Source organism: Sturnus vulgaris, chromosome 12 (genome assembly GCF_052056855.1).
Source record: "Sturnus vulgaris isolate bStuVul1 chromosome 12, bStuVul1.hap1, whole genome shotgun sequence".
Taxonomy (NCBI): domain Eukaryota; kingdom Metazoa; phylum Chordata; class Aves; order Passeriformes; family Sturnidae; genus Sturnus; species Sturnus vulgaris.
Genome location: NC_142254.1, coordinates 12,113,993 through 12,174,940, shown reverse-complemented (window position 1 = coordinate 12,174,940; position 60,948 = coordinate 12,113,993). Strand labels below are relative to the sequence as shown.

Here is a 60,948-nt window from a genome sequence, read left to right as displayed (position 1 = left end):
ACAGGAGAGTAAGTTCTGCAGGGAGAGTAGCAGGCTTTGCACAGATATGGGACCATATAATCACTTTAATTAATGCTGCAGTTGTACCTTGGAACCAACAGAGGAAATAACCTGGGTTTCTAAATAAACACCCTGTGTGCTTCTATACTGGGGTAATGCTTTTGCCTTTGACAGGTAATGCACTGAAACATGCTACTGAATTTATAATTTAAGTGATACAAGGGAGCCTGGCCATGAGTAGTGTTGACAGTGTAATTTGATTTTATTGGTATTGTTGGCACTTCATGTGTGGGACATTCTTTTCTAGTTTATTTTTTAATGAGAAACATTCTAACAGATTGTGAAAAGAACATTTTCTGTTGCCCAATGCATAGGCAAAGAACCTAATTGAACAAACCTCCCGATATTATAAAGAACAGGAAAATAAAACATGTTAAACAATACTTGACTTTTATGTATAAAGCATTGTCTTCAAAAATCTGAGTCGTTTCCATCCATATAAACAAGTTATATAGTAGTAACAAAGTGCATGAAGCAAATTGCTAAATTTAACTAAGGTATTAAAATAAAAAGTACTTTAAAACAATACTTTAACACAGTTTTTTGCCATGATTCTATCATGCATCAACACAAAGCAGATCCTGAGGCAACCTGTGCCTTTGACAGTCTTTCTGTATTATTATGTAAATAAATGGAAATAATGGTCAAACTCGTAAGAGGGTGAAAAACATCAAGACAAACCATCCATTTATAACAGAGTTGTATTTAAAAAAAAATAAAAATCAAAGTGCACTGCTGGTACATCTCATTTGAGCCTATCTGGTATGTGAATAACAGAGGGGCATGATCCAGTCTCCAAAGGTTCCAAGGCTTTGTTTAAGCACCAAGGGAATAAAGAAAGATGGCTGTTCTGTTCATAGCACTACTATGACTAGCACGACAATGGAAAAATTGTACCAGAATATATACGTAAACATCTTTTGTATACTGAGGAGGCAAACACTCTTAAATTATCTGATGTGTACGGTACTGGTACTTAGTGTTTTGGTGCCAGTACCAGACTGGTCCAGTAATTAGCATTCAGATCTATTTCTAATTACAGATAAGGCATATAACAAAAAAAGTAAATATTTGGTTATTGATATCTCACATGGTTCAGCAACCCAACCAGTCAGAGCTTATCTTGCCAATTTTAACAATCTTCAAACTCTTGTCTTCCATTTGTAGATAGTACTGATCTTTGAAAAAGTAGGTATATCCTGTTAAAATAAATAAATAAACATGCTCAGATTATGGAGCACTTAATTCTTGATCAAAGATTTTTTGTCTTTGTGATTTCATGAAGCTTAATGAACCGAATGACTTATTTCCCAAAATATTAATTTGTATTTGTATTATTTAAAAAGATATATTTTAAAACTACACTAAAATTTGCATCCTGTAGAAGAGAGCTCTTGTTAAATGGAGCCATAATGAGGTTACTATTTTGTGAGTCAGAATTTTCTTGGATGAAATGTTTGCTGGCAAAATAGATGTTGAAAATGTGACTGAGTCAAGACTCATGTGACACCAGTGCTGCTTTCAGACTTTAGTGCATATCTGTGCAAAATTTAAGGCCCCTTAAAACCACAGGCCAGGATCTTAGCTGGAGTGTGTAGGAAATTAAGAAAAATTGCAACATAAAACCCATTCATGCCTGTGATCAGGGAGATTATCATACTTGAGTTCTGGTTGTGCTAGGGCAGGATGGTGCTGAAATGGTGCTGGGACTGTGTGCTGGTGTGGAGGAACCTGGGGAATATCAGGAGCTGGGAAATGTCCAAGCCACAAGCACTGGCTCGGTCATGCACCCTGGTGTTAGGACATCCTGTGCATCAGGCATTGGGTGGCTCCGTTTGGCTCCTACTCATGGACCACGAGAAAGAGAAGTCTCCAGTAAGTTTTGCAGCAAACAAATAAGAGAGTTTGTTAGTGACTTAAATCAGAATCCCAGCTTACCACTGTCCCCAAGGCCCAGGACAGCATCGAGGTTATCTGGAACACCATTCCAAGAGTCAGCAATGAATTTAGGGGATGCAAGCTCCATTTTCTTCTTTTCTTCATTGTACCTGAAGGAAATTATATCTCTACATTACATATCTGCATTTAATTTTAAATTGCAATATAATTTTTCAGAGTGTCCTCAGTAAATGTGACTATATAAAACAAACAGAAATATAATAACTGGGATTGTAACGTGGCTTCCATTTCATTATAGTTACTGCTGATTCCTTTGAAACTCTGTGAGATTTTATGTCTTTCCTTCAAAAATGCAATGCTGAATTGAAAATACAATTTTTAAGAAAAGTTCTTTCCAGAAATGTAATCAGTGCTGAGCAGGAGGCGTGGAGGAGTCCTGAGCCCAGTGATGTGCAATATAGTTTGAACCAGGCTTCAGGTACAGCATGTGAGGCCTCAATGGCCCTTCAGGTGCTCAAGCACCTCTTCAGGGGCAGGAGACTTCAGAGAGGTTGTCTTTCACAGTACTGGAGGGAGAAAACCATTTATGTTCCTAATTTCTATTTTTCCGTGTCCATGGGTATCTCAGGTTACTTTTCCCTCATTGCTCTATGGAGCTACTTGGATTATATCCAAAGTTACACCAGTTCTAACGAGCAGTAGGTTGGTCAAAATCAATTTAAAGGATTCATTTAAATTCCTTACTATTTTTTTTTCTGGGCTATTTAAAGAAAATCTAATACCTTGCTGGGTAGCTTTAAAACTTCAGCTGTGGAATCTGAGCCAGCTCCTTTTCCCCTCCCTCACAAAACTTTGCTATGCTCAACAGTCTTGTTATAATAACACTAAAATAGCTTGTGGCTGGAATGAAGGAGAGCGAAGGCTTCCAAAAAATCCATTTAAAGTAAGTGTGATAATGACACAGGAAGGACTATGGTATGTAACTACTTTGATTCCATTGACAGAGTCCTTGTATAAAATGTAACAGCCACATACTTAAGGGTTATAGCGTCTCTTCAACAGAGATGCATTTTTTTCTGAGATATTTTTCAACTGCTTGCTTTCTTCTTTACACAGATAGAAATCACTTAATCCTATTTTGTTTCCTCAACAATAAATTATGCATTCTGCAATGACTGCACTTGATAAGGTACTTCGATAGAAATACTGTCTGTGATTGGAGTGATGAATTACTTGGAGGCCCTGCAGTACAGTTAATCAAAACATTAGTTGGTACAGAGGAGAGCAGCAGCTTTTTAACTCATGCTCTGTAGGTTTTAGTAGGAGTCTGAAGCATTGCAAATGGCTGTATTAGAACTACTTGTAAGTGTTTAAATGGTCTCTACAATATGACATTAAAGACTGAATAACATTCTCTAAGTTTACAGATTTTTTTTTCATTTGATAATGGAGAAGATTACTGTTCTTAAAGTAATTGAAAATTATGATCAAATGGCAATTGTATGTGGAAAGAGCATTTTATTTACTTACAGGAATCCACAGCCATTAGGATAAAATGAAAAAAGTAATTCAGTTTAATCATAACATGAAATTATTGTTCACATAAAAAGGACTCAATTATACTGAGACCTTGTTTGATATATTATATAGAGCATCTCCCAGAATGAACCCTTAAAGCTTGGAGAATCTTTTAGATTTCTGGCGGTTATTTCTGATGTTTAACTTTTGTCTAAATTGTCACTTAATGAATGGGTCCACTTTCAGCCTGTTGTGTAATGTCTGCATTCCTGAAATAAAGTCCAGTTCCTGGAACAGGCCTCTGACAGTGACTGCAGGAGTCAGGGCCTCTGTTGTTCTGATGCCGTTTCGATAGCACAGAGACAACTCACAAAGTTCCTCCTCTACTTTTTAAGATGCTCTTTTGTGCCAGATCTTCCTGGCAATTATGATAATGAAATTCTGTTAAATACAATTATACAATTAGTAGACTCTTCAGGTGTAATTAGAATATTTATTTCTATCACAGTAATAGCCTTGAGATATTTGAAGGACATTCTTTCTTAATCTAAGATGATAAGAGCATGGTAGCTGGTCACCTGAATTTCACTGGAAACATGAAAAGGATTGAGAGACTGTCAAAATAAATTGAAGCTAAGATTTTTCTCAAAGTACTTAGAGATACACTTGTGGTTTATTCATATTTCCTCAGTGCCAACTATATTAGTAGAGCAAAGGTGTAAGTGATGCTAGATCAGCTGCTGAAAGGATTTACAGTCATCCCCAGCATGTTTTGGTAGGCACACTGCTGTTTCCTTTAAATCCAGTGCCTCTGAACCTGATGGCTTAGTGAAAGAATTTCTTAGGTGATCTGGTCAATCTTTGGACTCAAGTGATTGGAGCTCAGTATATTTTTAAGAAATTCCTTGCAGAGTTTTCTCCCAGCATTTGTGAGCTGACAGTAAGGACAACTTGTCCCTCTGAAGAGCCAGGGACTGGTGTGGGGCAGTTGCTGGTAAAAGGGGGCATAGGGATGAGTTGTTAGTGGTGGGCAGCCTCTCTCTGGTGGACAGACACTCCCAGAGACCCTCTTCCATTGCTGTTTTTGAGCTGTTTTTTCTCAAATACCTGCCAGTTTCCTGTTGCTGTACCGAAGCACTTTCCTGCTGTCAGCACTGCTCTGGCAGCCCTTGTTTTGTATTCCCAGGAGATGAGCCCTGTGTTTGGTCCCTGCCTCCTGAAGCTCAGGGTGCATTCAGCCCTAGAGACAGCTTGGCTAACAGCATCCCACCACCACTCAATGCATCTTACTTCCAGTATCTGTCTCCAGCAAAAATGTATGTCTTCTTGTTTCTGCCCCAGTTAAAAGCTGCATCCACACGCTGCACATCAGGGGGCAGTCCCAGGCTGCTGAGTTTCTTTGGATAGCCCCTGTCCAAGTTGCTGGCTGAATAAACCCAGTACTCATTTCCTAAGTAGAGGAGAAAAAAATAGCAAACAAAAACTATTATTAATCACTAACAAAAGGTTATTTCTCTTTTGCTTTGCCATGTGACTTTTTATTGCACTATCTGTACCACTGGTCTTTCTAGTATTTTACCATCTGTGATTACAATCCAAGTGAACTGTGATCACCATTGCTTTTGCTACTGAAGTGCTCCTTGCCTCAGAAAATGACATCCCCTCTTGTGTCTTGCTTCCTCCCTTTTTAGCTGATGCACCTTTGAGGCAGACACTGCCTCTGTACATTGGGGTTATAGGCTACAGCAAGTGGTTATATACAGGAAATTTTTAGTATGATGAAAATTGTCTGAAACCAGGCAGGGGTGCCTGATGTTCAAATGCAGCAGTTCATGTTCACCCTTTATTTGTTTTGTTGACAAATTTTATTGAGTGATTAACAGGAAGTTTTTCCTCAGAGTTCCTGTTGTTCTTTGTCACACAACATTATCAAATGTCTCTCCAGATATGTACTAGTGGGCTGCATAGTAGTGTTCCATGTTCTTTACATGGAATTATAATTTGCTTAGTAAATAACCTCACTGGATTCTCTGAAAGCCATGGAAAATTTATTCATGAAAGGATATTTCTTTGATTCTGTGCTAGCGGGAAAGTAACTAAGTAAAGTGTTAATGTGAGAAAAGTGTAAAGTGTGGCATTTGAGATTCTTGGAAGTTACTGATTCACTATTCAGGAGCAAAGGGTGGGACTAACTAGTAAGTATTTTAAGACAGTTGTGTTATTTTCAAACCAATCTTTGTTTTTTGATCATTCTTTATTTTTTAAAAAATCAGGTTAGCTACGTTTTCCTGGAATTTATATAGAAAAGGAGAGGTTTAGATGTGATAGGATTATATACAATATATACAATATATACAATATTCAAAGTGTTTTGGTTTGCCGGACTTCTTTCAGTTTTTTTCCCCCCATCCATGTAAACTAGAGCAAATGGTCTCTGAGCCATGTGGAATAGATTATCATTACTTTTTTCTCTCCTGTACAGAAAATGTACAGCAGCTTTTGCCATATGGTTTTTACATGACTGGAGATGTTTAGTCATGTTTTTTGTAGATACTGGAGCCTAGGTTTTGCTGGCTCAGTTCTTCATGTTGAAAACAGTCTCCCAGCTCTGCTCATTTGGCCACTGCAGCTGAACCATATGTGACAGACAGAGCAGAGCTTCCTGTCCTCCTCCTCCTCTCCCATGGAGGCAGCTTGCATCCTCTGCCTGATGAGCCAAGGAAGATGCTTGGAAGCCAAAGTGGAAGTCAGTCTTTGGCAAAAGAGAAGGAGAAAAGGAGAGGCATGAGGAGAAAAAATAAAATGTAGTCTTCTCAAGCAACATGTGCTGAGATAATAGCTTAAAATGGAAGGAGACAAGAAAAGCAGAGCAGTGACTGAGGAAAGAGAGCTCCCAATGTTGTTGTTGCTTTGCATTTTAAATAATGATTCTTGTTTGGTTTTCCTTATTGTTGAACCTCTCTTTCTAGGTGCTTATAGTTCTCCTTTTGTTGTACTGGATACTGAATGCTGTTTTGAGTCTTTCAGATCCAGCCCTTGTCCTAAAATCCTCAGGAGGGAATAGGGAGATCTGTCACCCCACCTGTGAGCTCTGCTGGCTCTTAGACTGTTCCCTGTCCCAGGTACAACTCAGAGCAAAGTGAGCCTGAATGCAACGTTATGCAAATGGCTACTTACATTTTGAAACTTAAACCCCATACCTGTAGAAAAAATATGACTTTTAAAACCAATACCTGAGAAAAACACAGCCTTCTCGTCCTGAGGGGCCTCATAGACAGCATCAATTTTCTCTGGCAGATCAGGCCAGAATGTAGCAACAAGAAGAGGACCTGTGGGTTTTCCTCGGGGGTTTATAGTCCTCCACATGAATCTGAGCAGAACAGAAAATTGTACAGGATTTACAATGAACTAATTCAGCAGCACATCTGTTTCTCATCACTTGTGGCCCAGGCCACGTGAGCATGCACACACACACGCACACATGGCACACAACAGCAGCAGCACACGCTTGTAACTCTTCTCTGCACTGACTGAAAAGAAAACTCATTTATTTGGAAGCATTTTGCTAGAGGAGCTGCACCATAAGCTGCATGCTGGACTGCAGGTGAAATTGCTGTGCTCATTGCTTCCTGTTGCTCTTTTGCATCGGGGCAAAATTTATCCTATGCTTTGAGTATACAAATAAAATGCTTTGAGCATACAAATAAACTCATTTACACAGCATTTAAACTATTAGAGCCCTCCTGCTGCTGTGTATGGAGCAGATGGATGAGCTTTTGACAAAAGTAGAGTTTTGTATTCCATGAACTGCTCTTGCAATTACTATTGTAGTGACTAAAAGTTCAAATTTAATAGCAGTATATCATAGTGCTTGGAAGTGAGTTTGGCTGTAAAAGAAACTGCTAGCACTAAAAACGTTCATTAGAGAAATGCAAAGGGTAATTTATGGGCTATTTCATACATAAGTTGGATGATCATTTGATTTAAGCTTTAAAAAGCTCTAATTATCTTTAAATGGCAGAGCTTTGTTCTGAGGGCTTGTGGTATTACAAATGGCACTGCTATTTCATCCTCCATAGAATGAAGAACTTTTTTCCCCAACAGAACAAAAGTTTTGACATGGTCATAAAATGAAAAATCAGCAGGCTGGTGGAATTGCTCTTGCACCAAGCTAAAGTCATTAAAATCTGAGGTCAAACTGCTTTTACCATTAATATGTTTCTGAAGCTCAAGGTGCTACTGGCATTCTATTCTTTGTAATTGTCATTACCCATTCCTGCCTAGAATAATTATAGGTTTTCGGAAGCCCAGGATCTTAAACTGCATTTTGTTGCCTAAAATTTGGAGTAGCAGTCCTAAATTAATTTAACAAATTGCTGTATTTTTATCAATAATGAAGATAGTAATTTGTTATCCTATCCTTGTTTTGTATACATATATGTATTTTTAATATGTACAAAAATACCTCTTAGTGTGACTCATAATTTTCATTTACCAAAGAGAGGCAAAGAATAAGCCATCTGGCTAATGACTGCTCTTGAAAGTGTTAAAATACATATGACATGCTGTAATTTATAATACCATTCATTTCATGCATTCCTGTTTAGACAGAAAAGTAGATTCAATATGATATGGAATGGAAATTCATATAGAAAATCTTTATAACACTGCATTCATAAAAGTAGCTCCTTTAAAAATCCAAGTTACAGAATTCTTAGTCAAGTTTGGATCTGATTAATGGCTGAATCAGCTCCAGTAATTGCTATCTGCATGAATTTCAAACTTGCCAGGGCCAACAGAGACTTAACACCAGGTTTTCAATAAACCACACATTTCAAGGGACTTGATAAATTGGTGAGGTTTTCTTCTGGAAAGGGAAACTTTGTCAAAGCTGAATTTTATTTTGTTTTGGAATCGGGTAGAAGGTATTTCTATTTCTACACATTTTACTAAGGAAATGGTGAAATTAATTATTTGGCTTTCTCATTTCTGTCTGAACACAATAAAATGTTTTAACTCATCCATATTAAGTCTTAATATTACATCCATATTAAATCTTACTATTACACTTATAGACAGATTTAACAATTTAATGACAATAGGTTTTTTACATAATATTTTAACATAATCTATGTTTTCAATTATGATGATGATGATTTTTATATGCAAAGTGGGTCTTTTATATTGAAAGTGGGTGGTTTTTAGTGTCTTGATAAATTTCAAATTGTGAACTTTTGTTCACTCTCAGAATAAAACCATCTGTGGAATTGCTGTTCTTGGGCATTCTGTGCCCAATAGAAAAGCTCAGTTGTTCTCTATGGCTAACAGCACCTTCAGTAATTCCCCTTTCCTGGTAATTTCCTTCCCTTGATTTGAGGTGGGGAGGGAAAGTACTTCCTTTTTTGGAAAGAATTAATCGTATCTGACCTCCTTTTTGCTATTTACTCTCTTTGCCATGTGACACTTGGATTCTATGGTAATTTTCATGAATCATGAAAGTCACACGACACATGACAGACAGCTGTTTCTTGAATTCCAAAAGTGAGTCATGATGCTGTTTGCCTGATAGTTGGAAAGCTGCAAGACTGACAGGCAAAGCCATTCCAGAGTAAAACAATTCAACACTTGTCTGCTTTTGCTGCATGCTGGATAAAGGCTGAGCCAGTCTGAACAGAATGTTTTGGTATTTGCATACTTTCAGACCAACTGTATCTAAATGCAAAATACTTCTATTTTGCTGGGATTATATGGAATATTGGATCACTCTGCTGGTTTAGGAGTAGATTTTACATTGTTGCTTTGTTTGACTACTGGTTTGCAAGAGCAGAAGCAAGGTCTGGCTGAAAACCAGAGCCACGAGTGAGCAGAAGAGGAGCAGTGGCTGGGTATGGTGTGGAACTTGGCAGGGGTTTTACTGCTGTAAGAACGTTTTTCCTTTGAGGGTGCTGAGCTCAGGTGAATACTTCAGCACTCTGATGACTAAATTAGCGAAAGTGGGCACTGTTTTTGGCAAACTTGGTTTGGGGTTGTGGGGCCATCCTGTGAGGCTTTGTGTGAGGCTGGTCTGTCCATACTATGGGGACATTTGGTGGCCAAGGAAAGAGTGTTCCTTGCCAGTAAGGGATCACTGGAATCTTAGCCTGCAGGTGACAGGGCCAAGAGAAAGAACACAAAAGGTATCAGGGTGATCCCCACAGACCAAATTGAAGCTTCTTACCAGGAGAAGGTTTAAATTTCGTTTCTGCATTGCTAAAACACGAAGCCTGTGATAAAGTCCAACTTCAAACCTAAAGCACCATTATTGTGGGTATCATGTAGATTGGATGTAGAAGGAAATACACGGAATCATTGTATTTACCCTTAAAAATCAACTCACTAACCATGGTTTTTTGTTACTAAAAGCTGGTGAGTAGAGTTAAACTATGCAGCATAGTAATAAATGCTTATATATCTAGCTGAAAATTTGAATCTGGAGTAGATGGCTGGATTCAGGTATATCACCAGGAGATATAAATAATTTTTAAATTGCTATTTTGTGAGGGGAACTTGTTTTTTAACTCCTGTTTCCTTGTAAATTTCAACTGACAGCTACCAAGGAGCAATGAACAGGTGGGTTGCAATACTTCCCTTAGCCTGAGATGCTTGTATATGTTTTTCTATGATAGGAGACAGTGTTTGATTTAGGCACACTCATTGAATGTGATCAGATCTTCAGTGGTGTTGGGAGAATGTTCAGGGTAGCTGAGGATAAATGATATCAAATTTGGCATTGATTTATGACAGGGAAAAAGGAGCTTTAGTGTCTCTCAGAAGGCTGCTGCCAAGTCCCATACTCCATAGGAGCAGCTCTTCATTGCTGCAAAGCTGGGTAATACAGGCCCTGGCAAAGGCAAGGGAGCTGCAGCTGAGAGCCACCTCATTTTATGAGGAATGTTTCTGCTTTTGCACCAAAAATGCCTTTTGTGCCTTCTGTCTTGGAGGCTTTGCACACATGTAGCCTGTCCCAATCACCAGTGGCCTTGATGTGTTATTACAGCAGCCATGAGTTACATAATGCTGTTGTTTAATGACTTTGGATCCAACCTGAATTAAACCATTTCCATTTCCCTTAGGAGTTGATTAGGACACTTTCCCATCTCTGAACACACAAAATAAAGAGTGGATGTTGTACCTGATAATGAATGTCTAGATTTTGGTGAATAGGTCTCACAGATTCCTTCACTTGAGGCTCTCTTGGTAAAGCAATTTATCTCACTTACCTATCTTTGAAGAAAAACGTTTCTCCTCTGATTTGTGCGACTCCATCAAACACAATGTCATGCTTGCAGAGCTCTGGGGTGACGGGTCCAAGGGTTGGCTGTGGGCCTGGTCCTGGTCCTGGCCCTGGTCCAACATCAGGAGACACCTCTGTGATGGTGAACAGAGATATTGGTACACTGAAAGGAAGGGCTGCACTGTTTCATGGAGAGCAAGAGCTGCCATGGTTTCTAAAAGGGCAATTGTTCAGAGTGAGCTCTTGAAGGAGGAAAAACTGACAATAAAATATTTCAGAAGGGTGGCTGAGCACAGCTGAGGAAGCCTTGACTTCCACTCCTGCTTTAATCCCCTGTGTGGCCTCACTTCAGACATGGTGCCTGTGTGTGTCTGGGGTGAGCTGCCTGTTTTACCTGAGAGATAATTAGAAGTGAATTACTGCTTTCACAAGTGAACATTGCAATTTGTATTTTTCTGGCTTCTAAAAAGAAGATAAAAATTTCAAAGTCCTTGTACTCAGAATTATGTGCAGCTCTGCTGAGAAAGACATCAAAGTGGATTTCTCCTTTTTAAAGAAGTGCCAATATTTGGCAAGTTACAAAGATGCATTTTGAGACATTTGTAGGATCTTCCTGCCTTCACCAAGAATCAAAATATGCTTTTCAGAACATGCATTTTGCCATCTGGTTTATTTTATTTGATATTATTATTTGGCTGCTGCTTGTCTTGAGGCATTTGCCTTTTTTTCTCAGACATTGGGTTAACTTACTGTATGAGAAAAAATGGAATGTAGCTGATTAGTGATAATAATAAAGCGAGAAAAGAAGGGTTTTTTGAATACTTGTTTTACACAGAAAGCAGTTTGTAAAGGGTTATATCAGTTAAAAAGAGGAAGAAAGATAGTTTCTTCTTGGATATTGAAGCATGCTTTAAGACAACTGGGTTAGGCTTTGAACCCTTATCAAGAGTTCAGTTGGGCTCAGAAAACTCACTTAATCTTGACCATGCCTCAATTCCCATTCTTAATTAAAGCAGCTAAGAACAAGGCATAATGAAGACTCAAATCAGATTTTTGTCTCATGTGATAATATTTTTGGCATATTCTTATTAAAATTTCTGAGGTGTGGAATGCTGTAGAATATAGTCACAGTCAAAAAAGATCTCTCAGTAGAAAAGTGAAAAGCACAGAAGGAGAAAAGGAATATGGGAGTGAGTGCTTAATTGCCTGTAGTATACTGGTGCCTCTGCAAGGTAGAAAATGTGTACGTGGAAGGAATCTTAATCATGATACTACTTATGCATTTTACTAAGGCTATCTGTGGAACAAATAACCAATGTTAAAGATGTAGCTACACAAAAATACTTAAATCCACTTTTTCTCTAGGAGACTGCCTAATACATTTACCTTGAAGTTTCAGCTCCCACACACTTTCTGCAAATGTTATTGTGATGGTACAGCTTGAACTGTGGGAAGACAATGTGAACTGTTCCCAAGCTGGGACACAGGAAACAATGTCCTTCCCCTCTTGCAGAGGGTCACAGTCTGGGAAGCTCAGAGTGTTGCAGAAATTAACGTCCAAACCCACTCCCATCAGGTATTTCAAGCTAGAGACAAATATGGCATTTCATTGTCCCACTAAAGGCACTAGAAATTCTCATCTAAAATTTTTCTTATGGGGTGTTTTGATTCTCCTTCTCATTCAGTAAATTTAGTGACTTGTCATCCTTAAGTTGTGATATTTGATTGAAGTAGCAGGCCTGGTAATATGAAGAATGCAGGAGGAAAGGAGCAGAGGATGTTTCTGGCATTGGTGGGATTGTGCTGTTTGTAATTTACTGCAAATTCTGAGTGCCAGATTTCAACCTGTGCTGCCTGATTTTCTGCTGAATTCTGCTGGTGGGGGAGGACTTTACCATATAGCTCCTGGATCCCTTTTATGTCATCCTGAGAAAGTCGAAAGTTCTTGGTGTAGGTGTAGATGGGGGCCATGAGAGCTCCTGGGTCCTCAGAGTGCTCTAATCCCATAGCATGGCCAAATTCATGGGCAGCAACCAAGAAGAGACTGTATCCTGAATAACACAGTAAGACACTGTTAGCTGCTTGCATTTAAATAGAATTGTACCACACAGGTTATTCACAATAAATAATAATGATTAATATTTACATCCTCCCATGGTGAACATCACATCTATTACCAACAATGACATTTCACTGGAGAGATTCTAAAATCTTCTTTTTTTGATCTTTGCTGCTTCTCCCCTAAACGTGACTCTGAGCACAGTCTTAATACTTGTATGAGAAAAGAAAGTGTAGCAAATAACATTGGACATCCCTTTCAGGTACAGAAGAATTGAACTTGTAATCTAGATATCAAATCTTCTTTTTCACCATGAAAAGCCTTGTAAGTGATAAACAGGTCTGTAAATATGTGTCTCTGAGAACAGTCTCTGAATCAGTACTGGTGTACCAAATATTGTTAGGTTAGAAATAGCCTTTTATCATAGGGTGACATTTTATCAATTATGCCCAGACAGTCTCTGAAATTTGGCAGGTTTCTTTTTTTCCTAGAATAACCCCCTAAATCTGGTATTTATAAATATGTAAAAAGCCTTTTGCCCATGTTAAAATATGGCAAATATTAACCAAAGTAATTTTAAACAGCAATATTCACCACACAAACTTTATGCTGTCTCACTCACTTTTTAAACATGTTTTTCATCCTTTTCAATATCGGTCACAAATGTATCAATAACATCTACTTATTTATTAATTTGTTTCACAGTGTTGTATTTTAGAAGGATCCCGCATCACTATATCTTTAGAAAACCTGAGTATTTCAGGCGAGCTCTGGGCGTGACTCCCTAGCTGTAGTCTCACTCTTCCTCGTAGGGATTTTGCTCAGATTTTAGGCTGAAGTGCTGTAAGCAGCAGGAGCGGCAAGGATGAGCGTGAAATCCCTGCACGGTGTTGCCGTGGGTGTGGGCACTGCTCGGTCCCCCCGTGTTTCCCTGGCAGGAGGTGTCACCTTGGTCTGGACAGAAGCCCCACTTGCGGTCGTCGTCGTAGCTGCTGGTGGAGGCACACCAGAGCTTGCCGTCGCTGCGCCCGGCGCTCGTGCACGACTCGTACTTGTTGCCAAGGAAGATGAAGGGAAACACACACGGAGCTCCCTCGGAATTCCCGCCAACCGTTGACATGGCTGTGGAAAATGACAGGAAAGCACCGTGAGAACGGGATCCCTTTTGCGTCTTCTTAACCACACTAAGAGCATAAAGGAAGAAGAGATACTGCAATCCTCCTAGGAATATTATGATTAAAAGTGATGTTTGAAAATTGTCTGACGGATTTAAAAAAGGAAAAAGTCGACACGTTGCCATTGCAATGGACTTGCCAATAGTTTTGGTGGGGGTGAGAACGAGCCCTGGACTCATGTTCACAGCTCTGGGGAAGCAGCAGTTTAACGGTGTTTTATAGAAGGTGATTGCCCAGCAAGTGTCTTTTAATGCTCATTCCTGGTGTTATTTAAAAGTGTTTTAAAGTTTAGGTGGAAGGCAGAGTTAGTGTCAGAAAGGTTAAAGAGTTGTTGAATATCCACTTGTCTGGTGGGTGTCCCACTGAAGAATAAGCTTTATATGCCCTGTCAGTAGGGTACAGTTTAAAATTATGTGATTTTAAACATTTTCTAAAGAAAAGTATATATTAAATGAGGATAACTTTTTTAAACAAGTATTTTTGCAAAAACTTGAGAAAATGTCTCCTCTGTTCTCATCTTTGTAGTATATGGCAGTAATATATAAGAAATAACATTTGTATGTGCAGGTGTTTCTAGAGGACGTAACTGCATTTAAAATAACAGTTTAAAGTAGGTATCATGAACAGAATATGAAAAGAATATAAAACTCATTTAAATTCATTTACACTACTACCTGGCAATTATAGTTCCTTTCAAATGATGGTCTGTCCTCTGGGAAGGTACATGACAGCAATACAGAGGCCAAGCTGGTTGTGTCCCTAATTATTTATTAGTATTTATTTCTCATTAATTATTATTTATTAATAGCATTTTATGCTGAAAAAAAAAGCTTAAACTAAGCATATTTCTTAGTTCCAGTGACAGTGACTGTGTTACCTAGGACTTTGAATACATTGATTCTAGATAAACTGGTTCTTTTGTCTATTGAATGATCCTTTAGAATTTTCTCTTCCCAACCTTGTAGCAAGTTATAATGAATTTGATAATTTGATCCTTTCTTTTCTTTCTTTTTGTCAATTTTTTATTTTTTAAATTTTTTTAACATCTGTAATGTAAAATGGAAGGGTTACACCTGGTTATCAAAAGTAACAGAAAGCCAAATACCAGTACATCAAAGCTGCAAACTGTTAGGCCATTTTCAAGAGACCCAAAAAAAAATCAAAAAGCAGGATGCATGTAGGTTTGAATGTAGCTTCCCCTTGGCTTTATTAAAAGCCGGAGATTTTAGAATTGCCATGGTTCACTTCATCTCTATGCTTACAGCTCTAGTGTCACAAAACGAACATCTGAAAATGAACACCTGCCAAGCCATTCACACTATAAATTAATTTTTGTTCCTTTATGTAGTAAAACTCAAGTTCGAAAGTATAAAAAGTGTGAAGAAAGTGGATTTTTTTCCCTTGCTTAACCATTTCACTTAGTCCTTTTGAATTGCTGAAAAGATCTATTAACACAAGCTTAACATACTAAATAGGATTTCTTTTTACAAGTGTACATGGAAAGTATTAAGCAAAAATATTATTCATACTTTCTTCTTTCTCATGAGACGTCCTTTCCAGGGCTATTAACAAATTGTAATCTGCTTGTAATTAACCTGCAGTGGTAGCCATGCATTTGTAGGTTCAATGCCATTTGTGTATTCCTGACAAACCTATGCTGTGACACACCAACAGGTTGCTCCTGTTGCAGTTACATCCTTCACACCTCTGTTGAAATTGTGTCTAACTCATCCACTTTTGTGTGCTCTGGTGAAAGTGTGCAAAGGAGACTTGTGAAAACAATGACCAATTAGACTGTGTTATGCAAGCAGCATTCCCCTACCAGTCTCTGGACAGAATCCGTATTTCTTATCTCTGTCGTAGTCTTCAGTGGTTCCACACCATCGGTATCCATCTGTCCTGCCTTCTGTTGTGCACTGGTCATAGGACTGCCCTTGGAATTTGAAGGGAAATTTGCATGGCTGCCCATCACCGTTGCCACCCATTGTAAAAAGTGCTGGAGGGAGAAGAAGAGAGGAAAATGTCAATACACCAAGGTCAGTATCAACACGGAATCACAATGTGCCCGTGGGAATGTGCCTGGATCTGGACAGACATGGTCACCCATCAGGTGTGATGGACTTCCCACTGGGAGTATCAGACATCCAGACTGTGTCTTCTCCAGGCTCTGTCAGTGGGAATGCTCCGTGTAGGACAATGTGCTGTGCCATGTGCTGGTGAGAGGAAACTGTGAAAGCAACAAACTGCTCTAGGCCTTGCCCTGAACAGAGATAAAAAATCCTTCATGAATTCATATGCTAACTCCCCTGGAGTTTTAAGAACAGCACTGCAGAATGACTTATCTGTTGGAATTCCCAGCATGCATCTTTTGGCCTTTTTAAGGTGTCCAAGGGCACCTTTTCCCTCTTTCTCACCCAGTTTACAGCTGCAGCTGAAACCCAAATGTGTATGTGGGAAGGCTTGGCAGGTTAGTTGTAACTTTGCCGTTGTTTTTGATGACTAAAGAGCCATTGCAGCCTCGGTGTTTGTGTACGATCTGAGGGGGTTTGCCTTTGCTTAGTCTGACTCAGCAGTGGGAAGAGGCATTGTCTGTGTGTGTGCTTCTTTAGAGTAGCACTAAATAAACACCCCAGACCTCTTCTGGCCTAAGGGTGACTGGGGAAGGCTTCTGACAATGGCCTATTGTGACACAGATGGTCCATTTTGCCTTTTACACTTAAACCAGTAATTGGCCACAGCATCAGGAACACGAACCAGTAAGTTATAGAATTTCCAGTCCCACTAATAAGAGGACTTGGAGCTTTGCAGGCCTGGCTCTCACACACGTTTGCTGAACTTCTGCTCTGCTTATGAGAGTGATTTTATCCTTCTGCATCCTGGGCAGGGGTGGGGTCCCATCTGCAACACACACTGTGCCTCCCCAAAAGAGCAAGCTGCAAATGTTGGTTTTTGTCTCAGGTGCTGTACTAAGATAGGAAAGGTGCATTAACTAGGACTGTGGCTATTGTGATGGGAGAAGGAGTTTATTTTTTTAAAAAAAGTAATAGAATTGGAGAGCAAAGTTAAAGTGAGTTGTTTAGATGACTCACTTACCATGAGCTGCTTCCAGCTCTAGGTCTGGCAAGCTCTGCATTTTAATAGCCTTTTTTGTGTTGGTTTACATGTGGCTAAGTTGCAAAAACCATATGGAAAGTCAGTCTCTTACTTTGCATGCAGCCTTTCTGAGTCACAGTCAGAATGCAGTTTTTCATTTTGCTTGAGGCTACATAATGTGATGGTAACAACAATGGTTTATTAAATTTTCAACCCCCCCACCTTCCTATAAAATTTCTTTAATGTAAATGAAAGTTGGAGACTGGGGAAGTTTCCCTAAAACAACAGCCCAATTTCCTTGTAAGGGGACCTTAAAGGGCCTTTTTCTGCATCATGGTAAGCTCAGCAATTTAAAGACTGGTAAAGATACACTGAAGAGAGAGCAGATTCAGACTGGACGTTACTAATATGAGAACTTCACTCTTAGCTCTTCCTAGAAAAATCAGCCAGTAGTGATGTCAGGAAGCCTCAGGCTGGAAGGCTGAAACCCCTGTGGCACAGATCCAAGGTGGAGGTAGCTGCAGCTTCAGGAGGGTTCTGCCTGGGAGAGCAGTCAGCAGCAGCCTGTAGGATCTGTGATGAGTGTGGGGGAGGTACAGGCAGAGAACAGATCGTGTTGGAGGACCAAAGTTAGGAGCCTAAACTGCCTGTAATGTCAGTGGGGTTTGGAAATGAGTGATGTCAAGATCCCCTGATCCCATCTGGCAAAGAATTTCAGCACACCTGTGTAAGATTGGTGTAGTAGGTAACTTTTTGCTTTACCTTCTGCTTTGACAAACTACAGTTCAATCAGTTTACAAAACTGGGGTACAGATCTGGGATTAACTTTAGAAAAGCCTAGTGCAGCACCGTAGCATTAAAGATGTTTCCATATATGCACTGTGGCTCTATAATGAGAAGAATTGAAACTAACTTCAGTGAGTTAAACATGAGAGAAACAAAGGCCAACAGCCAGGAATGTTGCCCCCAACACAGACTGTCTGATGTAAATCCTCCCCTATCTGAATTTATTAGCTGGGGTTTAGCAAATGGTGCCTTGGAATAATGAGTGAACAATGCCACTCTGCATTTAATAAGAAACATCTGTGCATAACTGTTCATGGATCTTGCAAAACAATTACATCAGAGACAAAAGGCTGAAACCCTTCTGTTCCATTTCAGAAACCTTGACTGGCATTTCCAGGAGCTTCACTTTCAGAACCTGACAGTGCTTCACTGCTTACATTTTCAGCCTTGTGTGACTTTAGGATGTTACAAGGCTGTATCAGTCAGGGTGTGTGGATCTCCATTTCCCCAGCTGCCTATAATCTGGGCTTCCTTCTCACTGTATCTGAGGGCTTGCAGTATTTTAAAGAAATGAGCCAAATTTTTCTATTTTCTGGCTGAAAGAATTAACCCGAGGGAGAGGAGATTTGGGGAAAGGTGGGAAATGGAGACAGCAAAATTTCACAAAAAAAAAAGTTTGTGCAGTTATGTGCATGTGCACACTTATAGCCTGCTGAAGTAAATATTCTGAAAGTCATACCACTAACAATAACTTTTAAAAAATTAATTGTAGTCTGTGTAAAGTTCTCCTGCTTGCTAATCCTCTATAGCTGTATAAATAGCTGCAAACAGGGTAGATCCCAGCTCTAAATGTGATCTATAACAGGCAATTAGCGGTTTGGAAATTAAAGAATGTCTTTTTACCACATTAGGGCTGGAAAACTGATATGTTCTACAACAGATTGTATTTGAAAACCACCAGAATCCTGATGCAGAAAATATGTGATCTTGTATTTGAAATTGTATGGTCTTTCTTGAAAAAACCCAAAAATTTGTCAAGCAGGAATCCATTTAGTGTTTGGCTGCAACATGATTCCAGAGAATCCTGTTTTGAACTTTTTCTATGTACACATATCTGCGAACTTGTGAAAAATGCGTTTCTTTTCATACACGTACATGTTAATACATGTACATGTGTGACAGCACTTGTGTGCTGGGACATATTGGGCTCTACTTGTGCACTCTTGGGCTAGCAAACCCCTGAACATGTTTTGTTAGCTTGAGGTTCAAGCATCACTAATTTTCTTTCAGCAATCTGCATTTTCTTTCCTTGTATGCACGTAGCCATAATATTATAAGTAAGTTTAGTCCTATTGTTTCAAGCAGGATTAGCATGAATCTGAACAAAGCACCATTGCTTTCTGGTTTGTTCCCTTTCAAAACTCTCTTATTATTTGTTATGACCCAGGAGTAGTAAGCAGGAGTTTTAGTGACCCCGGGCTTGATCAGAAAGATAAAAAGAGTGATGAAACACTTCCTAAAGCTAATAGTTGGTCATGTACAAAGGGAAAAAAATGAATGTGAGAAACTGCAGCACTGGGAATGGCTGTTAATGTATGTGCCAGGAACTAGCAAACAGGAGGTGGAACACGTGGCTGAAAGCACCTTACCTCCTCTACTCTTCCCACTGCTGATAAATTACCTCAGCAGGCTACAGCCAATTATACTTAATTGCTTCTCTAAAGGTTTCCTGCCATGTGATGCACAGGAGATGAAATTAACATTTATACCAATAAATTGTCTGAAATGTTATATCCTCAAGCTGTAAAGACTCATCAAGATTTTCCAGCACAGAAATATGTGTTCCTGTTGTTTTAACAGGAAACGTATTGTCATAAATACGTTTGAAAGATAATAATGATAATCTTGTGTATAATTTTAAAAAGTTATGGCTACATGAAGATACTATAAACTTTGTCTAATCTGCAAATTAGTGTTTCCAAATATGAAATAAAATTCTTGTGAAAGTTCTGTTCATATTCCAAGGTAGAAATGAAGTACAGTCTTAATTTTCGTGGACTTCTAATAACTTTGTGCAGATACTGATATGTTATTATGATTTCATAAACACATTGATCCCTTTATCTGAAAGGGAAGGAAGTGGGAAAAGAGCAAGAAGTTGATAAGGGCGGAAGAAGGGAACAATCTGCCAGGAAAAAAAACAGTAGAAACATTTCTCTACTTACACTCATGGGGACAAAATCCATATTTCCCGTCTGCATCAAAGTCTTTGGTTGTGGAACACCAGAGGAATCCATCACTGCGTCCTGCATCTGTGCAGCTGTTGTATTCCTTGCCATTGAACCAGAAAGGAAATTTGCAATATTCACCATCTGCATTTCCATACTTCACTCTGACCACTATAAAGAGAACAAATGCAGTGGTGACATTAGCCACTGACTGATACAAAAAATACAGTTTCTGGACATCTTCTTTTCCTGGAAGGTACTGATATAGAAATGCAGTCTTAATTTCCACTTTGAAATTCAATATGCTGCTGGTCTCTCTATTGGCAAGATGAAATATAAACTGGTAATTTAAAAATAATTACATGGATATTACTCATGGTGTAGTGTTAGAATCAGCCCAGAAAAATATATATGTTGTTACTATGGCAAGGCAAAGTTAAAAACGTGCTGCTAATAAATTTAGTAATTTAATTTCTTAAGTAATATGGTCTAAAATGTTCACTATATTTTCAAAGGTTCCAGGCAGCAGCTGAACATGAGCTGAACATGCCTTGTGCCTCATAAACCACTTTGGTATTTCCAATGAGCCTTGCATGACATTTGCTGTACCACAGGGGGACAGGGTGGAAACACAGACACACCCAGATCCTGGGGTTCATTTCAGTTTGTCACATGTAGTCTTATGAATACAGTATTGGTGCTGGAATATGTACTAATGCATAGATATGTCACTTATCCACAGCATTTTTTTAATGGCAGGAATTTTAAATTGTAGAAATTATTTTTCACCTCCTAATATTTACTAATAGTCAATAAAAGCATTTAAGCAGCATTAAAACAGTGCAGCCAGCAGACCCTATGTTCTGAAACATGAAAAAGTCTGGTACCTTGTCCCTCCCCAAGAGTCCACAGTTCATCATCATCAAAATGGGAGTCTCCTCCAATTCCTGGCCCTGGTGCAAAGGCATGAGCCAGGAGACCATCCTTGCCATCAAAGGGATAGCCATCACCATGTTCTGCAGGAGCAAGCACAAAAAAAGAGCATTTTCTAATGACCTCAGGCAGAGTCTATACATGAATGATGATTATCATGTATACTCTCCCATCCAAGACAGCAGCAGAATATTTTAGTGAGTGAATTTACTGGTTTGGGTTGTGCTAGCAAGACTGATCCAGAATAGAAACAGCCAGTTCTTACAAAGAACATGAAGTGTCAGTACTGCAGTTGTCACAGCATGGTATTTTATATCTCGTAAATATGTTGGAAAGAAACCAAAATGGTGAAGAACAGGGAAGTATTGTACATGAGATGTATGACTGCATACACAGTGATATTTCTCAGTGCAGGCTGATAGGGAGCTGTAACTTAAATATTGTAGATGAGGGATATTTTCAGGTAGTTTGTATCACTCTCCAACAGAGATTGGAAAGTAAAGGCAGATTTCACTTTGCAGGCTGCTCTTTTCTGCTGCACCTCAGGTTGCTGTGCTCTTTCCTTTGTGCAGGATACTCACTACCCCAGCAGGAGGGCATGGCTGGTGTCTGAGCAGTGAGCTCTGAGCCCTGAAGGAGCCTGTTCCTCCTTCACTTCGAGCACTCCAAGACTCAGGCAGCTCACAGCAGCAGGTTAAGCAGCTCTCCTGTTATTGCACTGTGGGCTTTTCTTGGAAGTACACCACTTGTGGGTAAGGCAGGCTGGCACGGGCATAGCCCTGTATTCATAGCTCTCCCACCACACTGACCTGTGCATCAAAGCTGGCTGCCAGCATCTCCAGTTGCATCATTTCTGGTCTTTTGGTCTGATGTCTTGGCATTTAACAGAAGCCCTAAATACACAGGCCTGATTCTCTCTTCTGTTACACTGATTTCAGGCTGGTGTCACTCCTAATAGTAGTTCAGTTAATTCCCTTCAGGAATTAATTCAGTTGGTCAGTTGTGAAGGACGAGATTTTGACCTGTATTAGGTGCCATTTATTTCAAAGTAGACCCTTTACTTAAGAGAAAGGTTAAAAATGAAGAAACCTTGTGGATGTCTCAGCCCCTGTGAATCTGATCTGCAGTAAAGTGATAGTAATGACTGAATGTGGAAGGAGCTTTTTGCCCACAGTTTCTTAGCTGGCTGAGCCTGCAAGTACTAAAACCAGCAGAAACACTTCTGCTTTTGTAAGACCTTTTTTTTTTTTTTTTTTTTTTTTTTTTTTGGCAAACCAAGCCAGTCTGGATGAGGATCTGAAGTCCTGAGCGTACAGAATCTCTGCAGCTTTTGAGGTCAACTCATCAGTAGCTAAAGCAAAGAAAACCAGCTTGAAATGAAGGCTTTTACAAAGAGTTCAGTTGTTTGAAGTGTTCACTGAACTTCCAAAGTCTACCTTCCAAGTAATTGGCTGCACAAGTATCTTCATTAATATTAAAAATTCGACGACTGTCGAGAAGAAGTTAAATGCCCCATGTTTACACTGAAAAATCATAAAGATTCTTTCAAAGGAAACCAAAATTAATTGAGAAGACATGCACAATGAAAATGAATCAAGTCACTCATCATCAGCTGTACTCAAACCATAGTTCAGCTTATAATCTATATTTTTAAATTCTTCAAGACTAAATAAAGCATTGAAAGCTTGCATTCTGTCATGCTAAAAGAATGGAAACCAGCTATGGAGTCAAAATTGGAAATTACAAATCCATTTTTAAGCTCTAATATGTTAGAACCCTCATCACTATCACTGGAAAACAGCATACAGAGCTATAAATAAATGGTTATGATGGCATTCCATTCTCTTCTGTGGCAGGAAGGCAGCTCACATCATCTGAAGATCTGTACCAATATGTCTCAGTTCTATTTCTGATTTGTAAATTTAAAAATAAAATGTTGCCCCTAGCAATTCGCTTTTGGAAAGATAAATATAGTGTAAGGATATTGTATAGATACTTTCTCTCTCTCTCTCTCATACATAAGAAAAAGTCTTAGTGAAATTAGATCTTAGCTTGTATGAGCCAAGTGTGAGCTAGGACAAGGTTTGCCAGAAAGGTTCATGAGTGCTACTTATTGAGGGTGGATCATTCTAAACTGAGGATTAATGAAAGGAACAAAACCAAAAACATAAGGAAAAATAGAGAAAATATACCCCATCGGCCAAAATTAATCATAATGTCTGCTTCTCCATCATGTATTCGGTTAAATCTCAGTGGTGTGACATCACTCCAGACTTGAAAGGCTCGAGCAAAGGCATCATCGACTGTCTCAGGATCCAAATCTGGGGTATAGCCTATAATCCTTAGAAGTAAAAGCAACAGTTAAGTAACACACAAACATCCTCCCTGTATTAGTTATTTACTGCTCAGCTCAGAGCAGTGAAACCAGCTAAGAGGTAACACTGCTGCACATGAGATCTAAACACCTCCCTTTGATTCAGAGATGTGTTTAGATGTGGCACTTACTGTTTATTTTCTCTTGGAATTGACTCAGCAGCAAGAAGAACATTATACATCCAGAGGCTGTAAAGCCTGGGTGGCAGTGGGCCTTGCACAAAACATTCTGGGTTTTGCATCAGCACTGAGACCAGAAAATGAGCTCAGTAACATTCTGAAAGTTTCAAGTGTGGATTGTTTTGCTCTTTGATAAGAACAGAAAAACAGCCCTTCTCCCTCACCTGTGTTGCTATCTGTATATTGTTTAATTCCTGTGCAATGCTAACCCTTTACCTGTGTGTGGGATACACTGGCAATAAGATACATGGGGAAAAAGAAGGAAAAGCATGTAAGATAAAGCTGTAGGCCTGACCTGAGAAAGGACAAACTCTTATGTGTTGATTTCTTCTTCTTCATATATTTTAATTGACTTCTTAGTGCCTTTTATTACAGCCTGCTGTATTCTCTGTAAAGACAAGTTTCCAATTCTTTGCTGCTGGGGCTGTGCATAGTGAGGGAAACTACTTTGTGCCTAAGGAGGATGAGGAAGATTCAGAGGAAGCACATCAGCAAGTAAGGGCAGTGAGAGCTGCCACAGGGTTTTTCAGTCTTTATTAGGTTAGTTGCAGCCCAAGGGACACTTTGAGTCCAAACCTGTGAGGGAGCAGCAGACTAGTCATGAGGCTAAGACAAATCTGCTGTTTTTTCTCATTGGTGGTAAATGTTTGTTCATGGACCACCTAAGACAATGAGTTTTTAACCACATTGAGAGCTGTATTGGTCCCCAACTCTTCAGAAGAGAAAATTAGAACATATCAAACTTATTGCAATAGGCTTGTTGTAACTAATGTTTGTATGTATCTGAAATACAATTGTTTGATTTTAGAATTTATTTAATCATCTCATTTTTAGGACTGCAGAATGAAGGGGAATTTGGCCTCTGGAAGCAATAAATACTTTGGTCCTTCTGGAGCAGATGTGCAGGTGAGATACTCCTGCTCCAGCTCCCTTGGGATGCTTGCTGCAGAGCAAAGAGTAAACCCAAAATCCTAGTTCCAACCAGAAAGTTGATGCCCTGATATATTACAATTTGAAATGATAGAGGTATTAAAGTATTTGGTAGTTATCCAAACACCAGAGGGTTCTAATTCAAGGAATCTTGTCTAGCCCTCTGAACAGCTACTGCATTTCCAAGTGCCTTGTTTAGTTCTTGGAAGGGCTATGGGTATATATAAACAGAATTACCATTACCAGTCTGTACCTGTATGTTATATGATTCTTTTCCCATTTTGGCTTTCTTGCAAAGAAGTTGTAATTGGCTACATCAGGGTTACCACAACGGGGTTTCTTCATTGTCTCAATAGTGTTTTGATCCAGATCTCCTGTTTCAGGCAGCCCAAAAAATTTCTGCATTTTCTTCAGAGTATCTTTCAGGACAAATAAATTGCAACTGTCTTTTGGGCAGCCATAGTATTTATTCAGGTATTGCTTGGGAAAAAAAAGCACAGAACAAAGACTTTAAAATTCATAAAATGAATAATCATTATAAATAAATATATAAATAGATACTATAATTCCATGTTAGCTTTTCACCTGAAATTTCCAAGTTTTCTTTTCAAAATTAAAATTACTAGTCATTGAGGGACCAGCAGAATCTCCTTAATTGACACAAAGCATCCTTGATCATTTGATGTTGCTAATTAAAAATTTCCACTATTAGCTATCACCTTTACTTAATGAACTGCTTTTAGTTATTACAGCATAGAGCTTTAATGTGGAACCACAAAATAAAAATGGGTTTGACTTTTTTTGTTTCTTTATGACGTATAAATCTGCTTACAGTTTTAGATTTTGTGCAATCTTTTGTTGGAAGAATCTACATTATTGAGAAACTTCTCAAGAAATCAAAGCAACCCCACAAATGAGACCACATTGATTGCAACGAAAAATCCCATTCTTTACTCAAACCAGACAGAGTTGTTTGAATATTGGATGTGTTTGCTTTTGAGTCAAACATTGCAAAGACCTGAGGAAGAAAGTATTTGGTAACATCTCAGTTACTTGGACACTGCAGCCAATCAAAATTTGCATGCTTAAAACTCCATTGAATGCTCCAGCTCATTATGGCCTGACTGATGTTTCTGATACAGCCATGGTGGCAGTTCACAAAGTTCTTTCTCATTAAAAAAGAGTGGTCTTAAGGGACCCAAAAGATGACACAAATCACATTGTTTTCATCTCCTCAAATAATACCCACAAAAGTCTTCTCCCCTTCTCTTAAGGAAAGGTTTGCTGTGTTTGATGCCCCTCTGGGAAAGAAAAGCTACAGCCATGTGAAATGGCAGGTGTTCCCAAACTGCTCCCAAATGAGTGCTTGGCACTGCACAGAGCTGAGAGATGCCCTTGCCAGTGGTGCTGTGAGACAGGAAGGTTGCAAGTTACTGATCTTCCCAGTAAAAACATTCTGCAGCTGAGGAAGAAACACCCTTCAGGTATTGTATCCCAGATATTAACTACAAGTCCAAAGGAGGAAAACACTGAATAAGGTAAAGGTGTATTTTCTAAAAATATATGAGGAATATCAGGGAGAACTATTTCAAACTGAGGATTACAAGAAGCCTGACAAAATGACTGTATATTTAAGTTCTTGTGCCAGCAAGTATTCCCAAGAGAAACCTTGTTTCATGTGTCTAATTAATTTATTAAATTCACCCTGGAGACTGGGGATAAAACCACAACACCAGCAAAATAAAGCAGAGGATATTTGATAACTACAGTTGGTCAAGCCTAGCTTTCACCACCTTCTTCATAAAGTTCAGGCTAACCTCATCTGACCAGCATAGGAAATGGTTCAGGCATTACTCAGAAAAGGATTTAATCAAGATGTTACACCATTTCCTTCAGAAGGTCCTTCATCCATCATGATTAAGCACAGACTATGGCTAGTTTTTGTGATTTTTGTAACTTCTGATGTGGTATTTCTCCAGTGGAGACTCTGGCACTGGCAAATAAAGGACACAGAGTGGTTTCATCTTTGCTTCCACTGAGCTGCTCTCCACACATAGTTAATGGGGCCTGCTGGAAATTATGTGAAATGTATTAAGACCACAATGAAACAAGCCAGTTTGGTTCTTATCCTAATTTTCATTGCATGTAGTTTGATGGATTTTCTTATGCTTCTGCTTGCACCCCCCAATGACATACCATGGTGTAACACAGACTGTACATCAGACCAACATTTACTGAAGAACCAGGCTGCTGCTCTTGCCATTTTAGGTTTGGGAGCAAGCTATACAATCAAAAATATAAACTGAGGCATGGTCAAGAATTTTACTTGCTAGGATTCTAAATAGAAAGCTAACCCCTTTCAGTTTTTCCTAAAATGGAGATTTTAATGAAGATGAGAAATGACCATGATCAGCTGTTCTATGAGGAGAGAATCTTGAAGATAATGTAATGTCTATGCAAACCACATCTTGGCCTAGGCTGTGAAATGCAGTTTCCCCAGAGTCAGCAGAGAGCTGTGGTGATCTGGAATTTTGATCCAGCCCATTAATGAAACAGGCTCCAGCTGCAACATAGCAATTTGTGTCCTGATGCTGAGTGTTGGGGCTGTTCTGATGGAGGTTGTGAGGAAAGGCAGCCAGTTAGCATTGCCCAAGAACACCCCAGGAAGGACAAAGAAGAACTGCAGTGTTAAACCAGCTTGTAATTTTCCTTTGAGTACACATAATAAATAGGTTGTTTGAAAGAAACAGAGATGAGGGGAGATGTGGATTGCAGTTATTGAATAAAAGCCTGGCTGTGTCTAAGAAAATAGATCCTCTCAGATTGATTAAATTGATCTTAAACACGTGAGACCCCACTGTCCTCTCCCAGATGCACTGCCCCTGCCCCCAGATCTTGGCTACTGTGCTGCTAAGGCAAAACCTTGGGTGAATTTGTTTTGTTAAAGACTGAGGAATGCCCTATTTGGGTCAGTTTGTCTGTTTTCCCTAAACTTTCCGACACAGCTCCCAACTGGAAACTCTCTCTCTACCCTCCCCCAGACCTTCTTTAACCTGGCAAGCTTTCCCAAGATGCACACAAACTCCTAAAGAAAAGTGACCGACTTTCAAATCTCTATGTCCTAAAATAAGAATAATTTATCTCAATCCCCCTTAAAATGGATTTACTGCTGAAGAAGAGAAATAATTCAGTCTATAATTTAGTCTATAATTTACATGCTAAAATAAGGATAATCCATCTCAATCTCCCTTTAAATGGACTTCCCCATAATGTCACTTTTATGAACATCCACCGGGCTAAAAAAGTTAGAATAAAATGCTGTAGAATTATAGCTATAATTTGCTAATATTGCAGAAAACCAAACTCCTTTTTTGTTCCAGATTGGATTTGGGGAGGGAAAAAAAAACTCTAAAACTCTCTGAGATTGTTTTCCAAAGTCAAAACTAGTCACAATGGCTTCTGAAATTCGAGCCAGCTTTCAGTTGCAGTGTCCCTTAAAGTTGTGTTTATGCAAGGCACAGTAAACAATCTGGAAAACACACTTCTGAAAGCTGGGATACATGCATTAAGGGAGTCTTAACTGCCCTCACTTCTACTTGATTTAACTAAAAAAATTAGCTGTCTCTTATTTGCCCTTCTCCCTTCTTACCATTACGATTTTTTGATTATAGTCATGATGATTTAATGAAAATATTTTGTATCTTGAGACTTAAGGGAAAAAAAACACCCCAAAACGAACTTTCTTTGCTGGCTTTAAAAATTTTAAGAGAGGAAACATTACTTGGCTCCAATTTTAACTTTTGAAAGCTGATACCTCTGCTAGCTAGCTAGCACTTCCAGAGACTCCAGGGAAAGAATGCTACAGTCATTCCTTAGCCTCAGCTGAAACAAGAAAGAAACATCTGCTTATGAAACAACAATATAAATCTGAAGCAAAGATGAAACCAACACTTACCACTGCTAGCTCTTTGTCTGTTTTGGGAGTGCTGTCTCCAGGAAACTTAATGATTGGTGATGGTGCAGCTAAAGTTTTGTTAAAAAGATATACTTGGACGAATAGTACTTTGAAAACGAAGCCACAGCCAATGTGAGTCTTCATTCTGCCTAAATTTGTGCTCTCCTCTTTGGAAAAAGTTTTTCCCCACTGTCTCTCGGTTACTTTAGCTGCAAAGTGCACCAGTTGCTTATCTGCACATCTTAACTCTCAGCACCGTTTTCCCTTTTGCTTGCTCTAGCAATTCCTTTGTATGTTTAAAACATCCAGATGCGCAGTCTCAAGCTACCACAAGAGGAAGTCTGAAAACTAGTGGAAATATGAGAAAAGGGCAGTTACCAGATGTGATTGCTGTGATTTTAAGGTAGCAACAGGCAGATAGTTACTGTTGCTGAAAGAGGACACATTTTCTCCACATTTGCATTTTTGAAACCATTTATTTGTGCCAGAGAAGAGGAAAAAACAAAACCTGACTTAATCTTGAAGACAAGGTGTCTCACATATATTTAAAATTTAAAAAACAAAAAGAAAAAAGAGAAAGAAGTTACTAAACAGTATTTTCCTGGCTAAGCATTTTTATTATTTTTTTAGCCTTTTTTTAATGTCACAGACATAATGATATGCTTTAGCCATGTGTGATTATGCTCCCCCACAGTGCCTCGCAGCAAACATTTTGATTATGGATTTTGAGACAGACCCTGCACAGGGCAGTGCAGCTGAGTGAGGTTTCTTGTCCCCCTCCTGCTGAAGCAGCACAGAGTGTGTGTCTGTGCTCAGGGCTCTGTGTGAGCCTCGCTCCCTCCCTGCTCCCTGCACAACCTGCTCAGCTCTCTGTAAGATCATTGTGGCTTGTTGGGTGCAGAACCAGCCTGAGGCTTTGCCACCAACAGACACAGGGTATCACCTTACCCCTACAGGGTAAAAGAATATTAGGCAGATTCAGCAATAGAAATGAACTCCAATAACTGATGTCAGGGAAATTGTACAAAATTCAGTGTTTGCTTGTAATGAGGGTTTGATCACCTGGTGCAGCTGCCTTAATCTGAGATTTTGGTGTAAATATGGCCATTGTCATGGACAGTCCATTTATTGTGTCATTCATAATATTGCTGGCTTTGAGGTGCTATTACAAGTGGAATATTATTTTAGTTGAATATCCCTAATCTAGGGGTTTGGCTCATGATTTTTCAAGATGGGAGGTTGGCAATTCTGCATGATTACATTTTGGCCAAGGGTCTACAGTGTCTAGTGAACACAAATCCAGCTATGAAAGTTTCTCTGACCTGTATGTCACCATAAAGATTGCCACAGCTTTCCAATGAATGCTAAATGAAAGTTTTCCAGACGTGAGTCATTAACAAATAGGGCTGCTAATGAAAAGAAAGGTACTTTGCAGGTGTTTGGTGCTTCTTGATGATATTTGATAATTGATTGTAAATAGTTAATATTGGCAGCTGTTGGATTTATGCTAATATCAAGCTATTTTGCTAACCCCATTGTCCATGATATGAATAGTCTTACATCAAGGCAAGGATTTCAAAGGGGGACTGAGAGGCTCAGGGAGAGAGCATTTCCAGGGGCTTTTGCTGCCCCTACATTTCCACTGAGAGCCTGACACAGCAGCTGTATGCAGGGCTGCTGGGTGAATCAGCCATGGGAAACAACACTTGAAGCTCAGGAGAGAATGAGGAGTTACGGGAACTTTGTGCATGAATGGAGCTGTTTTTGTCAGCAAGTGGCTTTGTATTTATCCCCACTCATCCTTTCAGGAACAAATCGGACACAACTTGAGTTACAGTGAACAACTTTCCCCTAATGGTTCAACTTTGAAATGACACATTCTTCTGTAGCTTTTCCCCATCAGCAAAAATCCGTGGTCATTTAAAGTGCTGCCTTAATAAACAGCAGTTCTGAAAATAAGACCCAGTTTTTCCAGAGCTTGGTACTTGGTTGTGGGGAATGACTCTTCTGCTTTGTTTGTGATGACAGTTCAGATTTGTATCTGGCCATATGACACTGTAAGAGAACAAAGGCCAAGGAAGCCTTCACTACATGTGCCGAGTTACTCTTAGGTCTCCTTAATTAAGCAAGTAAAAATACTATGTATCATGTTGCAAATTCTGCAGTTATCTGTGTGCTCCGTGTTAGGTCAAGGGCTGATGTAAATCTCAAGGCATGAGAACCACGTCATTTTCATAAGAATTTTAATGTAATTTATGACAGTTCAGCAGCTTTCATTTAGAAGGGTACTGTGGTGAAGCTGTTTAAAGCCAAATGTGCCCTGGCACATTCCAGTTACACTCACAAGCCTCACCGAAAACTAATGAATGCTCTGTTCTCTGTCTGTCCTGATGAATCGGATCAGAAATGGATGAGGAAACTTTTGAATGGACTGTGAGGTCTGTGCAGTTTGAAAATCTCACTGTTTTTAGTTTCTTATCTTTGCTGGCAGTGAGAGTAGGTTGAGGTCACCTTCTAAATACACTTCATAGAAGAAATTGAGCAAAGGAACAGAAACCATGCAGACCTGCAGTGAGGCATTGTTTCTCAGCTTTGTTTGCATTTTTGCTGGTAAATTGCTTTGCTGATACTACTTCAGTGAGTGAGCAGTTAAGCAAATTATGTTCAATTAGGAAATATAATACATAATGGAATATTAGATTTATGGGTATTGGGTGAACCAACAGATTGAGTTTCTGAGCAGTCAGTGAAAACATTCTCTTTCATTAGCACATGACATCAGAGATCCTGACTGAGCTGCCCTCTTTCAGACTGGCAAAGCAAAATATATGCTGGTGATACTTTGTGGGAGTAGAAGTCCTATTGCGTTGAGGCTAAATTTGGGGTAAAATGTTTGTTATCTCTTTCTATTTGTCTTTAAGCTCTATGCCATCCTGCTGTTCTTAGTGTGCTCCAGGGGTGCTGCTTTTCCAGGCTGGGAATGCAGTGGTGCTCGCTCCTGGCACTGGGGACATTCTGCTGCTGGCTGGCCTCTGCTTTGAGTCAGAGCTAAATGACCCCTGAGGTCTGCTACAGCCCAAATTACCCCATCCACTCCTGCTGAATTTGAAGACATGGTATGATGTGTTTTCTTATCTCAGACTAGATAAGCTCCAGATCAGAGAGACAGACTCTGAAGGATCTGAAGTGATGCATTCTGACATTGATGGATTGATGGGTTAACTGCTGGTAGTGTTTGGTGCACTGACATTCCTCAGCCCTCCACACTCTGAAGAGATTACCTCTGACAGTAATTAGTGACTTCTGGGTAGACTTCCTAGAAGTTAAACATTAAGGAAAGAGGCAATATGAAACACAGGGAAAGAAGAAAAACCCTGCTGAGAAGAGAACCTAAGGTCATCTACCAACTTTTTAGAAGAGCTGAAGCAATAATCTAGATGTCCTTTCTCTTACCTTAATCTTCTGTAAGATATTTTGTCTCTGTAAACAGATGCTACCTCTGGATTAGCTACAGAAAATGAACAGAGTTGTATCTCCTACTACTGCCTTTATATATTTGTGGAAAAAAATAATTTCTCTGCTGCATATAATTTCTATACTAGGTATTTGTCTGATATACACATTGATGTAACTCTCCTGAGTCATATAGCTCCTCTATAGTTACTGAGTTTGTTAGAACCGCTCCATATTGAAAATTTTAAACCATCTACTTTGTGAATAAGATGCCAATTTAGTTTTTAAATGTCTACTTTAGTACATTAGTAGTTACTGTATGGCAGACACCACACAGTATGAGAAGGTAAATACTTCTTTTGAGGACATACTTCAATAACAGTAAAAAGGGAATCATGATGTCTTTTGAGCTGTAAGCTACATATCTCAGTAGATCTGACTGTGATAAGAGAAATATGAGCATGCATTAACATGCTGTTTCTATCAAAGGATTTTTCTGTTTCAGAAAGTGATTTTTGAAATTATTCAGAAGCACTCAGCAGTTTCAAGATTAGACTTCAGATGGTGTCCTAGATAATTTGCTCACAGAGTAGTCATCCCTTCAGAAACACACTGCGGCAATTCCTACTGTCACTTATTCCAAAATTTTATCAAAAGCTGATGATTTCCTCACGGTTCCAGAAGAGTAGGCAGAGTGTCGTGAGCACAGCTATGGGAGGATGATGGATTTATTCCTGGTGGGGTTTCATGTTTTAAATGGAAACCTGTTGCTAGGCTGAAGAAATAAATAATCATCAGGACAATTAAAGTCTTAAGAAAAGAGCTGATCCTCTGATTACCAACCCAGCTGGTTCTAACTGGGTGCAAAGCGATGTGTGTCTGCAAGTAAACTATTGCACTATGTCTGTAACCTCATGTGTTTTCTAGGTCATGTGCTGTCAGTTTATAGCTACAAGTTTAGGAAGCAAAACAAGTTATTAATGTAGAGGGACATGCATTGATTTTAGCAGGATTTGTGGAAAAGAAATGACTCATTAAAATTGCCAGAGCTACTACAGTGTTCTCAGAGTGTTTCAATCAGAACTTCTAAGAAACTGGAAAACCCAAAGCTCAGGTGATGGAAAAGCTTGCCTGAACTTAAGGAAAGGTGCCAATGAAAATATCCCAAGGTCCAGTTTAGCCAGACCTTTGGCTACTTTTTGGTTTTCCAGGGTTGTCTTGTGACTCATTCTCTTTTCAGAAATCCCATTTTGCAATTTCTCCTGGATCAGCATTCCAGAGCCTTCTTTCGTCTTTTCTGGGGAAGAAAAATTTCTAAGTACCAAGAAATTAAAGAGCTTACAAAAGAAATCATGGGACTGGACTATGCTAAAAAAGGGATTTTGATGCCTTTTACCACATGTGTGACTTGTGGTTGAAGTAGCAAGGCCATGAGTGTGGTGCCAGACTGAGTTCTCCTGAGCCTGAGGTGTGTAGGAATCAATTATCTACTCGCTGCTCTTTCCTGGTGGTACCTGTCCTAAAGGTGGGCCATCTCTATAAATAACAGTAGTGACACACCAAGGGACTGCATTCATCCTGGGGTTTGACACTGGCATGTCACTAAGCTCCAAGCACTGCCTTTCCGTGCCTGTAACAGAAACAGTGTGTGCCTGCTGCAGCTGGCTGAAGGACATGTGTGCCCCTGGAGGAAAGAGGAAGGTGTGATATTAGCAGTTTATCTGTTTTAGTAAGGCTGTCTCTAGGAAGCAATGGTTAGTCACAGCAGTCCTCACTGAGTTCAAAAGGATTAATAACTTCAGCAAGAACTCATGTATATTGCAGACAAGTGAGCTCATCTAAGTCCTGGATGTTGAAGGGTTGATCCTAACAGAACGTAGGCTTTAAACATCCACATCATTTATTATCTGGTTGTGCTCTCTGTCTGCTCAGCAGCTGGCTCAGGGCTCAGTGATCTAATTCACCATATCAGACCACCACATGAGGGAGTCTTTAAACTGTTGAAAATCAGTGTGTGTGTTTGTGTGCATGGAGGGGTGAGAGTGGAACAAAGGTCAGCCATTGGTACCAGACGTGATTTTCAGCATTTAAGGTGGCAATTATATTTTTCCTTTTTTTTTTTTCTTCTTCTTCTCTCATCCTTTCTAGTTTCAGTAAGTTAGGTCCTAAGGATGTGGAGTTCCACTGACACACGGATATAATTAGTTAGCTTGCTACTGAATTAGAAATTATTTTTTTTTATTTGATAATGAACTGGATTTTGTGGATACAATGTGCAGAACTAATTTGTCTTCAAACATGCAGGTGGTTCCCTACTGGTGCTTCCACATAGTGGTGGTTCAGAGGAAGTCCTGATGATGCTGCATTTGGTTAAACTTGGCAAGCTCTGCATGATCCTCAGTAGCACTGGGAACAGATGATGCCATCCACACTGTTGCCTTGTGCCATATGTTGTGAATGGGCCTGTGCAGCTCCACGAGGCACCTTGCAGTGTAAAGTGTGAGTAAAGATGATGGGACCGAGCCCTGTGCTAGCCAGGTAGCCACCCCTACCCCCACAGTCAGAGACAGAGCTCGATGGATGTGATTGCAGGATCAGCTCCTAAGCCCATCGTGCAGAGCTGTGGCATTTCTGCTCTCCACATTCCAGAGACAGACCCTAAGGAATGCTGCACGGAGTGACACAGTTCTCAAGTCCTGTGAAGAGGCACTTTACTCACAAACAGTGCCACACCAAAGCCTGGCTATTCCCCACTGCTCTTCTGTTTGTATTCGTGGGAGATCTCTTTGCTGTAACAAGGGGCAAATGCAATCCTGAACATGTCAGAAAAATAGTTCTGCTTGCTTTGCTGCTGCTGCTGGGCAGCTGCTTGTTGCTAGTCACTGTACACCTCACTTGTCATTATAATGTTGGTGTTCAGACACCGAGGGGCCTTAATTAATGAGCTTGAAGATATGGTCTTTTATAATTCATGACAGAATTTTAATTAAATCAAATATATAGCAGTTGAACTAGCAGAGGATTTAAAGTGCACAATCTTTGATGGAGACAGTGATTCCCTCTGACCACTGGTGATGGACACTGAATGCAAATTTCATTTCATCACAGCAGATTCAGGACAGAATGGGCTTTTTTTTTTTTTTTTACTTACTGAGAGGTCCCTGATGTTATAGACTGGAAAAATGGTAAGGTCAAGAGGCCTGCATTCATTTGATTCCCTCTCCTACCCCCATCACCTTCTCTAGAATCCTCATGTATTATAAATGTCTGTATTGGTAGGGAAAAGAAAAGGACACAGTTCTGTGTGATGCTTATATACTCATTTATTATTTGTAGAGATGGTGTGTAAAAGTGCTGTGCATGGTTCAGGCACTCACTCCAGGACCCTTGTCAAAGCAGTAGGAGAATTCTTATTTCACATAAAGGGAAACTGAGGCAGTGCTTTTACTTGGACAATGCAGGAGAAGTTAATGGAATTTTGAAGAGTTCAGCCTGGTTCACAGATCGAGTACATGCCTTTCTGCCCTGTGTTGGGATAACTGGACTTCAGCAAATATGCAGCAGAATTATTTCTGTAGATTCAATCTGTTGTGCCAAGGAGCATGGTTTTCTTATGACAATTGAATTTATTTCACTTTATTTGGACCTACTGTTTAACTGGATTCATCAAAATTTCTTACCAAATTTGTTTTTTACCTAGGAGACTTATACTGCTATCCCACTACTGCTGTGACGTCCATGGAGTTCTAGGAATAGATTTCTTGCTGGTTACTCTGCCTACTGAGAGTAAATATTTAGAAGATATTTGTGGCTTTGATTTTACGATTGTGAGTTATATTTTAAATTTTATCATCTCATTTGGTCTGCTAAGGGATGGGTCTTATTTTCTGTGGGATTAGTTGATTGTCTGAGGTTGCCAAGTTTCCCCTCCTGTGTGTATGGAGGCCAATCTGTGATTTTATCACCAGAATGCAACAAACAAACAAACAAAACCAACCAAGAAGAATAACTATCTGCTACACATACAAAAACTAGTAAATTAAACAAAATATACAATTTAGTAGAGCTAAGGGAAACTGGTCAGTCATGTCAAGATATTTCAAAAAAATTGCTATGAGAGGGTGATGAATTACGGAAAAAATGCATTTGAATAAATTAGTCACTGCAAGCTGGTAAAAAATCAGAAATGTCTTATTTCATAGTTATAGAAATGGTTTAACAGTAGGAAAATATGATTTAAAAATGTCTTTGCTAAATATTGACAATCATTCAGCCATCTATAGTTACCATCTTTACCTTTACAGCAGCAATAATTTCTCAGTTATAAACATAAAAATAGGAATATATCTTATAAATAGAAAATAACTTTCCTGGAAAGGAGGAAAGGATTTCCTCTGTGGTTGCTCTTGGTAATGTTGCAAAAAGTTCATTTGTTTTATATTACTAATTTTCATGTATTACTTCAACCAACTGCTAAAACTACAATTTGTAAACTGTTAAAATGGAATTCCTGGGCACAATCATGGGGGATTTTTATTTGAAGTTTTTTTTCTTTTGTTTATATTGTCAATTTGCTACAGCAAATCATTACTCATATTGGATTTATTTAAGGCTGTTTGTCTGGCAGATATACTTATGTGTGAGTCTTAGTAGCACTGGGCTGTTTCTGCAGATCTAACCATCATTAGGGCAGCAGAGGCTCAGCTTCCAGAATGCTAAACCAAAGGGGAAGTCATAGAATTGCAGGCTCTTCTCTGGTTGAGCATGATTTTGTGGCACCACACTAGATAAAGTTTGGCTGATTTTCCATCTGCAGTGAGCAGAGGGATGCTCAGGCTCTGTCCAAGCCTGATCAGCTGTTCCTGGCACTGCTCGTGGGGCAGGAGCTGCTGCAGCAAGGCTGCTCAGGGAATCCGAATCCTGACTCCTCTGCTGCTCTAATGAGGCATCGAGGTCAGCTTTTCCTTTAACAAGTCACACCAGGTCACCATTTCACCATGGAGATCACAGGAACAGAACCACAGCCTCAAAGATGCCAAAAAGGAGAAAAATCTAAGGGCTCCATGGGAACCCCACAGGGGAGAAGTGAGGAAATCCTACAGGCCCGCAGAGCTTCTGTGGTGGTGTCGAGTTCAAAGGAAACTTCCATTAGCTGGGAAGGTGAAGGAGTGGCACCACCTGCCTGTCCCCAGCAGCCTGAGCTTCCTGTTAATAGGAATGACTGAATAAAGGCAGCATTTTAATGGGCAGGGAGAATGTTTCTCTAAAGGGATTAAATTCCAACTTTTTGTCTTTCAGTGTTTTTATTACTCTTCCTATGCTTTTTATGAGCCGTTAATTTCTTTCATACTTGACCATTATTAATACAGGGCAAATAAATGGCTAAACTACTTCCAGAGGCAGCTTGATGGACCATACAGCAGGTTCACATTTTCCTGTCAGGAAGACTGATTCTAGGGCCATTTGCACATGTTTATACTGTGTTTTATTCTTGATTTCAAGATAATATTAAACAATATGTGTGCTGCTGCACACAATTCTGGAGCATGCATTTTTTTCTCTGTTTCAAAGAATAAAGTGCTTAAGGTTTTACTCTGAAATTTAAATGAAGATTTATTTTGGTTTTATCCCTTTGCTTCCTAGGCTCCCTCCTTCCCCAATCTGCTGTGATGTAATAGACAAAGATTTGAATTGGGAATTATGATCATAAGCAGATCAATACATGTTTTTCTGATGATAGTAAGATAAGCAGGGGGAACTTCTGTGTAAAACGATGGATTAACAGCATTACTGAAAACATGGAATCTTCTGTGGAGCTGCAGCACCTGTACAGTATTACTAAGTTTACCTTATTGTATTTTTTTCTGCATTACCATCTGTGATGGAGTCATCTTCCTATTCCAGGAAGAGATAGACTTTAAAATGCATTGAGCTGTCTTGCTTTCAGCTCTTCACATTGAGAGTTTTTGGAACCTTATAGCCTCAACAGTTATACCTAATTATTTTTTCCTGCTTGATCTCCTTAGTAGCTTTGGGAATATCAGTCTACATGTTACCTGAGATGATGTTTTACCCAGAATGGTGGTTTCATTCGGGATGCTGCTTTTACTGAGCTTTTGTCCACTCCTCAGATGCTTCTACCTGCAGTCTACAAATCTTTCTTGGGTAATTCACAGAGCAGAAATCTGGAACCTTAAAACCCCCAACCCTCTGAGTTCCCAAGGGAGAAGTAGGACATTTAGCCTTCTTTAGGGAATTAAATATGTGATTTATCATTTATTTAATTCAAAGATCTCATGAATTAAGAAACCTTTGCACTCTTGGTCCAAGATGCAGTCCTACTTCTCCAGCACCCCTTGCTGAGCATAGTAACACTCAGCATTTTCTGGTTTCTACTGCAAGTTAATCTGAACTAGATTCCTACAAGAACAGATCCAATTTCTTTCATCTTTGCAGAATTTAATTTTTGCTTACCTTAATAATACCTAAGTTTCAGGGAAGGAGGGCTCTTCAGGTGTCTCAGCTTTATTAAGTTTTGTATTGCATGTCCACTGGAGATTTTATACATTAGCTCTTCCAGTTTTCTGCTCCAGACAGAAAAGCCCTAGATTTGCCTCTCAGAATTCACCATTTCAAGAAAATATTTACAAGAATGTCATGAATTCAATCTTACTATGTGCCAGGCTGTTTCATAGGTACATCAGCTCCTTTGCATACAAACTTCCATTTTCATCTATTTCATTGAAGTTTATCAGGTCTGTCTTTACAATAAAGCTAGCAAGATCTTTCTAGGAACCTCCCTGATACCATATGCAGAAGGGAAGATAATCTTTTGCCTTTAAAATCAGATGAAATCCAAATAATCTGTAACTCTGCAGATTACAAACTGCAGCTCTCTCACAATGAGTCTCTGACCTAATGCACCATCTCAGGAAAAGCAGTCTAAGTGAGCTCAGTTTATGTTACATTCTGGTTTATTGCAGATAGCATGAGACCTGATTTATAGCAGTTGTTTGTTATTAAGGTGAACATTCAGATCAGAATCGATGAAATATGCATGGATACACTGCTTGTACTCCAGAGGAATTCAGGAGTTGTAGCTCATAGGCTGCACAAACCTCTTTGTCCCAGACCAACCTCCTGATTATATAAGAAATACAACTACTACTGATGAGTAAAACAGACAGACAGCAGAAATGGTCAGAGACATTGTCAGTATATTAGATTCTTGTAGATGTAGGAAATGTATCATGACTGCTAAAACTGCAGAAGAATACCAGATCCCTGTGATGAAGGAAAAGAATATTCCTCTTCCCTCAAACTTAGACTTGTTATTAGTGTTTCTTTCCCCTCCAAAGTCAGAACAAGGTGTAACAGAGAATATTGAAGTTCTAGAGGAAGAATTGAGTCTATGATGGGAAATTAATATATTTTTTTCTTATTTGTTTGAGTTTTTTAACTTGTGTATATAGATACCACATCAATTTTGGTGGCATAGCAACCAAACTATTGATAGTTTCTCCAAAATTTGGAAGAGAACTTTTTTCAAATCACGGAGTTCAACTACCAATTGCTGCTTATTGCAAAAACTCTTATGGCCTCAATTTGACAGAACACTTGAGCACTTTTTACTCAATAGTCATGTGAAACAGAAGAGATTAGTCTTATGCTTAAATACTGGATTGGAACATTTGGTTGAAGAAAATGAAATGCGTTTATCATTGGAAATAATGTAAATTCTGTACTGTCAAATTCTAATGGGCTGAAGTTCATTCAAAAGAATAGCACTACTCATAAACAGTACAAAGAGCAAAGCAGGCATATTAGCAAGGAGAATATTTAATACCTCCAAAGCACCTTTCACCCAATGAATTCACATTGCTGTGTGCATAAAAATGATCAACATTTCAACACTTCTGTGAACTAAGCTGAATATCTCCATTCTCAGATGGGAAAGTCAAAGCACAAAGACTTTGAATGATTTATCTGCATGAATTGGTAGCAGAGCTAAGAATCAAATCTTGGCTTGCCTCAATCTGCCATGGTATTATTGCTCATATGAACTATTCAGTCATTTATACTACATAGAAGTGACAAGCTCTGTCATTCAACTGATAAAAATAATTTAAAAATATGATTTCAGTACAACTCTCGCTCGCCATTCTCCAAGATCCTTTTATTAGAAGTTTGCCTTTTTGTCTCCCATGACACCAACCCTTGGATTTAAAGTTTACTGCATTCATTCTGCTTTTCACTTGCAAACAAAAAGTTTGGGCTGGCCAAGTCACCTTGTCCAGTGTTAGGACACTGCTATAATAAAAGTGAGAACAGGCAGGGCTGTGTGGAAAAGTGGTTTCCCACCTACAGGCATATCATAGATGTGAAGTCTGTTATTTGCTTCTCATTGTGAGAGCTGTGCAGCAATGAATGTTTGGAAGATGTGTAATGTATTCTCCTGAAGCATGGGCAGAACCTTTTTATCCCACAACTCAGTGTACTTCTCTCTCTCCCAGCCCCTGGGGGTGTCCTCTGCCAGTTGTGAATCACAAGAGTGAATCATTTACAGTCTTTTTCCAGAGAATGCTACACTAAAAGTAATGTTCTTCTCATTATATTGCAAACTCGAATTTCTAGATCCTAAGGATCTAATAACCTTAAAATTATGAGTTCTTTACAACCTATGGGTTTTGATCAAGAACTTTTCAAGTGCAGTAAACCCCAAATATATAGTCTTTTATTCCTGAAAGTCTTGATGGTGGATTCTTCCTCTTGTAGTCCTTGTAATGTTGGTCATTCACTTTGCTGGGGAACAAGACAGGGTTCCTTATTTTAAAGATCTTTGATTGCTTTAAAGTTTAATATTTCTATTGTATAGAAGCCAGATGCTTTTCTTAGTCCATCTGTCTTTCACACAATGCTCACATGCACATCTTCGAGTTTACATCCTACAAATAACTTCTTAAATGCCATTACAGTGAGGGAAATGACTATAAAACAATGGCACTTGCCCCCTAGACCTGCTCCCCATATGTCTGACACATCTGCTTACTTAACAGAATTGAGCTTTTATTATTGCTAGCAATTAAGAGCCAGTATAGTTGTGGGAAAGTGAGCTGGTGTTCTGCTCTATCTGGGACATTAACAGCATCACTCTCAGGTAAATCTCAGTTACTGATTTTTATTATTGGTGAAGATATTTGAGCCCTGAGCATCAGACTTCTGATTCCAGGTTGCATTTGCACAGCTGGCAGTATGGAAAAAGAAAGGGAAAAATGGGAGGAAAGAAAACCCCTTGCCTCATAAATTGAGTAGACTTAGCCTGGAAGATATTGAGAGACTCTAATGGTTCATTAAAGCATATTTTTCTTATTTTTGACTTCAAACAAAGTTGGTGGGGAGCAAAGAGAGTTGTTAATGGTGTCTGCAGAAAAAAAATGCATCAAGGTATGGAGATATCATGATGGCTTGTGGGTCTTTCTTTTTAAAAGCTGTTACATGATCTTCCTCTGTTGCCTGTTTTATGATGTGCCTCTTCTCCAGGACTTCAGCTCCACCCCACCATGTGGCTGCACACATCCACTCCTCTTTGTGCCACTCCAGCCACATTCCAGACTTCTAAATAACATGTCACTGTTTCATTCAGATGTAGCAGTTCCAAAGTTATCTCTCATCTTTCTCAAATACACATGTTCCTTGGAGGCTCCAACCTCTGGGAAGTAGACACTGCTGCAGGCTTGGGAAAATACCTAAGTCTAAAAATACATTAGCAAATGAACTTCGAGGGAGCTGAGCCATTCCCATATTCTGACCATGGCAGGAAATATCTGCTGTCTCATTGCTGTTCAGTGCAGCTTTAATATAAAGACTTAGAGCTGGAAGATGTGGGGGTTTTGTGGATTTTTGGTTTTGTTTGTTTGTTTGCTTTTTGTGCCTGGTAATACAAAACAATTGTCAGCCCCATTTAGCCATCAAGTTCAGCTCTATGTTTGGCTGAGGATGCCTTTGGGAACATAATAGATCACAGGAGCATGGAATCACTTGTGTTGGAAAAGACCTTTAAGACTGTTGAGTTCAACAGTTATTACTCCTGTTATGCCAATAATCCTGGAAAAAGTTTCATATACAGCTTTGACACCAGTAAAGGAATGTTGAATTGGATAGCATTAGGTTATATTCCAGTGTAATAGAGAGCACAGCATTAAAAAAAAAAAAAAGAAAGAAGTTGTCATGTAGAACTTTCATTTCTCTACTAGGACATACTTATCCTACTGAAAGGTCTGGAGAATGTAGGCTTGCTCTCATTAAATAGTGTGTTCAGTTCCTTTGCAATGGACAATGTAACGAGCAAAACACGAACTCTTAGTGTCTTCTCACTAATGCTGTCAGGGAACTCATTCATGGTATTCAGGGAAAAATACAGAACCCCACTAGTCAGCCCGGGGTCTGTAGTGGCTTTGGGTGTAAAGCAGCTGAAGAAAGGTCACTTGACACAATAACAGATGGTTTCCTGTGGACTCCCAACTCTGCTAAGGATCAAAATCCTTCCTTTGATGAGACATGAGATTACTGACTGTATGACTTGGTTTGTTATCAGAATTAGAATACTGTCATGCTTCATTTATGAGTATTTGCATAAATCAACACATCTTTTTCTTTAATAGGATGTACAGTGCTAAGATCTTAACTTAGGCTAGAGTTGCTTCTTTCCTCATTTTTATGGAGCACATGGACTAGATTTTTAAATTTTTAATTCTAATACATCTTATTAAATGTACAGGCATAGAAAAGCACCACCAGTCAAAGACATCATTATTATATGCATGGAGGGTTATCTTTTGCCTTTCTACCCTCATCATTCATTAATGATGCACAGAGTCTTGTCATTTGTCTTTTCAATTCTTTGACTTTATTTTATTGCTCATATTTTATGACACGTGGAGAGCTCTGTAGCAAGCATTCATCATCTGCTTTACATGTCTATGGAAATATAATCTCTCTTAGGCCAGGAAAAAGTACCTTTTGTTCTCTTAGGATTTTGCCTATGAACTTGGTCTAACATCACTCTCTTATTGTTGGTGTTTCTTGCAGTCTTTAAGTTCCTAAGAAGATGAATAACACAGCTCTGCTGTATGCTGAAAAAGCAGCTAACCCACACCTGTGGAATGCACAGGTTTTACTCACCTTTATCTCATTTCATAGCTGCTCCTATGAAATCCCATCAGGGATAGTCATTGGGACCTCAGGTGTAACTGCAGTTTGCATTCAGATAGTGATGCTTGACAAGATTAAGATGCTGCTTAGTGTTTGTGAAACTGCCATGTAGAAATCTCTCCTGCCAACTATGTTGGGTGTGTGTCTGCAAGGCAAGCTCTGGTCCACTGGGACTAGTGAGGAGACTATTAAAGCACTTCTGACTTCTACATGCCACTTTGGAAAGCCCCCCAAGATACTCTGATCAGGGTCTTTGGAGTATTTTAAGTTTTTCAAATTCAGTTTAAAGAGCTTAATCAAACTTTCTGACACAACTGGCACACATTAACATTTTTCAGCTGTAAACACACAAACTCAGGAATTTCTAATTGCCAGTAATTAAAATGTGTGGTTAGTTTTGAAATGCTTTCCTATTGAAGGAGTCTGAAGTGGTACAGCTCCCTAGTGATGTTCCCAAGGAGACAGAGGCCTGCCTGAGGCTGCCTTGCTGCCTCTCAAAAGGTAATGGGGAAAAAATTGGGCTGTGTACTCATTTTGCATAAACATTTGAGTTGGGGCTACTGTTGTGTGTTCATAGAAAAAGTTGGATAACTCATTTTTATTAAAAAATTAATTAGCTCACTGTGCCAAATATCACTTACTGCCTGATATGACTTTTAAAAGGACTCTGGTGTGCATAACTTTTTTCTGAAATGGTTCAAGAGCTCAGAAACACAGACCCATACTGTCCCAGCAGGATGTGGGTGGCTTCCACTGCTTTATTGAAAACATTTACTAATGAAATGTTCTTTGGACTAGGGCTTACCCTGAATTACTCTGAAAAGATCCAGAGACCTGCCAGTTAGGGGCCAAGTTACATGCATTTCCTCAGAGCTCTTTGGAGCACACAGAGAGGCAGTCCTTGTCTGATGCTTCAGTGCTTTATCCAAACACTGACTATGAGAAGCAGGCCTGGAAGGTCTCCTGGGGAATATGATATACTAGAACTGTCTCAGTTTCCTCTGGAGCATCTGGGGCTAATGACTGCTAAGAGGAATTTGATAGGAGGCATAGCCTAATCTAATATGGTAATTCCTAGATTTTCTTGATAGCTTGATGCTTGACAAAATCCACTGCTGCTTTTCCCTTCCATGTGCTCACAGAAGATTCTTGCATAATCTGTCTTAAAAAATCCAGCAGAGCTGCTGAGCCAGGGCTTGGCAGTCCATCCTCTAGGGACATACTTGCAAGTATTTTTGTTTCTCAGAGTGGTATTTCTAGTGGCCACATCACAATTCAGTTTTCAAGTACTTGTCTTTTATTATCTCTCACAGGATTTCTTGATCTTCCTGTCTCTTCTAGTCAGTTCAAAAGTACGGTAAGAGCAGCCTTTATTGTGGTATTCTGGACCTTCTGTTTTCAGTTTCAGCTATAGTGAGGAAGCCCAGAAGGAAAAAATGCCTTTTTTTCCCCCCTCTGTAAGTGTTTAACCATTTAGAGCCTGAATTGGTTTAGCAAGTGCAGAATGGGGTGATGCTACTTACTCTGAAGTTTCAAAAGAAAAAAAAAAAAAAGAGATAATCTAAACTTTATGCATTCACACCAACATGAAATTAACTAAAAAGATTTAATGTATAGGTCATTAAAATGTGTTCTACTGCAGTATTTGCAATCCAGTAATAGGAGCAGTATCACTTTCAGAGGCTGAGCAGTCAGTAAGTGCACCCTCCTTTGGATTATTGTCATGCATGTGTGGAGAAGGGTGAGAACATGGGAAAGTGTTAGGCAAGGGGAACTGTGGATCCAGGGATTCCTTATCTGCCATCTTTTATCTCTCCTGCTCCAGGCCAAAGAGCTGTGGTGCAGCAAAGCACCACAATAAATGTGTACTAGGACTATGATTGCTCCCACTGTGTGTGCCTGGTTTCCTGTGGCTGCATGTATGAGCCAATGAAACGAGTAAAAGTGTTAAACACTGCTCTGACATCCTGAAAATGGAAGAAAGAGCAATTTATCAAAAAGATTAGGTTTATAACTAAGTACTTAGAGGGAAAGTATATTGGAAGATTAAAGCTGTTAAATTGCAGTCACTTAATTATTCTGAGTCATTCCTTAAGTATCTGTACTCCAGTGTCACCTTATCAAGAGGAAAGACAAACTGAGTACATTTCCATGCAACATGGACTGGAAAAGGACAAGAATAAGAAGCTTAACATAGTATTTATTGCCTAGTAAGAAGAATTGATGCAAACTTCTTTTTTTTTTTTTAATTTATATTTTATTTTAAATTCTTCAAACAAGGGAGCATGAGTTTGGAGTTTTTTACAATGCACAATCAGCTCTACTCTGGTAGTGTAGGACAGATTCTGCAGTACTTTGAGTATGGTGATAAAATGACTCAGGTGTTAGCAATTCTGCTACTTCCTCTAGAAGACTTTCACAGCTGCATAAACATTGCCAGAGGAGTTCTTCCTGCTGTGCTTTCATTCAGAGCAGAAGTGAAGAGGATTGAGGACCCTCTCATTCAGTAGGGCAGAAACATCCTGGGGTCACTAGGAAACATTGGGAAGGTGTTTGGAGGGGAAAAGGAAAAAGCCTAAATGGGTAGGAGAGAAAATGTATGCTGAGGATTTGGGCTTTAAAACTGAACAGGATGGTAGGAGAATGAGAGTAAAATGTCCATTCTCCTGAAGGCAGCTACAAATATCAGACAGATTGCAATTATGGGATAGTGATGTTTTCATTTATACTTCTGCTTCCAGATCCCACTTGCACACAGAATACATTGAGTGGAAACAGCAAATACTCATCCTGTAGCTAAGCAAATTGCTTTTAAAACAATGAAACAGTGGAACACCAGAGCTTTGTATGTCCTGCTTAGAGCTTTAGCAAAGGATTTTTCAAATTCCAACTCTGATACTTGGAAGTCCAGACCAGAGTTTTCCCACTAGCCTCCTAGAAACCTATGGAGTAATTTTCCAGGGATTTACTCAGGAAGTGGCCATGCATCTGCCTCAGCTCTGCATGGACAGGCTATAGCTTCAGGGCTGGAAGCAAATCCCTGAAAGTCTAAGCAAATTACTAGAAATATGGGATTATTTGGGCTTCATAAAAGTGTCTTGCAACCAGGATCCAGGGGAGGTCTGCCCTGCTTTCTCTTGTATCCCAGGGTAATGAAAATTTTCCACTCGAAGTGTTTTAATGAGGATAATTACACACACTTGCTGTATTTAGTTTGTGATGCTCTGACTTCCCATCTCATATGAGCAAAGCCAAAAATCAGAATGCTATTTTTAGGAGATACTCAGCATGAATCCACGAGAGTATAAATATTTATAAGAATAGGGAGCCCAAACAATTCAAGAATGTTAAATTCATCTAAATACTTTCAACAGTGGGTGAGTAAATGTTGGTGAGTAAAAAGGTTATCTCTGTTATCTTACAACAGAATTTGCTAAAGTTCCAGTTAATATATATTTTCCAGGCTTGTATTTACTCAGAGATCATCTAAACTAATGACAGAAATAGAGACATTCTAAAGATTTGGCATTGTCATCTGTTTTGGTCTTCTGTATCAACCAGTGCCAGGCAGTTTCCTCTCTGCAGGCAGCAAGTGTTAATGAAGGCATCACAAATGTCTGAGGGGACACTGAGGTCTATCAAAGTTTGCTGCAGCCAGCTGCGAGTGACTTTCAGGCACTCGTGCAGAAGGCATCACCTGAACAGTGTGTAAGTGAACAGCATTAGTGCTTCCACTCCACAGGTACCTGTGCCAGGCTTTCTTCTGAAAAGTTCCCTTGCTGAAGTGTCAGGAGAAAGGAACCATGCTGTGTTGTCAGACTTGGTAAGCGTGCATGGGATTGTGACACAGGGAAATAGTGTGAAAATAGGAAATTGAAATTTGTTCTCCTTGATCCAAACTTAAAATTAATCCAAGGCAAACATGACCTTTACTCCCCTCAAACTGACAGCAGAAGTACTTATGGGAATCCATACAGATGCTGTACACAGGGAAGGAAGCACATCTGGAGGGCAGCTAGTGCTATCCCTCAGTTCTTCAAGCTGTCTTGTGACCCAAGTGCTGTGTTGGTACTCCGTGCTCCCTCTGAGTGTGCTCAACACCACATCACTGAGCCAGCCATGAGAAGATTTGGGAGTCATGGCTCTTGAGAACTGCCAAGTAGGCTCTGTTTTCTCAGGGGCTTCAGCTGTTGCTAAAGAGCATGTGGTGATGAAAACTCTTCTGCTACAGATCTGTGAACTCTTGAGCAAGAAAGATTATGAACCACCTCAAAATAACAATGTCAAGGTGGGCAGTGTAACTATCTGTTGTTCATTTGCTTTAAGCAGTGAAATACAACCTCTGCAGTTGGTGTTTGCAGCCCACAGATTAGGTAGAAAGTGTTACTGTCAATTAATAGCATACAGTCATGGTGAATAATGTCAGATCTGTTCCTAATTCTAGTACTAAGCCTGTTGAGTTCATACTAAACTTACAGTGTTCAGAGATCAATCCACTGCTGCTGATCAATCCATCCTCCCGTTCTGGTGGCACCTGAATCTGACTCTTAGAAGCTTGTAAAATTTATACATGGAAGAATTATGAAATGGGTTTATTGCCTCATGTTCTTCTCTAGACATGCATTCCTGACCTGCAAGGACAGCCCCAACAGAGGCATTTTCTTTAAACTATTATGGCTTTTCTTATGTTCTTAAGCTAAAGGCACCCTCTACTCTTAACTTTTGGCTGAGAAACAGGAAATGCCAGTTGGCATAAATTTAGGAACTTTTTTTATGTGCCCCAGAGAATGTAATTGGGAGTGACACTCTCTGGAGGGAGATTCAGTTTCTCAGCCTTAGCAGAAGCCCACCACATCAGTCTTTTTAGATCAAGATCGTTTGCTGTTGTACGAATCAGTAAATTGGAAGCAGACCTGAAAGGGCAGGTATCCCATACAGTATTGGTGCAAGAGAAGCATTCTGCACTCACCAGGCCCCTTCAGGCTGGCTTACAGGGTCAGCCTTTCAGAGGCAACCTGGCATTTCCAGTCTGTGTGGCTTCCTCAGACACACTGAGGGAGAGCATTGTACAACATCTGATCCAGCTCTGCTGCATTCACTGGCTTGGGGCACAGGGGCAACACGAGAGATCAACTCCTGATTTTTGGACATAAAGTTGTTGTTAAGAAGGATCTTTTTTTTCTAGGGAAGTGCAAAGAACAGTCCAACATCATCCTGAACAGTTTTCTAAAATTGAATGTTTGGATTTTGAACTCCTCAAAGCATGCGTTTTATGTCTGCATTTATCTTCAAAATGCCTTTAAGCACCCTGTTAAAAAATGCAAACATTTACAACCTCTAGCCATTCCATTTGTGCTTGTTTAACCATGAACAAAACATTCCTCCCCCATCCCTCATTCTCATCCTTTTCCTTTTTCAACTTCTCATTCAGACATTAAGGAGTGATGGTCTACTCATGTCTTCTGTGATAATAAAGGTTCTTTCTGACTCTTCCATTCTGCTGTATAAAGACAGGGAAATTAATGAATAATATGGGTAAGAAATGAGTGACACAAAAGCATGGCTTGCTGCTTGTGAGAGAAAAGCAAGCAGATGAACTCTAGGTATGCAGTAGAACGATGATCCCACTAGGTATTGTGCTGTCAGGTACTATCTGGGATGCAGCATCAAAGAGAAATGGAGCAGTCACCACAAACAGATGATTATAAAGTTGTTTTATAACTGCCTAGCATAGCTTTCAGCAAATTAGTAAGAGATACTTTTCTTTAATGCTTGGTGACACACGCACTAAACCCCCAGTACATCTGATTTCTAAGGCTTCAAATGATTGCATGTGTTTCTCTGCCACCCAGAACATAAATAAATATGAAAATACCTCTTCATCTAATACTGATTATGGTCTCAGTTCTGAGCAATATGGAGGAGATTAAAGCCTGATGCTTCTGTGTACAGCCTAAGGCACTCTCACAGTGGGAGGAACAGCAGTCCCCTTGTTCCATGTACTGTTCCAAATTCCATAAATGTCTCTGTCGCTGCTGTCACCTGCTACCATGTAAAGATCAGTCTAGTTCTCCATGTCAACTTTGTTAAGTGCTCGTTCTCATTAGCCTGAACAGTGACAATTTGTTATTGCAGGCTGCTCTGGGACGTTTCCCTCTCCAGCAGTACATTGTTTGCCAAATCTACATTTGTGCAGTGCAGACTGCCTGGGAGGATAAAGCTAGGGTTTTAAACTGGAACACTTTGTAGCTGTAGGCCAAATCCTGTTTTCAGTTACATCTGATCAGATCAAGGCTAACATTTAGTCGTGTCATACAAATACCCCAACTCCTTCATTTACATCAGGATAATTGCAGGCAGAATGGATCACTCAGCCTCAGATATCTTGTTTATTGAAAAGTAACAAAGCATCTTTTGTGTTTGTTTGATTTGTACGGTTTCATAAAAGCATTAAAACCATCTAGGTGTTTTGAGTTTCACTGAAGACACTTAAGAAAACAAGAAAATTATTTTCAGAGTAAGGGATAGCAGAGCCATCTGATGGAGCAAACCAAACACTTTTGGAGTCACTTCTATCACAGAAAGCCTAGGGCAGCTGCATTCCTAGCAATGAATTTTGGCAAGGTGCACGAAACTGGACCAGGCAACCTCCCAGAGGCAATAGAGAGGTTTATGTCTCCTAGAACATTCTGTTGTGGTGTCTGCAATGAATCCTTCGCCTTCAGTGCGGGGGGTGAGAAATAATTATAATTTCCATGCCTTCTTTTGTTATGTAGTTCTCTGGAGAAACGGAACAGTTATTTTACAGTGCAACAAAGCATTGATTTTAAGCCAACAAAGGTGACTCCAGCTCCTGGCCCTCCCTGTGGTGGCTGAGAGGTTTGTGGGTGACAGCTGTGCACTCCTCTCAGGCATGTCCCCTAAATGGGTTGCTGCATGGGGCCTCCGAGCACATACATCTACAGCAATGTCTTCAGCTGCTGTCATTCAAATGAACTCGCTAAAGTCAACGGGAATTGAAATCACTTGTGCCACCTAGATTTGCAGCAGCTGAAAAATCTAAGTGATAATCTGTATTTCAAAAGGATCAAAGGTTTTTCTCCCATCATTCTGTGCAGGTTGCTTTCACTTGGGAGAAGTTAGTCTTTCTGAGGGCTCAAGGGCATCTGCATCTTTGTTAAAGGCATTATCTGCTACAAAGTAAGTTCTACTCAATAATGGGTATTATTCTGTGTGTTTCAAAGAGCATGTGAGAATTTTTTGGAGGGGCTTTATTCTCTTTACTTTCTTCCACTAGAAAACAAAACACCCTTACCAATCTCTTTGTATAATATTTCATTTTAAATAGAAATATTGTCATTTTCTGCTTTAAATAGGTAGTTAGGCCTGTTCAATTGTTTACTGAGTATTTGTTTGCATTTGGCAATAATTATTGTCAGTATCACTTAATGAATGCTGTTATGAAAATGAAGTTCCCTAACATACCTTCACTGAGATCAGAAGCCCTGTACTAGTTTATATTAGCTAAAATAAAAGTTCCAAGCATCTGTAGGAAGCACAGAAATTATGTAACTAGAGATTTTTCATTAAATGGGATGTGATAAATTTTACAGGTCAATAATACATTTAATTTCAGGCTATTGAATAACATACTGTGTTTCAGACTCAAAGGACCTTGATAGCAATTTTCTGTCTCCTTCAAAAAGCAGCAAATATTTTATGGGTCAGGTTTGTGTGTTTTGTACCATTTTTTTACCTTACATGTCATAGATAAAGCTGAAATATGTGAGAAGAGAGGATTAACTATACAATTCTGGGCCTGTGTACTTTTGGGATGTCTTGGTGATAAACTGATCTGACCATTTGGTGACCTTAAACAAACTTCAGAAAATAAAGCCAAACTTGTGACACAGCAACTTGAAAATGTGCAGGTTTTCATTAGGTTAATTGAGTCTTTTGAGGTGTGTTTGTCTGGGTAAGGATAAATCATGATTGTGGCTTTTTTTTTTTTTAATGCACTTATAATTGAGCCTAGGCTGATTATTATTCTTAGGTACTGTAGTTCTGCCAGGAGGCCCTGGAGGTACTGCAGACAGTGTATGTGGCCCTCTCAATATTTGAGAAGAAAAGAAAACAAATGTGTGGGATGGAATGTTTCCTAATAAAATATCATATCTCGAGTACTTTGTTCCTGTTTAAGAATGGTATCTTGTAGTGGGGATTGATGTAATCTCAACATAAAGAAGTTCAGACTTTAGTCAAAGTCATGTGTTTTGATTAGCAAAAAATCTTCATTTCCTCTAAGTGGCTTATTTGGGTTGCTCTTAATTATGAAGAGTATCTCTGCTAGGCTGCTTATGTGGACAATATAAAAGATACCATGATAAAGGACTTTTAAAATTTATTTTTCTAACTGCTTCAAGCTTTAACATAGACTTCTCTGTCTTCAGCCTTTATGAGCCAGTTTTGGCTTTTCAGACTCAGATTTCTGTTGAGAGAAGATAAATAAATTACTTCAGGATTTTGGGAAGCATAAATGTAATGTGTATTTGCCCATAACCGTAAGGCATTAACTTCCCAAAAGTAACTGGGCATTGCTGGGTAAGCAAAACAAAGAGAATTTCTGCCTGTATTTTCAGTTTTACTGGGTTCACATAAGGGGAGACATGCTCACTTGTGAAGCCAGCTTTGCCTAAACCACTGTCAGTAATTGTATCTGTAGTTGTAGAACTGAAATTAGTATTTTGTGCCAGCCCATTTGGAAAACCAGGTCTTGAGAGTACTTCTGGCATTGTCTAAAATACAGTATTGAAAATTGTGTTACTATTACATTTGCAATTTACAGTGAATGAGTATTTGTTTCTGTAAGCTTGCTTTGTTTAACTCTCAGTGACCTCAGGGGTGTTCTCTGTGTGGTTTGGTAGTAGATGCAATTCACAATAAGAGGATTAGAATGTGATGTGCTGCTTGTTCATTTAAAATTATTTTGCCTGAATCCAGAAGTTATGAAAATCAGTTGGTGGAAAGGGAGAGAATTCAGGAGTGGGAGTTTTCTAGGGTCTGAAAGTTGACAAACAGTTGAAAAGTTCTCTGTGTCTAAATAAAATTCTTTTATCTTGAGGCAATAAAAGATCCAGTCTTGTAGCTGTGGAGTCAGTCAGTAGATTTGATGGTTTGGTGACTTTTTTCAGTTGTGTGTTATTGTTTTCATGTCATCCCCCACCCTACTCTACAAGGTCATTCAGGGCTGGAAATGAACCTGGAACTACAAACAGCTGATGTGATTCACCTCTATTTTATACCTGAGCACACCTGGTACGCCCCAGCACAGAGGGGTCACGATCTTCATCTGAACCTCAGTAACTGCTGGGGATTTTTTTCTCCAGTGTTTAATTTACATATTCATTAAGTGGACATTTCAGTTAACAAATAGTGCAGTTTTTCTGGCATATATTGGTCCTTTTGCCTATCAAAAATAGCTTAGAGTACAACTCTTCAAACAAAATTGTCAAGCTTGGAAACATAAATGTACTGCATTCCTGCATTATTTTTCTGATGGTATTAATCAAAAGTCCACTGAAATCCCACGAGAAATAATGCTTCAAATCATTCTTCATGGGAAAAAAAAAAGCAAGAAAAATCCCCAAACAACTTTCCTATGATGCTTTTCTATATTTAGACTTCTAAAAATGTGTTTTAGAAGGTTAATTGTGGCCTTTTCCCAGTTTGAGAAAGTTAACCCACTTTTAGTACATCAGAGAACATGACACAACCTCTGGGAATTTTTTGCATCTTCTTTTATTGCTGCTGCTGAGCCACTAATAGTGCTTATTCATATTTTACATAATAGTCTGTGCAATTTCTATTATCTGTATAGTACTTTAGCAGTTTTTGCTTTTTCCATGTGAATCCATTTAGATTTCCACACAAATCACTCTGTTGTTGCACACTGTACTGCACTTTTATTATTGGTCTGTATGTCAGAAGAGTTTAAAGGCCCATGACATGCCCTGACATGTCTTGTGGCATATTTTTATTTTTTAAGACACAAAGAAAATACGGGGAGTGGAAAAAAAAGTTAATTTCTCAAATGACCATATCCATTAAGGAAGTCTGAGTATTTCTCAGCAAGCGAAACTAAGCTCTAGATACTGCTGCCCATGCATACACAATCAGAGGAAGGGAAAGCCATAATTAAATTTGACCCTAACAGCCCATGAGGAATTTAAAGCCCTCTGGGTTGATAGCATGGAGGTGTCCTCCAGGCTCTGGTTACTGCAGGCATCCCTGTGGATGCAGCTCCTGGCCTTGCACAGCTGGAGGTGGCAGCATCTGTGCCCTGCAGTTGGTGGTGGGAGCCATAAGACAGGATTTCATTTGGAAAGAATGTCCTGGTGCAAGCAGCCCTTGGGCAATGTGTGACAAATGTCTAGTGGAATAAACTGGCCATGCTTGCCAGAAGTGCAGAGAAATGTAGGGGACCCTGCAAAGTGGACAAGTTTAAAAGTTTGTATTATAGACACCAGCAAAAAAACAAGAAAAGGGAGAGGGAAATTAAATGACATATTGCCATGGCTGTTCTTGTGTGAAGGGGATAGAGGAATTCAGATGTCTTTTAATAATACCTTTGATTTTCAGTAATTGGCTGGTACAACCAGAATTATTTTTAATGGGTTTTTTTTGTTTTTTTTTTTTTCCTTTGTGAAATTTAGGTCAGCGTATGATGGTTTGGTGTCCTGTAATGGACACCCTAAACTTTGTCTCTGCTTCATGTCAAGTCCAAATCTTGTGATTTAGACCTGTTCTTGGGCTTCTGGAGTTTATTTCAGCTCAGCAGACAATTCAAGTCAGGATTTTATCTGGTGTAAAACTAGTGCGGGATAGAGGGATTGAGTTTATCTGCAGAATTATATGTAACCCTGATTTTAAAGACAGGTCATCCTTAAATATTTTACTACAACACAGAGGAAAATATTTGTCATAGTGATTGCAATGGAAGTCAAAATTTAGAGGGCTCTGTGCTGGAATGTTATTACTTCCAGCAGTAGATGCAGCTTGTGTGCCTCTGTTTCAAAAAAAACTATTAAAGCAGATATGAAGACATTTTAAATTTAAGGTATTTCATGATATAAACTGGGCACTTAAATGGGGATGCTCTTGGAGAAACACTGCAGAGTGCAATGCTCACTGTGGGGACCAGTACTTTGAAATCCCTTTGAAAAGGCTTTATATAGCTACAGCCTAGGTTGAGTCAATATGTATGGTCCACAGTTGTTTTCTGGGGGGTATTTTCCTGTGACCTTCAAACAGCCTTTCTGTGTATTTATTTTCTTTTTAAAAGCAAAACGCTTTTGTGTGAACTTGTTTCAAAACGAAAAAATAAAATCTAAGTAAAATGTACTTGAAATGCTGCAAGGCAGCAGTTTCTGCTTTGCTCTTGTCATGGTGATTGGTTTCTGTTCCAAAAGCCTCTTGATACCAAATGCAGGCAGGCAGGTAAGTGCTGAATGAAAGGAAGAAATAGTGTTAGGGCTTTGCTGTTTGCTGTGGAGTTTCCTGCTGGTGCAGCACAGAAAGTCTATGGCTTGGCAGGTCTGTACAGTGTTATTTGACACATCATAAATGCTCTAAAGTGCCCTTCCTAAGGTCAGATATCTGCAGTCAACTCCGGAGTGATTCACAAACGTGAAAGAATGAGTGTGAAAAACCAAAGGCTCGTTTTTTGAAGTGCCTTAGTAGCTGCAGGTAGTTGTAAGTCCTGGTAACTGTGATGCAGCATGGCTTTGGGGGATGGATTAACTCTGGTAGGAGCAGCTCTCCTAGTTTTGAGATTGCCATCTGGGTACAGGCAGTGGAAATGTTCATGGATCTTGAACTGAGTGCTGGTTTGGATGTTGCATTTTAAGTGGTGGTTGATAATTTCTGCCATTAGTAAGTGGCTGTAAGACTTGGACTGGCTGGGACAGTGGCACTGCTGCATCTGCAGCTGGGAGAGCAGCAGGATGGAACAGGCCCTGCTGTGGGCACAATCCCAGCCCCAAACACAGCAGGGAAACCCTTCTATGAGCAGCCTGCTCTCACTCTCCTACTCTTATCTTCAGGCTTCACCAACAACTGTAAAGAGCCTGGCTAGAAAAACAGCAGAGTTTTGGGAAAGAGCACTTTGACTTGCTTATCCTAAAGAATTTTGTGGGATTTCACTTCTTACCAGGATCAGGATTTGCAGTGTGACCATCTCATTCTTCAAATTGTCTCCATGTGAGATGCCTGACCCTTCAGGAAAAAACAAAACCACCCCCCATGTGCCATGTCAATGGCACTGTGAACTCACTGTGAGGTTCTGTGTGGACACGTGGCTCTGGAGGATCCATCTGTGAGCAAGGGGAGCTCAGGGAGTGACATTTAAAGCTCAGTGACATCAAGGAGCATTGAAACACTTGTGCATTTGGGCAGAAGGGGATGCTCCTTCTCATTGAGTTGGCTCCACGTGGCCAAGCCCATAACCCTTAACAGATCTGGTGGAGCTCTTGGTGTGTTTCTCCTACTGGGGCAAACATCTCTGCTCACTGCTCCCAAGCACAGGGAGGATGCCAATGCCGAGCTTACCTTGCTCTTGCTTTATCCTTAAGTACCTGAATTGTGCTGAAAGCTTCATTAGAGTTTGAGAATTCAGCTTTATCCTGAAGGGAAGGGAAAAGGAGATGGCTTTCTGCCAGATCTCAGAGTTGTGGGTCCACATGGGAGAGACATTTTGAAGAGCGAAGAAAACTCTGCTGTAAAATATTTCTTAAGTTGGTCTTCCTGTGGAGCATTGCCTAATTGAATCCTACCATAAAAAAGCTACTGGTCAGGGCACCCTTGAATTAATTAATGAGATTTTTTTTGTATTCTGAGAATTCTCAGCTGTAGTGACATCATGTTAAACTGTGATGTACCAGGGCTAAAAGACAAGGGAACACTGCAACTTCGCCCCTTTTTTATGATTAAAGAAATCAAGGTCATCTTAATGAATTCAGGGAATTTATTATAACAAAGAGAGACATCAAAGCATAGCATAACTTTGTCTTCACAACATTTGTAAAATTCAATATTAGTCATTCAACTTGGGGAATAAAATTTGATGTGTGCACATGTCAATGCTGTAATCCCTCAATCGACATCATGAAGCTGAGCTTTTTCAGTGTTTGATTGAAGGTTAACTGTACAGGTTTCATTTTTTTCCTCTATTAACTCATTTTCTTCTTTGCACATCCTCTAGAGCTTTCACTAATGACATCTTTCACAGTATTTAACGAATCCTCAAATAAATAAAGTATCAAACTGCCAGATCTGGTCAAATTCTAAAAGAAGTTTGAAGAGGCTGAAGACCCTATTGCCCCTAGTTTTATTTTATTAACCTATAGAAGAAAATAAAATTTAAACTTTGAAATATTTAAGGGATATTTTTAAGGAAGATTCTGCTGCTTCTGTTGGGGATAAATACATTTTCTTTTCAGGGTCCCTGTTGAAATCCACTAGAGTTTGACTCTCAAACACAGCTGGAGAAAGTGGTGGAATAGGAGCTGTGTGCAGAAAATGTTGAAGCAGATAGCTGAAAAAAATAATTTGGGAACAAGGAAGAAGTTTGGCTTCAATATTGCTTGTTCTGGCTAGTGGGAGATTTTCTCTCCAGAAATTGATCCAGACTGGAGGCTGCAGTGTGTACATTTATAGCAGTTGTGTTCCACAGCAGGATTATGAAAGGATTTGTGGGCATGGGAGATCTAGTTTGGGTCCAGCTCGTTTCAGAGGTCACACATTGTGTTCCACTCAGTAGTAGGACTGCATTTTGTTCTAAAACTGTTCTCTTTTGGAAGGGCTGTTTTATACTTGAAAGGAATGCTTTGGACCTCCCATGAAATAAAAATTACTGTTCCCATAAATATGAAAGAGAAAAGAAACCCTCAAGTCCTGTGCTTTATTTCTTCTGGGCAGGTATTACAGAACTCCCAATTTCTCCTGTCCTGTTGCTTGTCTTTACTTGTATTTGATAGTGGTTTTTTTCCTTTCTATTTTATTCTTTTTTATTTTTTCTTATACTAATCCCTTCCCCTGCTGAAGAAAATTCCAACATTTTTCTTTCTGGTGTTGTCAAGATGATGATACACAGCTTGTAATAGACAGATAAAAGAACCAGTCTTGTAAGAGACTGTGAAACACCTCTATACTTGACCACGGTTTATAAGAGAGGAGTGTTGTAAAAAACCTAGTAGCCACAGGGATTTAAAGTTAAATTTTAAAGGAGTAAAATCACCTGGATTTATCAGTTTGTATACTTGAGTCACATCAGAGGAATCACTGCATCCTTTGGATAGATGCAGGCTTGAAAGAACACGTGTGGGGCTGATCCCTTTAAGTCTATTGGCTCCTCTCCCAAAAGTCTGACTTTGGACAACAGTGACTGAAATATTTTACCCATGGAAAAGTTATAGAAGCAATCTCTTGGTTACCAAACCATGCCAGCACTGCTCTGAAACTAGGAATCTTTTAGCAGCATAGTTTATCAGAAGGTCAAACATCTCATGAAGCTTTTATTACTTCCAGTATTTATATGACTAAATCAATTTTTATTGTTCCTCGATTTCCTTCCGAAATTTAAGGACTTGGTAATTTACAGATTCAGCTTAAATAGCCATGATGAGATGACAAATGTATCTGCAAAGCCACTCATGGAGTGGTTTAGGGTTTTGGCTTTGCTTAAAGGAGTCATCTTTTGCAAGGTGTTTTTTCTGTAGGATATCTCTGGGATACTTTTTCTCTAATGACATGTGAATATCTGATAGAAATGTATGGGAATAAACATTTGGGATTCCTCTTTGAAAGAAATAAATATCTTTGATCTTCCAGAAAATTTGGTAATTATTTTTAGTCTGTCTTGATACTCTTTCTCATAGAGTTAGCCATAGCCAGGAACAGAAATTGAAGACAGTAGTTTGCTAGACAGTTTTGAACTGCAAATTATGTCTGGTTCAAATTTGGATCAAAATTTTAGATTTTTCATCTCTGTTTTCTTTTTGTTGAGATAAGAAATGGTTAGCTTCAAAGGCCACTTACTTTGAACTGGACAGAGATTAGGGTGTGATCTAAAGTTTTTGCAGGACAATCACAGCGATCTGTGATCAATGTGTGTGGTGGAATCACAGGGTTCTTTGAGTATCTGCCTAGGTTTATTTGGTTAGGTTTTTTAAAAGTATTAATATAAATGTAAAACCTGAAAGATTTGAATGTAATGTGTAGTTCAGAAAAAGCTGCAGTCAGTTTTCTCTTGTGGTGGGACAGGAAAATTCCCCACTCTGTGGATAACCAGAGACCTGGAAATATTAGAAATGGGTAAGAATTCAATAACAGGAAGTGCAAGGTGTTGTATTTTCATTATGCACTTAAGTAGCTCAGTGACCACCAGATTAGTGATACCTGGCCATCTTTGATGCACACTTTGTCTGATTAATTCTTTATGTGGTGTTCAATGAAATATTTTCCCGAATTTATGAAAAATGGAGAAACTTTGTTGTTGTGAAACCAGTTCATGGCAGGATGAAGAAATGGATAAGTATGAGATGGTAATAATCTTTGGGTTTTTTTCAGGTTGATTTCAGAATTTCTCTGTAAGTCTTCATCAAAACTATTGCTGTTATATGGACACATGTCCAGTGCTGCAGGAGTGACTCACTGGAGTGTCATTTTAGACAAGCCTGTGCCTTCAGGTGCAGCCTAAAGCACAAATCAGTTGAGTGAGCTGCATTGGCACTCCCTTCTCACTCTCAGAAGCAAATTTTCAGCTTGGGAGGTAGCTAATAAATATTTTAAGTAAGTGTGTATATATATGCTACTCGCTCTTCAGAACCACATGCTTTTCTTTTGTATTAAAGAAAACCGAAACTCATTTTAATGGGTTTTGTAAAAGGTAATTTTGCAATCACCCTACCTATTATTTGAAAATGTGCAGTAGTTAACTATCCCTGCACTGGTTGGGGTCAAAGGATGGAACTGGAAATACCATGGGTATGTCATTGCAGAAGTAAAAAGAGTAAGAGGAGGAAATGGCACTCCCCAAAAGCTTTCATTAAATGCCAGTTCACAAAGACAAGTGAAGGTCCAAATCCTGTTATTTGCAACTGATTTTGTAGAATTGAATTGGGTACTTTCTTAAACTACAATTTCCTCCACTCTTAACAATTGGCTCATGGCCTTTGTCCAGGAAGCCAGTGTGTTCTGGAGTTTTAAACGTGTGCAGTGAAGTTTTTGTTGGCCTGAAGTATCTTCACTGTTGTAAGGATTTCTGCAAGGCTGGCCCAGTCTGAAGGACTGTGCAGAGCTGTTTCAGTATCTTGGTGCAAGCTGTGTGTGATGGAGGTGAAGCCACAGCCCTGGTGCACATATCAGTCCTGGCAGCCACTGCAGCCCCTCTTAGCTCGCTCCCAGTGCTGGACTTCACCACTGGTGTGAGAGCACTCAGCTCCAGTTGTCCCTTTTCAGCAGCCTTCCACTTGAAAACCAGCAAACTTCTGCACTAAACCATTTTATTTCTTTGATATTATACTGAAAATATTTCACACCTTCCCTGAGTACTATGTTTTTAGTGCTTGGTTTGAGTTTTTTTTTTTTTTTTTTTTTTTTTTTTTTTTTTTTGTTTCCCCTTTTTTTTCTCCTCTTTTTTTCTTTTCTTTTTTTTTTTTTTTTTTTCCCTTTTGCTTTTGGTTAAAAATGACTTAATTTGGAACTGGAATTAGATTTTCTACTGCAAAATGCAGCTACCCATTGTAAGGAAGCCTTATCAGAGCAGCAGACTGCTGTCTCCTTGCCTGGGGTTCCTCATTGTTTCCTGCTTGTGATCAGGCAGCTCTTAAAGGGGCACTGTCAGACAGCATAGAATCAAACTGGTTTTGAATTTGGTGAAAGGTGTGTAGGCAGCAGCCGGTTTTGTAGAGGTTAATTTTAATATAAATGTACTCCTGAGTGTAACCTAGTGGTATTAGGAAGTGTAGGTCCTGTAAGTTTGATATTAAACAGTCATTTAAAATATCCTAAAGGAACTTAGGGCGTATTTTTTGTAATATGTTTCCAGGTCTTCGTGTATTGCAATGCATGTTTTAAAATTTTTGCATATACTGAAGTTTTAATTGCCTTGGAAACAACAACTAAACCAAAGACTGATGTAATCACAAAGCTGTAGAATATAGGTGGTCTTAGGAAACAAATATTCTCATAGTGCCAATCAAATTTATTAATTAACTGCTTGTTTATGTAGTGAAAAGAGGTCAAATGTTATTCTGACTTTGAAAGTTATCTTTGCTTTCCTTGAGTCTTAGCTTTGGCTGGGACACACCTTGGGTGGGGCATTCATGCACTTGTACTCCAAGCTTTTAAAGGGTTTGGCAAATACGGTATTGAATGCATGGGGCCAAACTGTTTGACCTAGAATTGTCAAGAAGTAAGGCAGCTTTTGGTGAGTAGCTTGTGGTAAACCAGGGTATTAGTTAGCTAACATGAACAGATTAATAGCACTTGACTGATTCCAGGCTTCCCTTTCAGTAAGGTTTATTTCAAAGTGATTTATTTCATATCTGATTCGTAGTTCTTAATCTCTGAAATTCAGAAGTTAAAAGTGAAAAAAAGAGCACTGTTTAATGTAGTAAGACAGAATGTGTAAAGCAGCAATGACTGTAAAGGTTTAGGGGTTTTTTTTGGTGCAAATTACGTTAAACAAAACAAGCCATTTTATCCTCCCTACAGCTTCGGTTTAGACTTGCCAGAAAGAAGTGATCTGGATTCAGTTTGGCTCT

General features: G+C 39.3%; 1 protein-coding gene across 1 annotated transcript; it reads right to left on the bottom strand.

The window, feature by feature from the left end:
• Positions 1-238: 238 nt before the first annotated feature.
• Positions 239-28,812, bottom strand: MMP2 (matrix metallopeptidase 2). The gene is made up of 13 exons (XM_014883107.2): positions 28,463-28,812; positions 24,761-24,987; positions 23,217-23,365; positions 20,979-21,107; positions 20,089-20,262; positions 15,807-15,980; positions 13,758-13,931; positions 12,646-12,801; positions 10,737-10,884; positions 6,711-6,847; positions 4,768-4,927; positions 1,999-2,108; positions 239-1,259 (listed from the first exon to the last, which is right to left on the bottom strand). The coding sequence occupies exons 1-13, from the start codon at positions 28,604-28,606 to the stop codon at positions 1,156-1,158; spliced, it is 1,986 nt and encodes a 661-aa protein (XP_014738593.1). The 5' UTR covers positions 28,607-28,812; the 3' UTR covers positions 239-1,155.
• Between the last annotated feature and the right edge of the window lie 32,136 nt (positions 28,813-60,948).

What these genes read in the sequence shown, in the direction of transcription:
- MMP2 (XM_014883107.2), bottom strand. Translation starts at nt 28,606, where the DNA reads ATGAAGACTCACATTGGCTGTGGCTTCGTTTTCAAAGTACTATTCGTC. An exon ending in CAGACAAAGAGCTAGCAGTG is followed by an intron (nt 24,988 to 28,462) that starts GTAAGTGTTGGT and finishes TTTTTTCCCAAG; the next exon opens with CAATACCTGAATAAATACTA. An exon ending in AGGGATCCAGGAGCTATATG is followed by an intron (nt 10,885 to 12,645) that starts GTAAAGTCCTCC and finishes TCACCATCACAG; the next exon opens with AGGTGTCTCCTGATGTTGGA.